Source organism: Centroberyx affinis, unplaced genomic scaffold, assembly GCF_046629955.1.
Source record: "Centroberyx affinis isolate AG114_WGS23_722 - 3 ecotype Tasmania unplaced genomic scaffold, CSIRO-AGI_Caff_v1 ptg001908l_1, whole genome shotgun sequence".
NCBI lineage: Eukaryota > Metazoa > Chordata > Actinopteri > Beryciformes > Berycidae > Centroberyx > Centroberyx affinis.
The window spans coordinates 367359-439447 of NW_027280271.1; the positions used below are offsets into that span (position 1 = coordinate 367359).

The following is a 72089-nucleotide window of genomic DNA, read 5'->3' on the forward strand; positions in this document are numbered from 1 at the left end:
GGGCGTGGTTTAGGTGTGGCGACAGCGAGAAGCGACTGTTCGTTCACAACAACGGCGGCTCCTAAAGAAGCTAGCGTAGATGCTGCTATAACATCAGTTATTTCTGACCTGGAGAGTATTTCTCCATTGAAAGAAGAGCAAAAAACGGCACTGAAGGCTTTTCTGGATGGAAAAGATGTTTTCGCTCTTCTCCCGACCGGCTTCGGCAAGAGTTTGTTTATATGGTTCGTTGATCTGATTGGTTGAAGTTGGTTGAAGCCCGTGATAGACGGTGATAGACAGATGGTTCATCCAATCACCTGCCAAGTACTTTTTGAAAGTGCCTGCCCTTTTCCAAACAGTTTCCAATGACGACTTCCCAGATGGTTCTATATAACAAACCATCTGGCAAGTCAGGTTAGGGCTCACACCCACTTAAACTTAAACTTCATTTGCCAGAGTTTTATTGTTACTGCAATAACTGTTACTGCCACGTAGGGTAAAATGAACAATAAATTGTATGTTGTGCAATAGGTACAGGTTCACGTTCAAATCAAAAGACAAAGTTAGGCATCAAATATTAGTTTCATTGTCATGTAAATAAAGACACATAAAGCCTTTTTCAAAAACAAGATCACAACAAGCAAATAGTGAACATGTTGTCCCCCACCAGTGATGCAGTTCCACTCTTGGGTCAGTCCCATTCATTGTCAATGCCGCCCCCTAGCAGAACAAAGTCAACGTTACAGTGTGACTAACAAACGAACTAACGGACGGAGACCGATCCATAGTCCCCCCTTTGGTGGGGGACAGTTATCAGGACTAGTATTGCTTCCGCTGGTGGTAATTCCAATAGTCAACCTTGTAAAAGGTAAGCATTCGGTTCTTGTCTTTTTCTTTCCACCTGTTGTCACCCACCTTCCGTCCAATCCCAAGCCCCTGGAACTCACCTGGGGAGACCTCGTGTGCACTTCCCCGACCAGCTGCCACTGGGGCGCCACACCCAGCATGCCTTGCTGCAAGCGCAGGAGACGTGCAGAGGAACGAGACACCAGGTTATGAGCGGCAACAAAGCTCCCCTCGTCCTCTTCTTCCTCTTGACTGCGGCCGCGGAGCAGCCACTTCAGACTGGGGTTAAAGGTGGTTCTGAGTAAAGCTTCAGCCCGCTGCAGGGACCGGGAGATGGATCTCTGAGACCAGGAACCTGGAGAGTCAGACACCCATATTTAGCAAAGACATGTGTGTGGAGTCACTGACAGACAAATTTAGGGCCATGAACCTGGAGGTAGACAGGCAAGGGAAGTACAAATAAATGAAAGACAAAGTCAATGAATAGTCTGGGTTGCGACCCTATTACAGAGCCCCCATCTGGCCAATCAGGGTAATTTTCATATCATGAGTAATGAACATAGACTGTAAAAAAAGATGGACGTAGTGAGTGAAGCCAAAAGTTGAGGTTCACGAGCGCCGCCATGTTGTCATGACGCAATTATTTTGAAAATCGCTACTGAGACCATAATCTCTTGTCTTTTTGGAGCCGACCCTAGCGGACATTAGAGGAACTGCAGCTTCCAGCCACTTCCTTATTGGCTTCAAAATTCACCCGTGGTTTTGGCCGCTTGGTACTGAAGGGAGACAAATCTATACACCTAGTTTAACTGCCCTGGGCCAGTGGTTCTCAACCCAGTCCTCGAGGACTGGGCAACTTTTGACTCTATTCTTGCACACCTGATTCAATTGAGGACTACATATTCTCATGACACCTCTCATGATAATTGAATCAGCTGTGCAAGAGTAACTAAAAGTTGCAGGAAAGGGGGTCCTTGGGCAGTGGGTTAAGAAACACTGCCCTAGGCATTACAATAAGCCTGCTCAAATTTGCTTGGCCGATGGCAGCCATGCAATCATTGCACTGTGACAAACTCGCTGTTCTGCTCCATACACTTACATGTCTTTTAATGAAACATAAAGCATTTTCGAGCAGATTTTATAAAGATTTGTTCAATCTAAAAACTGTATCAATCATAAACAGACCATATACCAAATTATACCAAATTGGGCAAATCCTGTCATAACATGACGATTACTGAGGTGAATGGCTATCATCTTTGGCTATTATCATTGTAATGTAAGTGTTGTAAGTTTTTTTTGTAAAAAGAAACGTATGCAGCATACCATTTGATACAAGATCTTCAGTCTCCGTGCAGGCACTGGGTCTCTTCTGGAACAGAAAAAGTGACAGTTCCAATAATATTACTGGCCATTAATTTACTTATTAAGGATGCTGCACATAGGACATTTTCTTTAATATATTGCTGTGAAAATAGTAATCTGCCTCATGCTTTTATTTGGTCTTATTTGAGGGTTTGTGCCTGCCAGATGATAGACTGGAAAGTTAATAAAAGACTCAAGGGAGGAAAATAATTAAACATGCCATAAAACACAGAATACTGGAGGGCAGAAATGGCACAAATATCAGAATTTTACAGTGAGGTAGTACATATTAGAAAACGTATAAAAAGATTATTACTTTCTGATATCTGATATTTAAGACAGGTTTGTAGGCACTCACCTTAGTTTAAGGGGACAATCCACACTAAACACTTTAACACTGTTAAAAACAGCTATTGGTGATGTACCTTGCATTCCTGGGCCCATTTTGTTGTTTGGTGGTGTAATTTTCTCATTGTTGCAAATAACCAAATGTAGATAACGTGACTTAAGATATTTCCAGTGCAGCTGAAGTGATAGCTATAAAATGTTCAGCGATCACAATGGTAAAATTCAGATTTTGGCTTCTCAGAATCAAAGAGCAAGGGCTTTTTTTTGTTAAAGATCATTTTGGGGCATTTGTTATTAGATCATGGTACCAGCAGGGGGTTGCTCTGTCCACAATTACACGTTGATTATGAAGGTGCATCTTGACAGAAATACATTTGATTAATAAAAAAAAATCTTTTCCGCAATGGCACAGCTACTGAATGACTATAGAAACACTGGTAACAGTCCTCAGTGCACAACAGCTTACCCTACCAAGTGAGACCATTTCAGCCAAAAATAAAATTGGGGCCCTACATGGCGAGAGTACTAGCAAGTTTTAATGAGCCTGGTCATATGGTTTATAAACTACATTTGTCATTTGGACTGAAGAAACAACTAACCTGCTCCTCATCTGAAGGCAGAGACTCAGAATTCTCCCAGTCTGAAAGAGAAAGACAAACAGAGTAAGTGGGTAATAAACAGTAGTAAACAGTCAGTCACTCAATATGAGACAGCACCTACAGCTAACTGAAAATATAAAAAAAACACCAATGTGAGACCATCACCACTGGATGAACATGATCACGCAGAATGGCTTTGTATTCACTGGCATTTACACACCGACCAACATCTGACGCCCTATGTCAGACGCCAAACAAAAGCGACCCAGGGAATTGGGAATTTAAAAATAATGTGATTGCCTTGAGAAGCCTAAAAAGATAAGTCTGCCATCTTTATTGTATATACAGATATGATATACAGCTGCCAAGTTTATAATTCCCCCCCCCCTCCTGCAATCCTACAAAATTGCTAAATAACATAAATGAACATGGAAAATTACATTTTTGTTGGTTTAGCCTTGAGGAACCTTGATTAACAGGAACGGGGGGTATGGGCAGTCATTGGGTCGCTAGATGTACACTAGATAACATTACATGAACATTACATTTCCTTATATGACAGTATTCAAAATCTGACACTCAGTTCATGTTCATTTAATTTGGTGTATTTTTGACTTGTACATTTTGTGTGTAATATTTTTCTTTATGTTTCAGTGTTCTGTTATTATTTACAATAGTGTTATAGGGTATTATACCCCATAAAGACCATTTAATTGTCAAAACCATGCTACTGGAAATACAATTTGCAATTACCTTAGTGTTTAGTTTTTTTTAGTTTAGTTTAGTTTTTATTCTGTCAAAATAAGTAAGATAAACCTAAGGTAGGCAATCTATTTTAGAACCAATTTGGTTATATTTGTTGAAATTCTCTTTACATCCCGACAGCTATCAATACATCAAATGCTCTGTAAGGCCTTTCCTGTTCCAGGAAATCATCTTGCCTAGGGCGCCGTAAGCCACCAGTGGCTTCATCCAAGTGCATCCTACCCCTCATATCAAGTAGGGCCTACCACAAGTTATGCCGTTCCCAACATACAATCACCATTATGATAGGGCTGCAACTAACGATTATTTTCAAAGTCCAAGACGACGTCCTCAAATGTTTTGTTTTGTCCACAACCCAAAGATATTCAGTTTACTGTCATAGAGGAGTAAAGAAACCAGAAAATATTCACATTTAAGAAGCTGGAATCAGAGAATCTTTACTTATTTTTCTTTAAAAATTACTCAAACTGATTAATCGATTATCAAAATACTTGGCGATTAATTCAATAGTTGACGGCTAAATCAGTTCGATGGTTTCAATGTCATGGTCTCTACTATCTTCATAAGTAAAAAGCACAGCAGTGTTATTGGTGTCTACTGGTGGTATAGTGGTTTCTGTAATTGTGCACTGTACAGGTTGAATGGATTCTAATGGGTTTAATAGTGAATGTTATGAATCACACTACATGCTGTGCAGTTTTCTTGGGCTGTCTTTTAAAGATGTCTTTCGAGAGTTGCACCATTGGTACAACCCTCTATAGAACTGTAATTTATTGGATTTTTCAAGGAGAACTGGGATGAATCTTTTGATTTTGCCTGAAGATGAACCCCCATCTAGCAGAGGACCTGAATAGGTTTCACTCTAGGTTTGAAAGGCCACAGCTTAACCCGAATCGCCTCACCACCACCCAGAATCCACACCTACCAGCAGTCCAGCCAAATTGTCTCCAGCCTGCACACTCCCCACCCTGCTCTGACCCCTCACTCACCAAACAACCAACCCAAGCATCCCCCAGTCACCACCCTCCCACTGCTCCCGCACTGATAATCAAGGAACAAGATGTCAGGAAGCTCCTTGAACAACAGAAAGTGAGGAAAGCCCCTGGCCCAGACGGGGTCCCCCCACTTGCCTGAACCACTGTGCGAATCAGCTAGCAAAGTCCAAGTCAAAGTACCAATACTCATAGAGGTTTTCAACCAGTCGCTGGACCTCTGCACTGTCCCTGCATATTTCAAGATGTCCACCATCATCCCTGTCCTGAAAAAACCCAACAGGCCTTAATGACTACAGGCCTGTCGCCTTGACCTCTGTAGTCAGTAGTCACTTAAAAGCCAAACTCCTGGTCTGGACCCCCTGCAGTTTGCCTACAGAGCAAACAGATCTGTAGATGAGGCCCTCAACATGGGCCTGCACTTCCTGCTGCACCATCTTGACTCTCCAGGGACATATGCCAGGGTCCTGTTTGTGGATTTCAACACAATCGTCCCGGTGAGTCAGCATACAGACAGGAGATTGAACAGTTGACATCATGGTGCAGTCAAAACAACCTGGAGCTAAATGCCCCAAAGACTGTAGAGATGATAGTGGACTTTAGGAAAAGCCCCCCTCCCCCTCCCCAAATATCATCCAGAGCTCACCAGTCTCCATAACGCAGTGATTCTCAACCTTTTTCATATCAAGGACCCCTAATTTAGTACACATTTGGGCCATGGACCCCCATTTGATGAGATTTGTAGAGAACCACGTTGAGAACCACTGCCATAACGGACTCCTTTAAGTTCCTGGGAACCACAATCTCTCAAGAACTGAAATGGGAGGAACACATCAACACCGTCACAAAAAAGGCACAGCAGAGGATGTTTTTCCTCAGGCAACTGAGGGAATTCAACCTGCCAATGACAATGATGGTCCAGTTTTACACCGCCATCACTGAGCCTACCCTCTCCTCCTCAATAACTGTGTGGTATGGGTTGGCCAATGCCCAAGATAAGACCAGACTGCAACGGGTCATCAGAGATGTCTCATGTAATCCATACTAGCATACATTAAATTCAGGGTGGAGATTTTTTTTTCCTATTTATAATTGATTCCTTCTTAAGCCCTGCCAAGTTTTATCCAAAAACAGAATACAAATAATTTGGTTGGTTCAGCAAATATAGATTCAAATACAAATAGTAACATCTCCACACACCTTTTTTCCACTGTGGTCCGAACTAAAGAAAACCAGCTGTTGGTGTGAATCGCACCCTTATACATAACACTAAGTATGGTGTTAACTGCTTAATTATCTTAGGGACAAGACTTGTTGAAGCACCTGCTTTCAATATAGTTTGTCTCCCTCAATTACTCAAATGTTTCCTTCATTTTGGTTACTTGTATAGTGTGTGTGTTTGTGTGTGAGTGTGTTTAATTTACCTTCAGCTGGACCAGGCCTTGAGTATCCTTCAGTTACCATGGCAGCAGGATCTTCCTGTGTCTCTGCATTGCTGTGGTAACTCTGGTCCATGCCAGAAAATGCACCTCAGCTGCAGACAGACAACATCTGCTCAAATCAGGGTTCCACACTTTTTAAGGAGATGTTCTAGGATGTTCTTCATACAAACAGCAAATGTGTAATGTAGGAGCATTGACCCAGTTCTGCTGCTGACTATATGTAAATATGGCAGAGGATGAAAATGGGCGCATCTAGTAGCACCAGTTCATTTTTGGGATGGACCGACGGACAGAAAGACCGACAGACAGTGTTTTCCCTACATTCATTCAACAAGATTTTTACCACCGCTCCTGTGGGATTTCACAATGTGATGAAATGTCAATTGCATAAGCGGAGTTGTTTTCAACCTATTCCGTGCATAAGCAAGGCTGTGCGCAGTCTGTGGTGGTGATACACACATCTGGGCATGGAACCAAAGTGCCTGAACACTGCGCCACTGGGCTGTACAGTTAAAAAATGTAGGCTGAAAGTAGGTTTTTCTGAATGGAGGGTAAGACTAGAGTGCAACACGGAGGGTGGATTGCACCAACAAGGATTCACTTTTAAACTGGATTAAATCATAGTTTAGCAGTAATTCTGTCTGTACCAAGCTTTAAACCTAGTTTAAAACTAAGCAGATTTAAATTTAAACCTTCCTTTAGGCTAAATCTCAGTTTAGTTTTTTACTTGAAACCTAGATTTAATTTAGTCCTGTTGCTCCAAAACATTAAACTCTAATTTAAACTTTGATCAGGGCTTAACTTTAAACTATTAAGCTAGTTTAACTGTCAAAATAGCAGCATTTTTTGAGGTGGCTGCAGTAATTGATTTTTATGATGATTACATTTTTTTAAGAAATACTGGTTGGGCAAGGAGTCCATTATGGAGCTGAACAGGAAGGTTGGATCAGCTATCAAGAACTAAAGTGACAGAAATGCCGCCGTTCCTTCAATGCTTCAACTCCTGGTGGCCCTGAAGTTTTATGCCACTGGAAGCTTCCAGATGGTGGATGGGGACCGGTTCTGGTTGCACAACTCAGCTGTGTTCCGTCAGCAGAGTGTCTAGGGCAATAGCAAGCCTGAAGAGCCAGTACATCCGCTTTGCACCAACAGGGAAAACAGAATGAGAGAGAATGGGAAACTCTTTGACAACTGGAGAGGCTACTGTTCAATCAATGTGCAAATAGACTGAGATGACAAATCTGAAATAACCAACATTGTTAACTGCTAAATTATGATTTCATCCAATTTAAAAATTAATCCTTGTTGGTGCAATCCACCCTTAGAGTAATAGTAATAGCTTCAGGAATATTCAAAGTTTTACTTTCACACTTCGTATGACTGTGTCACATTTTCAAATGGTAGATATCCCTTTTGAATTAAAGTGGTATTTTGTTGCCTGGCAACTTATCAGAAACCACTGGGAACTAGTGGTTTCAGTGGTTATTAACAAAAAAAAAGAAATGCGTGTCCAAATGTAACAATCTGACTAGTAAATATTAAGTCGAAGTCAGGTGGATGATAGATCTACTGGTATTGACAGAACCAGCTTTGCTGTTAGACATACAATAGTTACCAATTATACTTGTCAGCACTTATGTTTAATGTTTTTTATGTTTTTATTATGTTTACCTTTAGTTTTTTATGTAAAGCAATTATAAAAATTGGTGATATGTTGATAAATACAGTGTATTATCATTATTACTATTATCACTATTATTATTATCATTATTATTATTATCATTAGCATTATTATTGTTGCTGTTTGAGCAGATTAAGCTCAAATCATTATGTCATCCCAGGCAAATTTACAAGCTTGAGGCAGAAAATTTGTCCCAATTTCCTTGCGCTGTACAACCAGATACTAAAATAAATACAAGAAAAAGTGTCCACTGTTTTATTTTGGTTTGGTACAAACAGAAAACTGCTCTCATCCACTCGCCACTGTGATTATTGACTCAATTTACCATCCACTCTCACTGTCTTAGCAGTAACATCGATTTCAGGGTAAAACGGAACCTAAAACTGGAGATTAGTTGGGAAAGTGAACGGTGGAGTGGACAAACCTCCAGTGGCTAACTGTTAGTGACATTTCCTTCTCTGATTTATGGCGTCTCATCTGCTGCCAGCAAACCAAGACGACGTTCTGACTGCCCTAAGCGAACAAGGGGCGAAACTAGCTAACGATATTATTAAATAACAAACGCTTTTACTAACTAGCGTGCGATATTAACGTTACATTCTTACCTGAAATCACAATAGTGTCCAAAGCAGGCCCATCGCTGGTGCATCCTGGCGACCCAACTCAGATCAGACGGTTACCACTTGGCTCTGTTATTGAATGAGAAGCTGCTAGCTTTGCAGCTAACTAGCACTGCAAGTGTTTAACGTTATGTATCTCAGCAGAAGAGACAGAAAATCTTAGCATTAACAACTTTGCTTAATGTTGCCCTAGTTAAGGCTTAACTCATTTACCTGCTGAGTTAGCACGCTAAACACACAAAGCTGTTCCTTTTCATTTGTGTTCATAGTTCATATTACAAGCTTCTTCACTAAAAATTATCGTCACTAGTGCCATAATATTAGCTAATTCTTTTCTAAGCAGTGCATGTTAATCCCGTACTAGTCACGGAGGAAGTGTGGTTTAAAATAGCTTCAGCTAGCCAACGCTAACGACTCAGGATAACAACATAACCTCCCTGCTCAGGACGTAGCAGCACGGAGTTTGCAGCGAATCGGGATAAGCGTCCTTGGTTGTTATGGGAAAAGGGGAGGAGCTATGGCGGCTTCTTTGGCTGTCAATCACAGCAGTAACATGACTAGAACGTTGAATGGAGTTGAGTTGTAAAATTGTCACTATGGCCTAAGAATAATGAGAATACTTTCAGTTTATGAGTAGTTTAGCTCATTAGCTAACTCTGGTACATTTATATTGATGTGGAAACTGAAATGTTGATAAATGTGCACTGTCCCTGGTAAATAAATAAATAAATAAATAAATAAAAAGTATAAGAAACGTGTTGTGTTGTACTCTTTCACCAAGTTTAAGTAGTTTCTTCCATTCATGAACACAAAAATGAATTCAATCCCTCTGAACAGTGGTGTTCAGTTTGAGGGTTGAGAGGTATTTCACAATTCCTTATGCAAGATGATACAAGGAATGTTAAAGAAAGTATACATTTCTTAAATACCAATGTGTGATGTTTGTAATGTGATAACTCCCCCTTTCTTGTTAAATTATGAATATTAGTTGCCGCCATGCCTCCTCCAACCAAAACATTAAAACAGCCTGAAAATATTAGCATTTGGTATTATTTGGTATATATATTCATATTCTGTTACATCGCCACATGGCCATCTTGGTAGGAAAATAACAGGTGATTATAATCAAATCACAGCCACAGCCAATTATATGGTGAAGCGCCATATTGGTTGGGAATTCATGTGACATCATGGATTAATGAATGAATCATGAATTATGACACCTGTAACAGGGTTAGCCAACAAGCTTGAGAGCCACTAGCCCAAAACTAGTACATCAGTCCTGCTGTAGAGAGCACATGGCAGAAAAGCTTCACAGATATTTAAATCGACACATGGTAAAAATAAATAAAAGGTAGCATAAATAAAGTGGGACATCTTGAAATGGACTTTAGTTCTGGACATTCACTAATATTAATAAAATCACATATCATTACTACAATAAAAACTGCTCCATTTTGTCTCATGTGCCGTATTTTGCATCTCAAACAGTGCTGGGTTGAATGTATTTGCTGCAAAGCCTCAGCTGGTTAACTGTCACAGCTGAAGCCAGACTGACTGATGGACTGGAATCACCTAGTTTTACTCAGCAGCTGCCCTGGTTACTATTACCAGACCAACTACTTGTCAATTCATTTATTTATTGCCTGTCTCAAACACATAAGCAACAAAACATTATAGGTGTGCTCATGAAAAACAATGTGGCATTAAGGTATTTTTTTTTTATTTGAAAGATCCATCATAAAGCAAAAGCTTTATAAAAACAAGATAAATGCGGTACAATAACATTTGTATTTAAAAAAAACCAAACAAAAATCCTCATCCAAACCACATCCAAACCAAAACAAGCACGCAACCAATGCAAAAATTAATTACAGCCCAAAATCTTTTTTTCCTCTGAGAAAGACTGATAAGTGATGCAGTTCAAAGTAAAAAAAAAATGAAGATTAAAAAATCTTGTTAACATGAACCATTTACAGAAAAACTACCTTTACCTTTGGTTTGTCCATACAAAATATAGTGTTGCTATATGATTAGGACTTCTACCTAAATCAACCTCCAACATATCAAGGATAATCAGGTTGTGTTTTCCAGTGCATTTTTTAAGATAAAATAATAACTAACCCTTAAACTGAAATAAAACAATGTAAGCCACCGAAGTAGGAGTAAGGACCTTTTCACACAACAGCAATGAGAAAGACAAAGTGGGGGTGGGCATGAACATGTCACATCAACCCTGGACCATGGGTATGACTGTACGACATACATTGCGACGTGTTACCCATTTAATAAGAAAACCATGCCAAGATTGTTGATCATTCTCACGACATGTGTTGTCCTCCCTTTGTTGTGTTTTGAGGCCACATACTATCTAGTAACTAGTAGGCAGTATGAGATTTAAGACAAAGCCATGGACACTATTCGTTCTCCTCTAAGACCATACTACATACCTGAAGAACATGAGACACAGGAAATATTTTCAGCCAATGGAAATGAGCAACTTTGATTGACTTCTACTTTGCTACACCACAGACGAGAGTTCTTTAACTTTTTTGAACACCCAAACTCAAACTGATCAAATTCAGTATGACCCAAGCTCATAAAAACATACAACTAGTCTTATATGAGAAGCCTCCTTAAGCATGCCAGCCGCCTGTAATGGGTCCCAACCCATGGATTATGAAACACTACTATAAAAGGGAAATGGCTACTGAGTGTGTAACACCATAGAATTAATGCCCATGACACACAAGCAACATTTTGAAGCAGAGAGGATGGGCAGCATTGCCTTGAACAGGTAAAGGTATCAGCAACTTGAACAAAATCAATATGGATAATATGGTAAGCTATGAGGAATAAATGTACTATGGAAAAATAGCAACACTGTCCAAGTTGTCTGAAAATGTTATTATATTTTGCCCTCAAGAGGGCCAGTGACGGTGCTATGCCATGTCCGGCTCCACTGTGGTCTCGGTCTTCATTACTTTAACAGGGGTCCCCAGACAGTCTTCATCCTGGGACAGAAAAAACAGGCAATTTCAGGAACTGGATATAAACAAGCTGTAAAATAAAGAGCCTGTTTAGGCTGACATGGAGGGCCTTGGCTAGTTCCTACATTGAATTGCTTTAAATAAAGATCGTCTTCATCATCCTCAACATGCCATTATTCTGAAGGCATGTGAGCATATGGTCAGTTATTTTTAGTAGATGGTGCTCACTGTGCTGCTGGATAAATGCAATGCAGGGTTTCCCACACATTGACAACTTTGTGGCGGCCCGCCACAATATCAGCACTGACCGCCACAATGTTCTTTTTCTTCCTTTCACTATTTAATTGTAGAACTGCGTGTAGCGCATTGATTCGCTCAGCCCCTAATTGCTCCGCATGCTCTCTCTCTCGCTCCCTTTTCTGTCTTTCGCACTCTCTCGCTCTGTTTCTCTCTGTCTCTCGCTCTGTTTCTCTCTGTCTCTCGCTCACTCTCACCGGACCCGTCTGTGTGTCTCCCATTACACACACGGGCGTGAGGGCTATTTTTTTTTCCATGCCAAGAAGACGGCCCATTGAATTCCCGAAAATAACTAACAGTTAATGTTACTCGGAATATAGCTGGGTTGCCGAGATTAGCATGCGGTCTAGCTGCTAGTCGGTGTTACGTTAACATTACCTTTTTAACTCTTTTTTTACTCTGAATGTTTGCTCCCTATGATTTGTTATATTATAACAAGAGGTCAGCTTAATCAATCAAGAGAAACTCACCTCCAGTAAAGGGTTGTATTTGGTGGAGGAGGCTGTAGAATTCTGGGAGTCTGGGAGGGTTGGGAAGTCCAGCTCAATGTCCATCACATCATCAAGGTCCAGTACCTCACTAGAGAGACACAGTGGACAAATAAAACATTCAGACAGGATGTTGGTTGAGATCAGCTTGATCGCAAGGTCCGTGACAAGTGCCCTACAAGCCAATCGCACCTATGGCACGTGCTACAGGAAGTGTGGGGTGAAACTTCACCTGAACAGCTAGAATGCCTAAGGTCTGCAAAGCTGTCACTGCTGCACATGGAGGATTCTTTGATGAACAGAAAGTGTGAAGAATAGAACAGATATTTGAAATGGAAATAGTAGTTTATAACATTATCAATGTCTTGGCCAGACTTTCTTTATCAATTTAAAGGGTAACTTTGGTATTTTTCAACCTGGATGTATGTAACCTAAGGTCCAATAAACAGATTACACTATGTGCACCCAATTTGGCTTGATCCACAGAAACTATGGAAAAAATAATTTTATGTCTAAGTCAAATGGTTCAGATGTCACTGGCAAAAAAGTAAAGTGGCTTGTAAAACCGCCACCATCTGGCCGATTGATGTATTTTTTATTGCCCGAGTAGCAGCTGAGATTTCAAACCTATCTGCCAAGTTTGGTTGCTGTGGGTCTTACGGTTTCTGAGCTCCAGATACATTTAGCAGAGAAAAAGAAGAACAATATTCCTAACAAATACAATAGGGTTTCCTGCACTATGTGCTCAGAATCCTAACAATATGGCAACCATATTGTCTATTTTTGCAATCAAAAATTCCAGCACTAGTTGTACGTGTACCACATCTGCCTGAATGTAGTTCTCGCCAGTAACATATGTCAATGCCTTTATTTCACCACCATAACTTAATGTACACTTGGCCAAAAAAGTGATTCTGTAAAGAGTGTGTGTGCTTTTTTGTACTTGTCATTGGGAAGATCAAATATCTTTCTTACATGTCATTTAGGTCCTTTTCTTCGCCCTCCTGTGCAGGGGGGTCCCAGGCATGCAATTTGACCTTCCATAGTTTAATCTGCTGGTCCCAGGAGCGACGGCTGTACTTCTTGAACTTATTAGGAGTCTTAGGGTGAACACCTGGCTGCCGCAGATGCCTGTAAACAAACAGAGAAATAGAACCAGCAGATACAGTTTAATGGTCAGTGTTTTACATCCTAAAAGGAGTCTTTGGATGAACACCGGGTTCTGTCGGACTGAGTAGGCTACAATGCTTCTGGTCTATTGCATCGCCAAATGACGAGACTGATTTAGATCAATTTCTATACATTGACCAACTTTTGATTTTGTGGCAACTGTGCTGATATTGTGGTGGTGCGGCACAGATAACCCTATGTATGGGAAAGTTGTACATGCATGAATCAACAATGGGGAGTCAGTCAGTCAGGGACAAATACTATTACTGGCTGGCCCCGCTCGGCAGTCCGACAAATATATTCTTGGAGTCACAGCATAATACAAACAGTAACAATGAGTGCCTCATGGAATTTGGGTTATAGTTCACAAAGAGAATCTGGGAGCGAAAAACATAACACCAAGGTTGAGTCCTATCCAGCTGCAGCCTTGGAACCTGGTCAGTCACTGACAGAAACTTAACCCTCACTAAAATATGGTCACTCACTAAAACCTCACAGTTGTGCTTCCTGACACAAGGTGGCAGCATAGCCTCAAGGTGGCAGTACAGCCTCTTGCCCTCATGCCATGAATTTCCTGAACTTCTGTGTTATTATGTCTCTATATGACCATGGTTTTTGTGTTTCTGTGTTACTGCTAATAAAGTTGTTTTTAAGGCTACCACACCCCTCTCCATTCCTAAGTCCTCTGTTCCCATCCGGTCGCTTCTTCAGCTCAAACTCTGCAAAACAGATTTTGTGAGGCTTTCCCTGCTGTAATTAACCAGACTGCTTCTGTCCTTCTGACAAGTTAGTTGATAGTTCATGTGAATGGGAATGAATGGGAGGCAGTGGCTAAAATGTTTTTCAGAAGTATTGCTCAAAATCTCAGTGATTCCTCAACCAATAGTTGTCATTGAACATTTAGCTTCAAGGTCTATGTAGGATGCTTATCATTAATATTATTGTGGAATTTTGTCAATAGCCCCAGTCAGTCAAGAATAGATCCCTGTTTGAATCAATGTCTCACAGTCATGTACATAAGTGTCTGTCAGTGTCTTACATGTCTTATCTGCAAGCACCCTAGACTGCACAATTCCTTGTTTTTGCTCTGTAAATACTGGCTATCAAGACCTAACATTAGTCAGATGGTCAGTGAACATCAAACTTAGCTAGCTTAGCATTGCTAATGTGAACATGTTGGCTAACATTAATGTCAAAGCTCACACTAGCGGACAGCTAACTTAATAACTGGCTTGGGTTAGCTCCAGATACTTACCAACAGCTAGCCCAGTAATAAGAATAAATAATGTCAATATCAATAGTGGGCTTGCCTACATCTAGCTGACTAAGAAGAATATAGAATGACAATATCACTAGTGGGATATGCCTACAGCTACCCCACTAATAATAATAATAAATAGTGGCAATATCAATAGTGGGTTTGACTACAGCTAGCCCACTACAAATGTGCAAACATGTAGCAAATCAAACAAGACACAATAATTGTTCACAGCATAGCATGTATAGGTTGCAGGCTTGTATGTGTGTGTGTGTGTGTAAACCTACTTGGGAACCTGCTTGGTGTATCGATCATAGGCCAGTGTGTTCTTGCCGTAGTTTATCTGTTTCTGTCGCCGTAGCAACACGGCTTCATCAGTCTCCATGTGTTCTCCCTCTCTAGAGTCACAGCTACAGACAGATAGACAGACAGACAGTTAGGCCTCTAAATAGACATGCACTTAGCCAATGATTGATGAATATCAAGGTCACAGGAAGAGGACTTAATGTGCCGTATTTATAACAAGATGCAGTTCATTTCCATGTTAACGGAATCTAATTCATACCAACTATGCTGTTTTCATTAAAGTTGTTCATAAATGAATTATGAAGGCTCCATTTGTCTTTTTTTCACCCATTTGTCATTTTCTATGGTCATGCAATTCAAGAGAGCTGCCAGGGCGTTACCTTTGCCTGAAGCTTGTGGGCGTGAGCTAAATTTACTGACATGCCTATGACATGTCAGTTAAAGCTGAGGTAGGCAACTTTGGAGAAATAAGCAAGAATTTGAAAGTACACAATAAACTCAGGCGTGTGCATGAGAAGGGCATACTTAAATTCAAATCTTTTACACAAAACACAGCTCTGCAAGCTCAATCTAGTTGCCACTAAAACATTCGCCTGCAAAAATATTTTTTGTCAGTATAGATTTGTCATTGCGGTTAGAAAACACACATTGTGATACAGACATCGGTCAAGCGAGGTTCACTCTACATTGGAGAGTGGCGTGTTGAGGTTGTGTTCTGGCAGGATTTCCCCCACCCTTACGTGTGTAAGTAGTTTTAATCCCTCCCCAGCAAAACTGCTTGCTTGGCTGCTCAAGAAATCAACTGATAGGCTTTTCTCAGTGTAGAAATGACTTCACAACACCCAACAATGACTCAAAGAGTTGACAAATCCTCAATCGGAAAGAGAACCTGAGACATGGTGGTGGCTGAGTGCTGATTTACCTTCCAGAAGAGCCAGAAGATGTCTTTCTCTCTCTCTGAGTGAATTCTGCTGCCAGTATCCTCCTCCTGTAACTAAACATACACAGAGTTAACAAATACTGTCAGCTATAGCACGCAATCAGTATAATAAACACTGTAGTTTGCCAATGAATAAAATGAGACGGCGATAAAAGCAAAGAAATGGAGGCGGATTGAGTGTTATTACCGCTGCATGTCTCTCTGTACATCTCTCCTCAACTCATCATTCTCCACCTGGCTGCCCCAGTCAGTCTGTCTGCCACAACGAGACACCGGGCCTTCACTCTCTGGAGTGGTGAAACTACGGCACAAACACAAAGGTTAAATATAGTACAGTCACATAGTGTTGGGCAATAGCATTTTTTCCCAGATCATAATATTGTCTACATATTTTATCAGGTCATATAATCTTAGCACAGTGTTGTGAAAATATGTCCCGAGTGTACAAGTCGGTTATAATACCATGTTTTGATCACTGTAGATTAGGGCTGGACAATTAATCGAAATGTTATCAAAATCACAATATGGCCTACTGCAATTTTCAAATCGCAGGAGGCGCAATATTTGTTAAAGGCGAAATGTGTGTCAAAATACCATTTTAAATTAAATATTGTGGTGCTGCAGAGATGTACTGGCCTACACATCATATTCTACAGACTTAAGAAAAGATCTTTGTTTGGTACAGATCCCCGCAAAAATCACACCATAATCATTTTAATACATTTTTCAATGAAAATGAGAATAATGATGTAAAAATTATCATTCTCTCTAATGTCGCAAATCATATCGCAATTGCAATATCAGTCAAAACAATCGCAATTAGATATTTTTTCAAAATCGTTCAGTCCTAGATGTCAAATTCCGACACCGTCATTTCCTTTCTAAAAACCTTTTCACTCTACCATTACAGGGTTTTTGTATAGACTGTTGACAAAAAAAAATCTCAATTTAAACCATTTTGAGTTTGGGCTGTAACACTGCAATATGCAGACAAAGTCAGCGGTACTGAATACTTTCTGAAGACACTGCATGTGGGGTGTATCAAACAAAATAAAGCGCTTATTACTATACTAACTGCAATTTGTTAGCATAGTCAGAGACAAGAGGAGTCACTAATCACAGCCACTCTGCAGTGCATTAACAAAAACATAAGCTCTGCTTTTTGTTCCACCTGACATCAATACTTTTTGACAGTGTTCTAATTCACACTGACAAATCTAAAGATCGACCACAAGAGTCTTGAATGATTATTCCAATTAGATACTCTAATATATGTGTTCTTTATATCTTGCTGTCTGTTGGTGGATTGTAGACTCTAAATTACCCGTAGGCATGAGTGTTTGTGTATTTTATATGAGGTATATGCAGTATGTATAGGATGTAGTGTGGTATATGACATGTACTGTATTGTATGTTAAGCCGTTTGAGTCCTGTCCTGTGAATATGTAAACATATTCACATTGTTAGGCGTATTATCTTACCTGGCATGTCTGTCGTCAGAGTGTCTGTAGCTGCTGTCAGTGTGTCTGTGGTGTTTCCCATCAGCACCGTCTGTCTCTCTATTGGCCCTCAGGCTTCCATCTACTCCTCTCTTCCGACAGTGGGACCACCGAGACGGGCCATGGCTCCTACACAGGAAAGACATGAATAACACATAGAATCAGGACTAAACATACACAAAGATAAAATAAATGGTCCATAAACGTTGTAACAGAATTAATTGAAGTAGCCTCAATTTGTGCCATTCCCTCTTTAAATAGGAAAGAAAAGAGAGAGGAGTTATTCCTCAAAATGGGATCATGTATCCTCATGTAAAGGATTGCAACATCAAATCCTGTGTATTATACAGAGGGAAACTAAGATGACAGTCTACCAGAAGCAGAATGAGTCAAGGAATAACTGATGGTTGATAGTAAAAATAGTTTTAAAAAAAAATCTGAAACGTTATAGAATTAAATCCAGCATGGTCTATTGGATCGCTATTAATTTGCTAAATACGTAAATACTGGAAAGCTCTAGGCAAACTGTCAAGTAACCACAGCTCAACTTTCCAAGAAGACCCCATGACACCTCAACTGACTCCTATGACAAACGACTGTCTTTTAAAAGGACAACTTTAATCGTAGCTAACTTGATTGCTAAACAATGCGTTGGTAACCCAGGGCGGCAAATGCAGAACTAGCTAGCCGGCTACAAAGCTAATGTAGCAGCCTGTTCATTTGAAATGGAAGTGGCAACTAGCTAGCTAACAGCAGCTAATGGGCTAGTAACGCTAGTGACTATGACCAGACATATTTTCTCATAGTTCAATTAAGCGTGAACCAGTGCGACAAAAAATATCATCTGACTACAGTCAGCAAAATTGATAATGTCATTACGTACACTAACTCTAATAACGCTACAACTTAGGCCACTAGCCTACGTCTAACCCTACAAGTAAGCTAGCTAACTTACCAATCAACTTTCTTTGTCTTTTTCCTCGAGTTAATTCTTCAGTTAACTACTTTTCTTTATATATTCCTTTCAAGCCAGTGAATACCTTGAACAACAAACGCTGCATTGCTATATCTCTCAATATTATTAACAAAGCACAAAAGCAACTTTGACTTTCCCTGGTTTATGTGGTTTAAAAAGCTAACGCTAGTTATATACAAGCTAGTGCAGGGTACAGAATGGCGCCAGATAAAGCCATGTTTGAATCGGTGCTGTTCAGTGGAACAATAATATATTAGAAATGACCACTCCAAGCAAACATGTACAATCTATAAGAACATTATTTTCCAAAACAACACTTTACCCTCATTTGAAGATACCTTGTATCTAATATACATATATATATGATAAACAGAGACAAGTTAAACTCGCCTCTTCTGGAGTTTAAAGTCAGTAAAAACTATAAACTTCACAACTCACGTATTTTCATGTCCATTGCTGTCAGCAGCGCGACGTCTAGTTCTGGTCCAGTCAGACATTTTCCTGATACCAAATTTGCGTTATGTAGAGTGGCCAAGTGCTTTTTCTGTATCAGAGAGAGTGAGTGACTGCCGGCCGGGTCGTCTGTCTCATACCCGCCAACAGAGCCCGCGCGGCCGCAAACAGCAGCGCAAAACCCTCCCCCAGGAAATTCACTTCCGACCCTTCACTTCCGACTCACCCTTCAAAATAAAAGTCCCGGTGTTTTAACAAAATGGTATTTCTCTTGTTGATAATAAATCAAATGTATAGCCTAGTCACATAACTGTAAAGATATCCCATAACACCCCCTCCAAAAAGCTGTGAAGGTAGTGACAAACATTACGCCAGTGCAGAAACTGCATTCATTCACACAGAAAGAGGGGGAGGGGGGGGGGGGGGGGACACTACTTCCACATTGAGTTAGTGTGGCTGGGAAAACTACAAATTGTGAGATTGAATCTGCAGGAAGAGAGGAATAAGAAAATGTATAGATTATAGATAGATTATCATTGTAAGTGTGGGGGGCATTGTTCTTACTTCTTGTATCAAGAGCTCTATCAGTGAATTTAAGAATAAAATTACTTCAATCAATTTTTTGTTGGTGGTGGGATTATTCATTTTTTAGGATTATCCTTAATCCAATTGTAAACTATGAGTTCTAAAACTAAAGAAAATGGTTTTGTTGTTCTACATTGTTATTTGTTTATTCTATTTTTTACATTTTAATTCCAAGTTCTATGCAAAGTACTCTGTTATATCAAAGTGACAAGGAAATTATATTAATTACAATAAAACTTGTATGCCCTGTACCTTTCTATTTGTTATGCCAGCTCAGCATTAACTTGATTCATGACATAAAGGGGGATTTCTGCACTCAGAAATAGCCTACGTCGTCCTCTTTCAACAGTTTGCTAAATTATTAATGAGATTTCACAATTCACAACCGTGTTAGTGGCAGCCTCGTATGGGCTATTATTTTCAAAAGAAACTCCAAACAACAAACTTAATGTGGCCGGAAAAGGCGAGAAGGGTCCGGCTAGCTCCGGCGTAATATAGAACCTCCTTGGTCTGGCAGCGGATTTGAGGACACCTCCTCTAACTCCTCCCACATCCAACTCCGCCCCTTTAGTGAAACTTGAAACTCTGAAGACAATATTAGCCCTCAAAGTGTGAGATCAGCCTTCTCCTTCACTGTCATGCATAATATGCATATTGTCTAAGACAACCACTTCCTGTGTTTTGAAAAATAATAAAAAAGTGCGTATCAAAAATATCACTTTCTTAGCACTTGCCATTCAACTGTCGCCTCCACCCAGGCAGCACATCTTGGCCTTGGGCTCCTCGGGCTATGCCACCCTCCCATGGTCAGGCTCCGTCACCACTCGAGTCAAAGCGGTTCCATCTGATGGCATGCTGGCTCTGAGGGAGGAAGTGTAGTTGCTTTGGACCTAGACCCAATACCCTATACCCCAGAGCATGGATCCTGGTCAAGAGCAGAAACCAGTGGGACCAACGTTCCCCTCGGAAGCCTCCACCCGAGACTCTTCAGCTGGGTAACAAATTCCAAGCCCTGGTGATGCTGGACAGACCACCATCTCCAATATATATCAGGAGCTATTTGCTGCTGCCCGCCCTATCCACCTGCCTCCTTCCTCTCCTGGCCAACCCTGGCCCCCTGGCCTGGGCGCTCTCACTGCCGCCTCCTGGCTCACTCTCCGCAAGCAGCTGTCGAGCGTCTCCTGGGGACTCGCCTCAGTGATATCAGCCAGCGTCTGTCCTCTTGCTCACGATGGACTCTGCCTCATTCCCCAGCCAATACTTGGTCTCCCAGGTGGTCTGGCAGGTAGGCTTGTGAGGCTCAGCGGCCCAACCCATGTCAAAAACCACACTCATCTGGAGTAATCTGGACCACATTGTCATCTGGACTCTCTCTTTTTCTTTGGAGTCAGACATTATCTCTAAAAGCTGTCACAACCGATAGTCCTGGTCGTTACCATTAATTCTGTAATTAATCCATCACCCAGTTCTATGCTGGATCCCTCACCAATCCTTAACCAAATTATTGTAGGCATGAAGCCCACTTCCAGCTGCCTTGATATCGTCCCAGCTAGGCTCCTGAAGGAGGTCTTCCGAACAATTGGCCCCAGTGTGCTGGCTATCGTTAATAGGTTCCGTCCTGTCCTGTTTCAAACATGTCATAGTTCAGCTGCTTCTTAACTGGTCTTGACCCCACTATTCCAAATAACTTTAGACCCATTTTTATCTAAGGTACTAGAGAAAGTCATTCTCCATCAGTTATTGTCCTTCTTAAACCAATATAATATATGAGAAATTTCAATCTGGTTTTCAGTACAGAATCAGCCCTGTTGGAGGTAACAAATAACCTCCTCCTTGCAGGTGATGCAGATGATTGCTCTATCCTGATCCTCTTAGACCTCAGTGCAGCCTTTGATAGTCAGCTGTTCACCTTATAGACTGCTTGAGGCAGTGGGTAGGCATTTCTGGTTCAGCTCTCAATTGGCTCCACTCCTATATTTCTAATAGGAGTTTCACTGTCTCTGTAGGTAACTCATCTTCCACCCCTGCCTTTGTTTCTTGTGGGGTCCCCCAGGTTTCAATTTAAGGCTCCCCTTAGTTCTCTTTATACATGCTTCCACTAGGTAAAATTATTCAATAGTACAACATATCCTTTCATTGTTATGCTGACAATTCACAGCTTTACCTCCCAGTCAAACCTGACAACCAGGGTGGGCTTCTTGTACTCATTGAAACTCATGGCAAGAGTAATTCATGCATTAATATTGTAGTGAGGCAGCAGGGCATGCTGTCTTCCTGCAATGGGCGGACTAATTAGAGACTGATTTCCCACACTTGTGACTGACAAGCAGGGCGAGAGATGCTGAGAACTGACAAAAGAAAGACATTTTTGGGCTGCAGTGTTGGCCGGGGGAGCGTTCTGTGTGTCTATGCGGCTTGGTACTCTCTTGGGAGGGGAGGTGGTCGTTCGCAGCTGTTTAGAGCTGCCAGCGACCCAGACAGCTAGGTAGGGGAAAAGCTGGTTCCGGTGCTAGAAGGGGAGATCTGTTGCCTCCTTTAGCTAGTGAGGGCTGGGGCTTAGGAGTGTACCAGCCACCACTCTCCAGCTTTGTTTCCAGCAGCGGCACATCGCTGTATGCTGTGGTCCAGTAATGCACCTAACGAAGCCGCGATTCCCCTGGGAGTCAGCCGGTGCCACAAGCTCAGACCTCACGGGAGGGTCTCGCCAATCGGGCGAGTTGAGTATTCTTCGTACATGTTCTATGTTCATTGTCTGTATGGTCCTGTGTTTAGTTTTAGCATTTTTAATTTGCGTGGGGAGTCTGTAGGGGAAAGGCTGTAGGGGGAGTCAGCTATTGCTCCTGGGGTAGAGGGGGTGTGGTTTCTTCCTATTGATAATAATAATAATTGATTACATTTATATAGCGCTTTTCTAGGTACTCAAAGCACTTCACATATGATGGGGGGGGGGGGGGGTCTCTCAACTCATCCACCACCGATGTGTAGCACCCACCTGGGTGATGCACGGCAGCCAGTTTGCGCCAGAACGCTCACCACACATCAGCTATCTCAGTGGAGAGTAGAGGACTGAAAGAGCCAATTAGGTAACGAGGGATGATTAGGTGGCCATGATGGAAGGAAGGCCTGTTTTTGGGAATTTTGCCAGGGCACCGGGGTTACACCCCTACTCTTGCGATGAGTGCTGATGGGATCTTTATTGACCACAGAGTCAGGACCTCGGTTTAACGTCTCATCCGAAGGACGGTGCTCACTCACAGGACAGAGTCCCTGTCTCTGCCCTGGGGCATTGGGGATATTATTCATGAGACCAGAGGGAAGAGCACCTCCTACTGGTCCTCCAACACCACTTCCAGCACCAGGTGGTCTCCCATCCAAGGACTAACCACAGCCAGACCTGCTTAGCTTCCCAGGCAAGCTAGCGATGTGGTGGAGGAGCTATGGTGCTGGCTCCTGCACCAAGTCAGGGGCTTTGAGTAAGCTTGCAGTTAAGTGTGTAGTGCAGTGTGCTGTGCTGACTGCCTGACCTGAATTTGCTGCATGATGCCCTCGGCTGGGCCATGGGAAAAAGAGACCACATCACACCAATCTCCCTGTGCATTTTAGGATTCAGTTCAAGATTCTCTTTTTTCAAAGCTCTGAATGGTCTCGCCCCTGGCTATATTTCAGAACTTCTGACTCCCCACACCACTGGCCCCTTAGGTCCACCGACAAAGGTCTCCTAGCCATCCCACAGTCTCGGCTAAAGAAGACTGGAGATAGGGCCTTTTCCATAGCAGCACCTAAACTGTGGAATAGTCTGCCTGAAAATATTAGATCTGCTAATTCGGTTCGGTCATTTAAGAATCATCTTAAAACCCACTTTTACTCTGGAGCTTTTTATTTTGATTGACCAAGTGTTTGTGATGTATGTATACTCATGACTGTGTGTGTATGTGTGTATGTGCGTATGTCCGTGTGTATGTCTACTTATTTTATTTTTCTGCTCTTATGTGCTTTTATTCTTCTTGCATTTTTAATTTAGTCTTGTTTTATTCTTTGCATTTTTATTCTTGTCTTTTATAACCAATACTGTAAAGCACTTTGGTACAAACTTGTTTTGTTTTTAAAGCACTATATACATAAACTTAGAAAAATTTACATTTTGTGAGGGAAAAATAAATCTTATCCCAGTGTGGATGCATGAGATTCATTATGCCAGATGTAAATGTAATCCATCTAAAAGCTATCTGGACACAATGAGACCATGTTAATGCCAGGTGTAAAGGGGGCCTCAAAGAATCCATGTAGCACATGACAGCTCATTGTCCCCCACAAAAGGGGGGACTATGGATCGGTCTCCGTCAGTTCGTTTGTTCGTTAGTTAGTCACACTGTAACGTTGACTTTGTGCCGCTAGGGGGCAGCATTGAAAATGAGTGGGGACTCAGTGGTAAAGCAGGTCATACAGTTAAAGTTATCATACAATGTGGGGGACAATGAATGGGGACTCAGTGGTAAAGCAATACAGTTAAAGTTATCATAGGTAATATAATAGTCTACACACGCTACACACTTGGAGACATCAGACTGGGTTGATGTGTTGAAGTGAGAGTCAATGGAGAATTTTTGGGCAAACCTCTAACCACAAGACACTGTAGTTATTGTCCAGTTGTTGGACTGTTATTGCATCATCACTGCACTACCACTGTGCCTCAGTGTTGACTACTTATATCATATTACCACTTACCTACTGTGCAATACCATATATCACTTATCATTTAGCATTAATATTATTCATAACACTCACGCTCCTGGTGTTGTATGTTATATTGTATATTGTATTATAAATTGTATTGCAGTGTACATTGTGTAATGTACGGATTGTATTTATTGCGTATTGTAGTTCTTATATTTTGTACTGTATTGAGTAAAAACAGGACAATTACAGTTACTACATTTCAAGATATAACTTGTAAGCCTAATTCTGAGGAGAGTAGGCAACAGAAATATATGGTCAATCTGTCCTTTCATTGTCCCATACGAAAATGCTTATACAATTTCACTCATATTTCAAGTACACTCAGCAATCACTGACTGACCCAAGGGTGGAGCTACATCACTGGTGGAGGAAAACATGTTTACTATTTGCTTGTTGATGTTGATTCCAAGGTTGATTAATATTCAACATCAATGAGCCAGTCAACACTGTACACATATATTTAACTTTAATGTTTTTTTTATGTTCATTTTGAAATTGATTTATTTTAATAAATTAGCTACGGTTACAAGCTATCATTTGCAATTGTTATCCAATACAATGCATCAAATGCCAATTTTCAACGCTGTATTTATTTGCTGGAATTGCCACTTACCACAGGGCGTCGCCACACAGCCAGGCTTTCGTTGTCCCATCGTTATCCAGCTGTGATCGAGACGTGACCAGACCCGACCAGAGACCAGACCTTCTTTTCAGTCTGTCCAGTTATCTCCGTATGAGAGAAAGCAGCTCAGTAACTACATGGACACTCCGCGGCGTCTTTAAGCATTTAGGACTTGGTTGGACTCTAACTTGTTTCCCATGTGTTGCTGTGGATATTTCCCGTAATGGACTGTAAGCTGGTACTGTGTAGGCCTATAGGCTATCAAGGAATATTGAGGCGGTAAAGTTGGATTCTTACCTGGGGTCATAACAACATAATCTGATTTACACTGTTACTTGGAAGCATTTCAGCCTGGACTATATTAATTTTCCTGGACGGAAAATCCTGCTGGCAAATCCACAACATGTGAGTAACTTCACTCACTTTGCGTGTGCGCATTTCTGACGCTGTCATATTTAACAGACCCACTTTACCTTCACACTTTACACAGCCTACAATCTACAGTTACTCAGTTGAATTAAATCCTAATTAATTGACATTGACTCCTTGCGAACCCTCGAATCCAATCTACACTTCTCATATCGGAGGCAGAATTTATTTGTAATTCATCATTTTTTATACCTTTTTGCAGTTGCATGTCAAATAGTGATATGGTTAACAGTGAGGTTAGCAATAGGGAAATGATGAGTGTGGATCAGATGGAACAAAAAGCACCATCAAAATACTATGGGTGATGTTTGATGGTAAAATTGTACAGACTTCCATATTGTAGCGTCCCGTCAAGGACCGAATAATCACGAGAATCAGGAGAAATGATTATCTTGCAATTCAGTGCATTTATTTTGACTAAACTTTGGTCACTGTCGGCCGTAACCACGCCGTACCAAAAACTCTCTCAGACAACCCAAACTCTTTAGGACAGCCCGAGAGACGGAACAACAACAACAAGAAGAACCAATCACCTGCTTCCTTGACCCGCCTCCCCCTGCCTCTAACCAACAACAGGAACACTCAGCACCCTAACACTGCCATACCTGCCAACATTAGGCTGTGAAAAAGAGGGAGATTTTCTTACGAATGGATAGGCTATACATTGTCTATTGTCGGGGGGGGGGGAGAATCAAAATCTGCCTTTAACAACTATTTTCTGGTGCGTTTTGTACATTTATTGTACATTATTGTACAATATAGTTGCATTTGTGACCTCCCACAGAGATTAATAGCCTATGTAATCAAATCTAGAAATAACAGAATGAAATGCAGTATGAAATGTAAAAAAAACAAAAAACACTTAAAATATCAAATATGACCCTACCAAAGTAGTTTGTTTGTTTACCATGATAGTTTCCATTTCCATTTTCCAGTAACTAAGAAAAAATCGGTTTCTATACCAGATAAGCAAGCATTCAGTAAGTGTTGATATTTCTAGATTATGCCACTTGGTTTATACAAAATAGCTCGTAAATAGCTAGTACATCTACAAGTTTGCTGATGTGGCTCGCGGTTAGAAAGGGGAAGGTCTCGCACCAAGTGGACTGACGTGTGGAAGGGTATTTCTTCTTCTTGGGACCTGGTTTCAGTGGCAAACTGAGCGGAGCGGAGCGGAGCGGAGGGCCTGAGCGAGCGCAGTGACGAGTGACACACGTCAGGCAGGGTCGTCCGCGCACGCTCACCTCTGCCTCTGGGCTGGGTTGCCAGGTACCACGACACATATCCCCCACAGAAACGGAGAAACACCCATTTGATTTGTATCACTATGGAATCGGGAGATTAACGGGAGAAATTACCAATCGGGAGCACAGCGGGAGAAAGGGTTAAAAATAGGGAGACTCCCGCGAAAATCGGGAGTGTTGGCAGGTATGCACTGGTGATTGACAGACAGCAGATGAGAGGTACAAACTCGCTAACAAACATCTCCCATAACTGGCCATAACTGACAGTAAGCATAATCACAACACATATGCTACAATATTCTCAATATTTGTGGCTGTGTCTGGTGGATTTAGGGGATATTTTCCATTGAATGTTGCTCCTGTGAATTGTGCTGTATATTTTTCTTTCCTGGCTTTTAGGCTGCTCTGGCTGAAGATGTGGACAGTTAGTGCGCATGTCACTTTGTGCTCGATCGTGCTGCTGCTCACTTCAGCTGAAACCAAAGGTGAGAAACCTGAAAATAAAAGTGTGTGTGCATGTATGTGTGTGTGTGTGTGTGTGTGTCTGTGGGAGGGGGTTCTTAAATAGTGGGTTTTAAGACATGATTTTCCTAGTTCTTTAATAGTGTGCCAATCAACAGATAATAGTAAACCTCCAGCATTGATAAATCAAATCCACTGCCAAATTCCATATTTGCACTTTGCGTTCCAGCAAAATATATCAGCTGGTGTTACTGGATTTCAAGTTTCACGTTTCAAGTTTATTTGTCATATACAGTAGCTATGTAGGCTACAGTACACAGAGTGGGTTGCAATAATGAAATGCTTTTTTGTGTAAAAAGACTCCTTAGGTAAACTACAATAAATGAATAAATAAATAAATAAATAAATAAATGAATGAATAGGAGCGATGAATGAATAGGTGCTGTGTTCACCTGCCCCATTTCCCTTAACTGAACAAAATGCCCCTTCCAAATGTATTATGTTATTTTCCGAATAAGTTCATAAATGAAGCGATAATAAATATATAATATAATGAAGCAACTGCAAAACACAAATGAGATGTGTGTGCACAGTGCATTGCCCCTTTCTCTGGCCTTCTCACAAACACATGTAGGCCTACCCAAGAATCACAGAGCAGGAGGACAACAAGCCAGGGAGACCTACTGTGATAGGTATTGGTTAGTTTAATAAATATAGTTGCAGCCATTAGTTAAACCTGGCGATATATCACATATCCTGCAATTATTTCTTAGCATGGATGTCAATGAATCAATGTCGAAACTTGGACCGAATTGTCTATTGCTAGCTAGCTTGATGCTGCTACTAATAATGACTTGCTCAGCCCAGTAGCCCAGATTCTCTCATTTGCTAACATTATTTTTTTTATTTTACATATTATATCGTGAGTGGCTTTGTTATAGCAGTCGGTGCAGACATACAGACGTGCAGAAGCTATAGCTAATCCAGAGAATGCGAAAACGCAAATTTTCACAAAAAACAGCTGGAAGATCTTCAGGCATGGTTGCACGTCATTGGCGTAAACGACCGAGAAGCCGAATGTACAGCCTTAATGCTGTAACCAGTTGTGGCATTAAAGGAATAGTTCACCCAAAAATGAAAATTGTGTCATCATCTACTCACCCTCATGCCAGTTGAAACACAGGTGAAATGTGTTAGTCCATATAACACACAGGGAGGTTGCCAGCACAACTTGGTAGCAGCCTTCTCCAAAACAACTGAAGTCAATGGGGACCTGTTCTTTAGAGTTCCAAAACAAAAAAAAGCCAAACAATCACACTGTGAATAGAAAGACCTATACACCATTATTTGTTGCAAATCAATCAGCTGTAGTTCAGATTTGCACTAAATGATGGTGTAAATATACTGTAGGTCTTTTTGGAACTCTGAAGAACTGGTCCCCACTGACTTCAGTTGTTTTGGAGAAGGCTGCTATGGAGTTGTGCTGGCAACCTCCCTGTGTGTTATATGGACAAACTCCCCCCTCCCCTTCTTCTGGGGGCTTCTCCTCTCTGCTCCTCCATCTCTTTCCTCTCTTTCCTTTTTCTCTGGACTTCTGTCTTTATTTACACTGGACTTCTCTCTTCTCGTTCTCCCCCACCTCCCTCTCTTTTCTTTAGCGCTGTGACAACCGAACCAATAATACCCTACATCTCGAGTAATAACTGTGGGTGGAGGTTCTTACCTCTAACCACCATCCTTGGGAACTTGCTCTGAATTTTCATGAAACGCACAGTATATCTTTCTATGGCAGCTGAGAAGGCCATTCTTTGCGTTCTTTTCGAAGAATTTTCGGAGCCTGATGAAATCGGTTTAAACACGTGTTTAATACTAGAAAATACCCTCGATGGTACAGTCACTGCCCTTGCCGTCCAGAATAGCAGAGAACATCCCAATGGAGTGAAGGGGTTTGAGGAAACTGTGGTTCCTAATTATAGTGATCCAACATTTGCCTCATTTGCATTTCAGGATGACAAGGCAAACATTTCAGGTGAAGGATAATCCACTTCTTACCTTCAAGACTGTGTTACCATCTATATGAGCTAATTATTTTATTATGAGTATTACGCCTATCATTATTGCTCGTCATCAGTGGCAATTTTACCGGGGGTGCAAGGGGTGCAATTGCACCCCCTAGTGGTCAATGAAAACATTGAAATTTCTACATCTAAACTATTTTAAAAAATCTAATTAAATTTTTTATTCCGTACTTATCTATATTTCATTGTATTCAACATTATTTAATGCAAATTTCTCGATCGTGTATCTGGATAAAGTAAACCTGCACAATAACCTCTCAACTCTTCAACACGTGACCCACGCTACGTACAACAACGGTCACCTTCCGTTTGGTTTATCTTGCGTTAGCTAGGCTAGTTCAAGAATGTCGAAAAGGGGAAACAAAACAATTGATCAGTTTTTCTCCAAGAAAAACAAGACGGACACAAATGAAAATGACTGCATCAACACCGAGGTTATGTGCTGAGGTTGGTGCTTTCTTGAAATGTAATATCAGTGTGATATGCTGCTCATCACGTGCAATACGTTGCTGGCATTTGCGATGCGAAGGTTGATATTGGCTTGGCCTGTCAGCTGTGGGATATTATTATGTGCTTAGGCCTATATGACTGTTGTGATGATATGCTGTGTTGGCGCTTATTTTGTGGTTTTGTTTGGTGATGCAGAGTTGTTGTGAGAATGTGTTGTCATATCCTGCTATAACATTTCCAAAGCTCAATATACAGGCATTGATGTCATGTAGCCTAGTTATGACCAGGTTATGAATAATTGGTCTCTCCTAACCTTGCACCCCCTGGTGGCAAAGCCTAGAATCGCCTATGCTCGTCACTGTTGTGATATGATATTGTAATATTTACCATTATATATTTAGGGGAGTAGATTGGAGTAGAAAAGTTTATGAAAGTGTCACTCCACAATGGTACATACAATAGCAAAAGATACAAACATGTCTTCTAATTAGTTCAATTGTTGCAGACACCAGCTGCAGCAGACGCATTTGTAAAGGACTTTTGTTGGATCCATTGTGCGCACTGCCTTTTTAATAGGGCGGGGCTTATATACACGCCGCTGCTGATTGGGTAACACCTCTGACACACCCACCAAACGAGTTAGGGGGTAAAGGGGATATGACGCCATTGACAGGCGGCCAAATGCAAACGCACCGTTACCTTGAATAAAATTACGTATTTCTCTGGGTTTGAACATTGTTGGAAACATTTGGGATAATGTAAGTACACAACTCAAAAAAATATATAACATAGATTTTTAGATATTTTAATGCAGAAATGTTACATATTATACCTTTAAGTGCATAGAAAGCCAAACACAGCATTGTTGCAGGAGATAATGAAGCCAGTCCACAGTCCTCCTCACTGGCACTCTTGGGTAAGGCAAGTGTGGCCATTTGCTTTATTCACATTCCTTCCTACTTCCTTTTATTAGAGATACATTTAACATACTAACTGCTAACATTAGTTAATGTTATTGATCAAAATCACAGTTGCTGTAGTCTTTGATTTGGACCTTCTCCAGCTCCAGTCATCTCAAAATAGCCAAGGATAATTTTGGTGCACATTTCAAATGTTTGAGCTGAAGTTTCTCTGTCTTCTAGTTATGATTTCCTATAGAGTATAGTCCTCTCAAGTGTGACTTAATCTTTTCAGCCCGAATATGGGATTGCGAGTCCCACCCCCTTGAAGTCTGACATGAAAATGAATAGGGGTGTAAAATGATTGCCTTTAACTACATCCAATGCTGATATTGACTATTTTGTTTTTGGGGTTTCCTCTATTATGCATTTCTTTATTTGCTGAGGTGGATTCTGATTCTGGGTTTTGAAGAAAATAAAAAAATTGCTAGCCATACATAGCATTCCAACATTTCATGGATTTGTGAAGGGAGGATAACATAGACCGTAAGGAGGATAACGCAGCATCCGCCCCATGGTTGTTTTTAAAAATTCAGTAACATGCTAGAATATGTAATAACTTTGTTACTTCTGCATACATTGTTTTATCCATTTTCAGAACAGAACGATTGGCAAACACAATTCAAAAAAACCCTTCATTTTCGCTATAGGCAAACAAAAAATGGATCAGAATCTGAAGGCCCCCGAAATGATGACACTTCAGAGGACTATAATGACAATTAAAAATGGCTGCTGTTTTACTAAAGTGAATTGGCTCAGACATAGAGTGAAGACTGACCTGACACTGTCCTTGGTGTATGGGGTTTATAGCCTACTCCCACATACATCATAACCCTTCCCAGCCAGAGAACAACAGTATAAAAACACATACATTCATAAACTTTATACCAGTGATTCTCAAACTTTTTCATATCATGGACCCCTAATTTAGTCCACATTAGAGCCACGGACCCCCATGTGAGGGAGATTTTGTCTCTCGAACCCAAATCTGAGCATATTTTTATTGTCAGATTTATTTAGTCTAGAATTCCATGTCTATCTGTATTGTAGGTAGAGAGATAACAGAGAAACTATGATCAAAACAGTCATTCTTCTACGTTCTCTAGTGTGTTAACTTCTTGTAAATGAAATAATGGTGAAGTTTAACAATTTATCAGTTTGCTGGGGACCCCCTGGAACCCCCTCAAGGACCCCTGGTGGTCCCCGGACCCCACGTTGAGAACCACTGCTTTATACCATCATATACACATCATATACATCTTATACTACATCATATACATAGTTCATATACATTGTTTACTACATCATATACATACTATACAACATATACTACATCTTATACATAATATACCATACTACACACAAACACACTCACACCTATGGGCAATTTAGAGCAGTGATTCTCAACCTTTTTCATATCAAGGACCCCATAATTTAGTCCACATTAGAGCCACCGACCCCCATTTGATGAGATTTTGTCTCTTGGACCCAAATCTGAGAATATTTTTATTGTTAATTATTGTTTTATTGTTGAAACTATGATCAAAATAGTCATTCTTCTACATCCCCTAACTTCTTGTAAATGAAATATTGTCTTCACTTCACCTGACCTGCATGTCTTTGGACTGTCTCTTATTCTGTTGGTGTCAAGAGTTACTCCTCAGTGAACTAACTGAGATAATTCAAATTTTGAAGGGACAAAACTGAAAATGAAATGACATGAGAATGAAACAGTTGAAAGCTGTTCAGTCTACTTTACTCTCATATTCCAGAGTGAAAATGTCTGCGTCTGTTTCCCCTCTCTCTGCCCGACTGGAATGTTCTGTAACTCTACTCCTCCATCATAACACTGATGCTTTTCTACCTCTCTCTCCCCTCCTTTTTCCTGCTGCTGGCACTTTCCTGGCGGGAGACCAGCAGCTTCAGGTGAAAAGAGAGAGAGAGAGAGAGAGAGAGAGAGAGAGAGAGAGTGGAGTCGGGGTGGGGGTGGCGGGAGGATGAGAGAAGCATAGAGTTGTTTGGAATATCGTCTGCTCTTTGGTTTTATAATCATTTCTGACATTTTACTGCAGTACAGAATGAGACTGACACATAGTTTAATGTTTTAGCTGTGTGCTAACCCTAAACCCTAACCCTAACCCTAACCCTAACCCTAACTAATCCTAACCCTAACCACTGACACATAGTTTAATGTTTTAGCTGTGTGCTAAAACATTAACATTCCTCATTTCTCTTTAGCTCCTGGCTAGCAGTACTTATTGATGTTACTGAAAAATACTAACAATTCACATTTTAGTTGCCAATGCAGAAACCTTTTCCATAATGTGGCAAGTGCTTGTGAAGAAAAAAACAAGTGAAGTGGTGATCAGAAGGCGTTAAGGCATCATAAGTGCATTAGAAGCATAAAAGCATGTATTGTATAGTTAACAACATGATATTAAATACAATTTTCTGATGCTTTTCTGATGATTATATTGTAAGAAAAGTCTACCTAATAGCTAATAGTTTGGTAATCTGCTTGTAATGCATCGCAGTGCACTTCAGGTAAAGTGCTACCAAAGCCTCACTTTACAGTTGATTGTGATTCTAAATGTTAATATTTTAGTTTCACTTTTTTTTCTCAGATTTGTTGGCTTATCCGAAGCTTGTTGAACTATGTAGGGAAAGTTGTCATCGGAATGGTAGAATCCATAAACCGCTTCTACTACTTCTGTCACACAGCAGGCATGAATGAGGGGTGGAGGGGTGGAGGGGTGGAGGGGTGAGCACACGCACTCACTGCTCACACATGTTGAACTACTGTGTTTTATTCAGAGGTGGGATGTAACAAAGCACAAATACTTAAGTAAGATTTTCAAGTATCTGTACTTTACTCAAGTTTCTCTTTCACTGAAGACTTTTTTACTGTACTTTCTACTCACTGCATTTTCAAAACAGGCTCGTTACTCTCGGGAAATCATCAACTGATTCTCAGCGTCAGACGGCTTCCATCCCGGAAGCAGCTGGTCAAGAGCCAGATGTGATCGGCTGCTTGCTCAGCAAAGCGACACCAAAAATTAGGGAAAGGGAGAGAGAGAGAGAAGCAAAACGAAGAAGAGAGAAGCAACAAGAGAGAGAATTTACATTAGTGAATTCAGCTGCTAGAATTAACGTTAGTGATCTGAGCTGCAGACTCTTTCTCATCTGGGATTCAGAGGAACGCTCTACAGAAAACCAGTTTAGAACGTTAGAAATGAGTAAATTTAAGTCCACATACTTTTACACTTTGACTTGAGTAAAGGATTTGAAATGGTACTTCAACTTCTACCAGAGTATATTTTTAAATGAGTATTTACACTTTTACTTTGTGTACTTCTACCACCCCTGGTTTTATTTAGCCTGGGAGAGACTGGATTTACTCTATTGAAAACCTGAAGAGCCCTCTTCTAAGAGGAGGGAAAAACAGGGAATTAAATGCACAGCAAAAACAGCACACTGCCCACACACACACACACACACACACACACACACACACACACACACACGAACATGCAATTTAGCAGCCAAATAAACCTCAAATTTGGTTTATTTGGTAGCTACTGTAGGAATGTAGCCTAGGGTCAAACCTAATGTATACCCTCCAAACATATGCTTCCCCTCACAGAAGGCCAGCAAGGGTGTGTGTGTGTGTGTGTGTGTCTGTGTGCTGCTCCTGTGTTGCTAGGCAGCGCTGAATGAATGGTTTCATTTGATTGGCTGGGTCTAGGCGTTGTGACCATACCCACCGCGAAAATGTAATTTGTTCAAATAAGGTGAATCTACAGTGTGTGAATTAGTGGGCACTGGACGCTCTTCTCTGTCGCAGGAAAACTTAGTGATTTAGGCAACTGGATTTTTACAGAAAAAACTCGCATAGTGCCAGTTAAAGTACCACCAACATGAGCAAAAGTCAATTATATTTTCAATGAAGCATTCATTTCTGCTTCTTTCCCTTCATATCTTAGTTGAATATTATTTACTACTGTAATATGAGCTATACAAAATAAAGATTTCCTATATCGGAATAAAAAAAATAGTAAACTGATTTTAGCCGAAGAACTAGACCCCCCCCCCCTCTATCTCTCCTGTCCTATCAGGTCTCAGAGCATCAGACAGTCAGATTGGGTGATTCCATCTGTCTGTCCTGTCCGGTGGGGGGAGGGAAAAAAACAGTGCATTTTAGTAGGCTATAAAGTAGGCTATTATTAGGCTATTATTATTGTTTTACAATGGTTAATTTACAATGGTTTTAGTTGCATACATTTACTCACCAGCAGGTGGCAACAAAGGCTAATTTTATGTAAATAACAGCCTACTTTAACAGTGAGACCGCTTCAGAATTAGACATTTCTTCCCCTTTTCGTCACTAAAGACATTACTTCAATACGCAACTCACACAGTGATTTCAGCCTATCATTTCTAAAAGTAAATGTAGAGATCAAGCTAGCTTTACAAATATTACTGAGCATCAACTTACTGATGCCACAAGAACATCATACTGGGGCCTGATGGTTGACAGTGAGACGCACAGGGTATTCCTCACATCGAGTCTGCTTCTAAGTCTGTTCTTAGTGGCAGTCATTTCCTACCATGCTAGCTGCTTTTCCCCCCAAAAAGTTCATGGCAGATGTCTTTTTGCAGCAGGCAGAATTAACTCCTCTCCAATTGTAAAGGGCTTTTTAACATTTTCAGGTTGTGCATCACCATCTCTTTTACCCGAACAGTCCGCAAAGAAACGGTCCATGGAGGTTTGCTGAGGCCCGCTCACCTCTGCCTGCACACTCAAAGAAACGAATTTTTTATGTTTTGGATGAAATAACATGACTAGTGTAGGTGCGAAAATTAACCACTTTTTTTCTTTTATTTTTTTTTTATTATAAATAAAATTATAATTCCGCAGCCATTCTACGTAGCACCTCCAACAAGTGCCTAGTGTGTGTGTATGAGTTTGTATGTTTTGGAAAATACAGGATATGAACCCTGGTTCGGATAAGGGGTCAGGGTTGGGGGCAGGGCTGGGCAGAATACAAATCCCAATATGGAAATATACTTACATATGCAATATATGTAGTATGAAATAATTGAGAACTTTAAACATATTGAGATCAATAAAACACAAAATGAAAGGGAATGGGAATATGGGAATATGAGGAAAATGCATAGAATGGGTATCATATTGAGTTGACATACACATACACAGTTATTTTGTGAGTACTGGTTCGAGGTCTGTTTCTGTCTGTGCATTTGTATAAGATAAGAGACTTCTAATTACCACACACACACACACACACACACACACACACACACACATACTTTAATTTACCTTCTTGGCCTGGCTCCCATCAGAGAATAAACAGACATACACACAGACACAGACACAGAAAGAAACACAGCCAGACAGGCATGAACGCACATGTATATGCAGACACACTGCACACCACACACACAGACACACACATACACACACACACACACACACACACACACACACACTGAAGGACATAGAGATGAGATGTGTTTTTCTGGAATTAGCAATACTGGTGTTGTGATTTGACTGAGAAAACACCCGTCATCCACATATAGACATTTTTTATTAGGTCTATGGCTAACTGCTGTACAAAATATATGGGAAAATCAGTCACTATTTTTTCCGTTCCTGAAAATTTGGCAATTTAGAGAGAAGTTTTTACAGGATAGTGATAGTATATACAGTAAATGCTAGGTCAGTTGATGAAAATAACTTTGATAGTTCTCAGGTCAAGTGGCTTTAATGAGAAATTGTGGTAAATTCTGACTGTGTCTACTCTAAATGGTAAAATTGTGAATGTACAAGTTTCTGTGTTTTTTGTTCTCGAAAAAAAATCCTAGTATACTCCAGTCTGTGGCTTCTTATACTGTGGGTCAGGAGCCAAAACGAGTAGTGTGCCTGTTTCTGGTGGCCCAGTATGTTTTAATGAGCCTGGGATTCCAGGTTCACAGGCTAATGTTTTTTAGATGTGGCTGAAAAAGGTTAAGAACCCCTTATCTAGAGTTCTCTTAAAGTTTAAAGTAAGAGAAACCTCTCCTCTGCCATCAACCAGCGTTTTTCCTTGAACTAAGCACTCCCTGTCTGAAAATCACCCTACCACCTTCTGGCTCCTTCTGGGTGTGTTTAGGTTGAGACGAGTGCATTCTCTCAGGGGGCTGGATGGCTCTGTGGACTCCAGATATGAATAGTGAAAGAAGCTGTTTGACTGGAGCGTCTTTGATGTTTCCTTTAGAAGGAAAGACAAATATGGACTCTACAACAGAGCTGTTAACATGGGGTGTTCTGAGGTGATGATGTTGTTAGGGAAGCTCTGCTGCTGGTCCCTCTTGTATTTCTCAATGTTATTATTATTATTATTATTATTCCTCGGAGGAAAAACTGCCTTCCCATGCATGAAAATGCACAAAACCTTGCACATAGGTCCAGTCCCTTGCCAAACGTCCTCAACTGGTATAGGGGGCCAGTAGTCTTGATGGTGGCGGTAAAATTCAAATTAAAAATTCATAAAAAAGGTCTCTACGCGTAGGTCACCAGCCAAGATAATGTTTTAATCCAACTTAATAAAGACTCTGATAATTACTTAATCCACTTGAGTGCCTTGGACCTCCTTTTCCATTTTTGAAGACTTCAGACTCCCTGTCACCAAAGAGCACCAGTGGGAGATAGGGCTGGGCGATATGGACCAAAAATCATATCTCGGTATTTTTAGGCTGAATGGTGATACACGATATATATCTCGGTATTTTCTACGAAGTGGGCTAAATGTTCAGTTGTAAGTAGGGCTGGGCGATATGGACAAAATCAAATATCACAATATTTTTGACCAAATACCTCAATATCGATATTGCGACAATATTGTAGGGATGACTATTGGTGCTTTCACAAAATATTTACACAATGAGATTTTTGATATAGTACATAGTAATGTGGATATAATGACTAAGTGGGTAAAGTCAAATAATAGAACAGCTAGAACAGTCTGGTAAGTTCAGAAAATGACATCACTTTACTGTAATGCAGCCTTTAAAACCAGGAAAACACACTTATGCCATATCACGATATTACGATATCCAAAATCTAAGACGATATCTAGTCTCATATCACGATAACGATATAATATCGATATATTGCCCAGCCCTAATGGGAGATACCAGAGACACCCCAGTAGCGCTCCTCTTCTCCTTCTGTTCACTTTTAAACCATAAGTGGTGTTTGGCTCAGTAGGTAAAGGATCAGCCTCTTATTTGGAAGATATGGAGTATCGTGTTAGTTCAGGCAGAACACTGACGTTGTGTACGCTATCAGCTGATTGGCTATCAGCTGTCCAATCCAACAACTGACTATCATGACCAATCACATTCAAACAAGTCAATGAGGCAGTCTTTATAATCTGCCAGCTCACACTGCTGATCATTCATGCCACTGCAAACTCCCTCCACCACCCCAACCTCCTCCTGCGATTATCTGTACACAGGATGCTTGTGCAAGCTATCTCCAAATTATGTCTGATTTTATGTTGGTGTTCATATTATTAATGATATGTCTACTATGCCTTGGGGGGTTTATTATGCTCCCCATATAATCTCTCACATGCTGCTCGGATGAATGTGAGTTCAATCCAGGCTTGTCTTTTCTGAAGTTATAAACTGCCAAGAAAACGGGGCATATTTTGCTACAAAAAGTTTGGCGATTGTGAATAACTTCAAAATATGCGACAATATGGTTGCAATTAAATGATAAACTTGAGAAAAGTCACAGGCTAACACAAAATTAGCCATAACTAATTGACTTCACAGAAATCGTCTGTGGGTCTGTCTGTCTACCTTCCATAATGTTTTGTCTATCTGTCTTTTTAAGACCCTGGAATCACCACTTATGGCTATATTTAGGGGACCAAACACGTAGTGCTGGAACCCTATTGTTTTTGCTGGAATTCTTTCTTTCTTTCTTTCTTTCTTTCTTACTTTCTTTCTTTCTTTCTTTCTTTCTTTCTTTCTTTCTTTCTTTCTTTTTCTCCCCTAAAAGTGTCTGCAGCTCAGAAACTGTAAGTCCATACACCATATTTGGCAGGTGGGCTCCTACGGCCCCCCGTTACTCAGGCCAGGCAGCCTATGCATATTGGCCAGATGGTGGCACTATAACAAGCAACTTTATGTTTTGGCCAATAACTTCTGAACCGTGTATTGTAGACTGAAAATTCTTGCGTCTATAGATTCTTTGGAAGGTGCCGAGTCCAACCGATATATTTTAAATGTCCACTACATTCTCTTGCCCGCCATTTAAGAAACACTAAATTTGTTGTGTACAATCTTGGGACTGGGTTTTTTCAAAGTTGTATAAAGGTTATTGATAGGTCAAATGGCTTGTCTTTTATCGACCGATAAACTTTTAACGAAACACACCATAACACTAAATTGCCCATAACTCATTAACCATTCATCTAATCAAGCCAAAATTTGAAACACATGTTGAGAAGTGTTGCTTGAACACTACACAAAAGTATTTTGAGCTCTACCGCTAATGGGTGCTACAAATGCAAAAAGTTAATATCTCATCTCATAATAATAATTGGCTGCATAGATTTTTATGAAATTTTGTACACATGTTCTAGGATGATATCCAAGTCGATCCATGAAATTTGGTCATTTTTGGGCAAGTGGGCATGGCTTATAGCATAATAACCAAATCGTCGGCTGAAGTGAGATAAATCTTTCGTACACTGGTACCTACCCCCGATTCTGAAGTCGCCCCCCTCTGTTTATTGCAAAAACTGACTGTGATCCCACAGCATTGTCCTCCTAAACTGTATGTTACAGGAAAAAAACAACATGATTTTTGTAATCGGCATACCTCATTTAGTAAACAGCCAAAGAATTGTAATGACAACTTGAAAACTGAGCGTACGGTAGATGGAAATGTGCAGCTGCAAATAGTTTAATAAATTGACAATGTGATATGGTCAAGATAATTTGATCAATCTTCATCAAACTAAAGACAAATGATGTCTGGACTCACAAGATGATGTCTGTAAGGCCATGTGTAAATTGATTAATGTGGGGCACTAATACAGTTGTAATATTCTGTCTGAGGCTTTCAATATGGGACTATCACCTATGACCAATCACTTGTCTCTTTGTTTTGTTTCCCCACTCTGAACACTTAAGTGGAAGTTGGCAGAGTGGTTAAGCCACAGAACTTGAATGGATAGAATGGTCTTTCCCATTCAAATCAACGCTCCTGAATGGTCGGAGTGGCCATTCACACGGTATGTGTACCGTTCCATAATAAAACCTCCTTGGTACCATTGGCCTAGCTTCCGTATAAACCGACTTACGGCAAGTCGCAGCGACCTACTTGGAGGAAAAACTGGCGTTGCGCTATCTCTGTCACTTTGCTGTCAGCGGGAGGCTACTCAAGGATTTTTGGACCGATTGGGTTTAATTGTGCTATATGTGGTGTCACCATAGAAACTAACCATGGATGCCATTTTTTGGTGTACTAGCCAAAATACCATAGAAGACAGTTGTGAGATCAAGTCCCTGAAGAACTCTGACCATTTTGAAGTTTCATGAAAAGTAAATTAACACTAAGTCACACAGTGCAGAAAACTCAAAGCAGGTATTTGACATCATTTGTCAATGGCAAAATACCTGATTGTCATCACTGATTGAGGTGTGGCCAGACCTTTCAACCCATAGAGAGCAGTGCAGCAGCAGTTTTCTGGCCCATGTGACTTACTATTGTTTTATTCGTTAATGGAGAGTACTACAATGTTCTATGAAGTGATTAGCACATGAACTTGACAGAATGGGCCAACACAAAAGCCGTTGTCAAGCCATAACTAATAGACTGCATGTCCGATCTTCACAACATGTCAGTTTTTGTGTGTGTCTTTCTACCTTCTGTTCTGTCTGTCTGTCTTTTCAAATTGTGCTTGGACCCCACAATTGCTGCTTGCGGCTATATTTATTATCATATAGTTGATATTACTGTTGTTTTCAGATGACCAGGAGGTACCAACCCAGACCACTTCTCCTCCTGTTCTGTCAGAACCAAGCTCAGAACTGACTCAGCCTGATATTACCACAGAACCATGGGGTAAGAGACCCATAGAACCTTAGAGAGTCTCACAAAATGCTATAAAACATTTTAGAATCTTAGGCCACATCCAGACTAATAAGTTTTGTCCCTCTCCCGCCTGCACCCTAATAAGTTTTGTCCCGCTCCCGCCTACAGAAACGGATTATCCATTCAGGCTTTTTTGGTCATAAGATATTTATTGTATAATAATAAGTTGGTTGCCATCGCTGTCGGGGACAAAAAAGGACTGCCAAATGTCAGACTTCCCTTTAGTTGATTTTTTTTTTAGAGTTGGTTTATTGTCTGCGTTCTGATTGGTTGCTAGTATAACAACAAGAGGAAACTACGGGCTCATAAGATATTTATTAACAAGAGTCTACCATGGAAAAAATATCAATTTTGAGTTGGAGATAGCTTTTTATTCTATTTAATTAAAATATTTATTTTTATTTTTTGTGGGATTTCTCCACAGTCTTTTTTGTCCCGCTAGCTGTACTAGCTAGCTGTCTGCCCACTCCCACCCGCAACACTGGAAATTAGTCCTGCGCTGCAAACTATTTTGACGGGTTCCTGTGGGTCCCTCGGGCAGTGCCGTCACTAGTGGGATGAAAGGTGGTGACCATTCCAGGGGCCCACAGCTGGAGAGGGCCCACAACAATTCCACATGGATGCATGAAGTAATGTATTTTATAGATATTTTATAGATCTAGGCATTTGATACTTCAAAATAAAAAATAATAAACCCACAAATGATGCAATATATGATGAAAGTAGTTTAATTATTTTTTTGGTATATCACATCTGCTGCTTATGGCCACACCAACCTGTATGCGCGTTTAATACTTGAATGGGAGACCGCCTTAGAATACCAGGTGCTGTAAGCTTTTTCACCTTTCTAGGCAGCAGGGGGCACTGCTTTTTCATCAGTGAGACAGGGCTTTGAATTGCAGAGCTGACAAGCGACAGTACTTGTTAACTTCAAGTTGTGGCAAGTAGTCAAGATGTTGCCTGTTCTTGTTGTTTGGGAGCCTGGCCTTTGTGGTCTATTTTCTGCTTTTTGCCTGGCCCATGGGACCAGCCCAGAAGAGTGAAAGTAGCTAACTGACTGACTGACTACCCATTGTTGAAATTTGCGCGAGAAGGGGCGAGCAATGCTTGGCTAGCATGACATGTTTATCGGTTAAATTACCTATTCCACGTTTATCGGTTAAATGACCTATTCCACCAACGTCACATACCACAGGTAATAACGTTACCTACCATTAAGGTTTGCAGGACAGCAGAAGATGTGGATGTCTGGAAATTGATGCCGAAGAGTGTGGCTCAATTTGTGAGATCCAATATGGCATTATCAGTGTATGGGACTCAATGTGGCATTTAGCTCATAGGTGAGAGGCCATCTCTTAGTCAAAGACGCCCTCTAGAGGCCATCTCACAAAGCGACATCTCACTAAGCGTTACCTGACTGCCTGCTGCCTGACCTGAATTTGCCTTGTGATGTCCTCGGCTGCATCGTGAGAAAAATACAACTCAACTTTTTTCATTTGCTGTTTCACAAACTGTTGTGGTTTGCAGATAAATCTATGAACAAATGAGAGGTGATTCCAATAACAGTGACCACTGCAGCCAAATGCTACTTTTTTGCACTTTTGACTACTGGATTCCATAAGATGTTGTACTGATTGACCCTTTACCCCACTGATGTCATGATTGCCTCACAGCTGAGGACACAGAGAGGGGCAGGGCTTTATCTATTTAAGACACCTGAATGACAAGATCCACTTACTAGTCTGAGGAATGTCCTGTTGGACCAAAACGTTACTTTGTATTAAACAGGTGTTGCATTGCATGTAGCAGAGTGCTGGAATTTCTTCCATTGTTTATTCTGGTGCTTCTGTTCATGCCTTAAGTGGAAGCTACATTTGTTATTTTTGGAATTTGATATATGTGTGGCAAAGGAATTCAAGAAGTCTCTATCTGATCAATAATCCATGGTTCCATGGTTCCAATAATCCATGGTTCCATAATCCACAAGATAATAACTTGTTCCCACAAGATAATTAACTTTTGCGCACAAGATAAAAAGATATCACCTTTCGGGACTTTAGGGGCTCCGTATGAAATATCGCTCTACAGTGTGGATTTCTTTAACCTCCTGAACTCTTATTTTGGTGAGGGGAGGTTGTTGAACCAGATGTAGCGATGACCAATCACAGGATTGAATGCTCATTGAGCCAATGAGAGGTAGTGTGTATTTAATCCGCCCCACACCTGAAAATCAAATAGTTGTTTTCTCGTTTTTTGCCACTTTTGATTTCACGCAAGAATCAAACAGTACAAATCAAAAGTACATGGACCCAGGTCCGGTACCATGTAAATATATAGGAACTAGAAGGGCACTCGGAGAGCGCAGACCTCCGCCAAGGTTCGTGCTATTATTGCTTGTTTGTGAGTTGGACCCGGATCCGCTCCAAAATTTAATGGGTTCTTCCTTGGCCCATGCTACACCCTTCCATGATGTTTCATGAAAATCGGGCCAGTAGTTTTTCCATAATCCTGCTAACAGACAAACAAACAGACAAACGGCACTGAAAACATAACCTCCTTGGCGGAGGTAATTACTACTGAATTGTAGAAAATAGACACGCTTCACTTTACAGGTCCGGTACTATGTAATTATATATGAATGCAAATATGTTGTTGTATAATTATTAGCCACGTTACTGTGTAATAGTTTTTTTGTTAACGTCTACTTAGAAATAGTTAGGGACCTGTAAAATGCTTTGAAATACCAGTGCACATGAGTATGATAGGATAGGATAGGATAGGATAGGATAGGATATACTTTATTGTCCCCGTGGAGGAAATTTGTTTTGGACTCTGTGTTGCTTTATGCATATCAGTAGAAAGTGGCGTGTGTAAAAGAAAAGCGAAGACAGATTGAGCAGCGAAGAAAATGGATTTGACCTCTATATCCAAGTTGAGTATTAATTCACTGCATAAAATATGCCCTTTATATAAAAAACACTTACATTTATTTTATTAAAAAAAAGAGGGGCCCAGAGCAATATTCTTTCAGGTGGCCCAGAATTCCTAGCTACGTCCCTGCCAGCTGGAGTCATGCAGGATTGCAGGCCTGTAGTTGAATGTTCCTCAGGGTTGCCAGTTCCTCTGTCAGTCTGCAGAGGGCACTCCTCAGAGCCTGGTTGTCCTCTTCTAGTTGTCCCCCACCAAAGGGGGGACTATGGATCGGTCTCCGTCCGTTAGTTCGTTCATTCGTTCATTTGTTTGTTAGTTAGTTAGTCACACTGTAACGTTGACTTTGTGCCGCAAGGGGGTGGCATTGACAATGAATGGGGACTCAGTGGTAAAGCAGGTCATACAGGTAAGGGAAAATGCCCGACGAGGTGTCCATTATCAGGAATTAATGGACGACGGGGAGGCCTGAACTGTTGCTTTTGCAGAGTCCATTAATTCCTGATTCCATTATTCCGCTTTTCACGAACAAATGAGATAGGCCATGTGTACTGTCGGCCGCAGCCTGAAGTAGCGAGTTGAATAGTGAATGGGATGTGAGATGATCGCTTACTGTATGTGATGCAAAGTATCAGTAAGTTCAGAGGGGCAAGTGTACTTCTTGCAGCTTGTGTGTTACAGTCGCCATCCTGTGGCGTTCAGAGGATGAGGCACTATGCTATGGTTACTCATTTTAGATACAGGCTGATACTACGTAGCCAGCGCATTCATTTAGAACGGCGAACAGACAGTTTCAATGGAACTACTTAGTAGGTGTACATTATCAGGAATTAATGGACACCCTGCAGTCAATCAGAATCAAGTATTCACCCAGACCATGGTATAATTAAAGTTATCATACAATGTGGGGGACAATGAATGGGGACTCAGTGGTAAAGCAATACAGTTAAAGTTATCATAGGTAACATAATAGTCTACACACGCTACACACTTGGAGACATCAGACTGGGTTGATGTGTTGAAGTGAGAGTCAATGGAGAATTTTTGGGCAAACCTCTAACCACAAGACCCTGTAGTTATTGTACAGTTGTTGGACTGTTGTACTGTTATTGCATCATCACTGCACTACCACTGTGCCTCAGTGTTGACTACTTATATCATATTACCACTTACCTACTGTGCAATACTATATATCACTTATCATTTCGCATTTATATTATTCATAACACTCACGCTCCTGGTGTTGTATGTTATATTGTATATTGTATTGTATTATAAATTGTATTGTAGTGTACATTGTGTAATGTACGGATTGTATTTATTGCGTATTGTAGTTCTTATATTTTGTACTGTATTGAGTAAAAACAGGACAATTACAGTTACTACATTTCAAGATATAACTTGTAAGCCTAATTCTGAGGAGAGTAGGCAACAGAAATATATGGTCAATCTGTCCTTTCATTGTCCCATACGAAAATGCTTATACAATTTCACTCATATTTCAAGTACACTCAGCAATCACTGACTGACCCAAGGGTGGAACTACATCACTGGTGGGGGACAACATGTTTACTATTTGCTTGTTCTCTCATGGCCTGGTGGAGTTCTGTTCTCTCAGCTGCAGTTACTGTGTGTGTGTCTCCCCCATGACTGGGCTGTTGTCTCTGGTCCTCTGGTGGAGGCTGTTGGTTAGACTTTATATATATTCAGTGAATTCCTGTTCCAGGACAGACAGGCTCTCTCTCAGTGTCTGCACTCTGCAGGCTGTTGGACTATCTAGGGGTGTGGCTGGTGAGGGGAGTCACAGGGAGGCTTCTGGACAGGAATGTCCACAGATGAACATTGTTGCCAAAACATCTTAATACAAGAGAACAAGAGAGAAAAAAGCGTATTATTATTGTTATGATTATTATTATTATTAATAAGAGTTTATTACTTATTACTGGCATGATTTTATAATGTTTTGGATAATTTTATAATACAATCCCTCTTGTCAAATACAATCAAAAGTCTTTAAAATCAATAAAGCATGCAAAAAATGTCCTCTTGTTTTTTTTAATCTACATTTCAGTGTAGGTAAATGTAATGTTGCTAGTAGTGTGGTGGTTTCATAGAAAGTCAATTTGCCCTTTGTGTTCAGTAAGGAAGGCCAGCATTCGGGCATTGATAATGCTGCAGAAAACCTTCTCCAGGTTACCGCTCTCACAGGTGCATGGTAGATGATGGTATTTGTCATGGTCTGATTCATCTCCACTCTTGTGTATTGGGGAAATAAGGCCCAGGCACCAGATGTCAGGAAAGCAACCAGATTGAAGGACAAGATTGAGCAACTTAAGCAGGGCCTGTCAAAGATCAGGGCTGCGGTGTTTCAACAACTCTGTCCTAATGTTGTCAGGTCCACATGCTTTGCCCAATTTTAGTTTGTCTTCAAAGAATGTGTCATCTAATTCTTTCATTTTAATTTAATAATCAAGGGGGTTCTTATAGTTCTTGATGGTTGATTCTACAGTTTTCAACTTCTTGGGATCTGTTCAAAGAGTTTTTCAAAGTTATTTTTCCAAATGTTACAATTTTGTTGGGTGGCCTCTTAGTGTTTTTGTCCCACCTCTTCCCCTCTGTCTCTCTCTGGCTCTCTCTGTCTCTCCCTCTCTCCCCCCCCCCCCCCCCCCCCCCCCCGCCCCCTCCCCCCCCTCTCTCTCCGTCTTAGTTTATCCCAGGTTTACTCAGCCCACCAGGATGCGTCAGAGGACTCTGTTCCGACCAGAAGGCAGTTCTGTCAGGCTACAATGTCAGGTGTGTTGTGCTGGAACATATCCATATCTGTATATACACTGGGTGTGAGGGAAATTGTGAGGAAGAAGCCGCTGTTCGTCGGTAAAAGTTTGTTCATGGATTTATCTGCAAACCACGTGTGTGAAAGCAGCAAAGTGAAAAAAGTCAAGTCAATTTAGTGTGTGAAAGCAACAAAGAGTCAATATTTTTTGTGTCAGGTTTGTATTTTTGAATGTATTTTTTTCGTAGGAGACAGCGAAGGCATGTCATAATGCTTCAATTCATTCGATTGACCCATATGACTGAAATCTGGAGGACTATGGATCGGTCTCTCTTCGTAGGTTTGTTTGTTGGTTTATCTGTTGGTTCATTTCTTGGTTTGTTTGTTTGTTGGTTCATTCATTGGTTCCTTTATTGGTTTGTTTGTTGGTTCATTTCTTGGCTTGTTTGTTGGTTTCTTTGTTGGTTCTTTAGTTCATTTGTTGGTTCATCCGTTGGTTTGCTCGTTGGTTCACTAAATGGTTTGTTCATTGTTCCTTTGGTTCATTGTTTGACAGGCCCGGACTGGCCATCGGGAGAACCTGGAGAACTCCCATTGGCCTGCCTGCTCGGTTTGGTCTGCCATCATGGTCACTGGCCAGTGATAAAAATGCAAAATGGAATATAATTTACTTAGGCTACAACATCGCGGAGTAGCCAGTCAGCTGATCTTTGTACAGTCCTCCCCCTGCTGCCTCCCACCTACCTCCCACCTCTGCTTGTCATGAAACGCAATTGCCCACAGCATCAGTAAACAATGCATAGCCATTTGCCAGATACAATTTGTTTTAATTTGCTTCCTTCATCAGTCTGTGCCTTGCCATGCACCGGTTGACAACGTGCACCGTATTAAGTTTGTGTGAAAGCTAGAACGTGCACCATTAAAGGAATAGTTCACCCAAAAATGAAAATTCTGTCATCATCTACTCACCCTCATGCCAAATGAAACACAGGTGAAATTTGTTAGTCCATATATAACACACAGGGCGGTTGCCAGCACAACTTGGTAGCCAATGGGGACCTGTTCTTTAGAGTTCCAAAATAAAAACAGCCAAACAATCACACTGAATGGAAAGACCTATACACCATTATTTGTTGCAAATCAATCAGCTGTAGTAAGATTTGCACTAAATGATGGTGTAAATATACTGTAGGTCTTTTTGGAACTCTGAAGAACTGGTCCCCACTGACTTCAGTTGTTTTGGAGAAGGCTGCTATGGAGTTGTGCTGGCAGCCTCCCTGTGTGTTATATGGACAAACTTCACCTGTGTTTCAACTGGCATGAGGGTGAGGAGATGGTGACAGAATTTTCATTTTTGGCTGAACTATTCCTTTAAGGCGAAGTCCTAATCGCAGCAGCATGGGTTCAAATCCAGCCTATACCTTCTGCTGTATGTCATCCTCTGTCTTTCCTGTCTTGTCTGTGACTGTACAATAAAGCAGAACTGCCCAAAAAACTTAAAAAAAAACAAACAGATGGACAGTCACAACCATAAAAACATAAAAGGTAGAGAGGAAGAAAAATAAAGAGTATAAAGAAGAGAAAGGCCCTTGAAGGGGATGCTGTAAAATTACAGATGTGTTTGCGAGGCACAAGGTCGGTCAGGTACAGATGCATCATGCCAGTGCCCACTTGAATCTATTTCATGTAAAAAAAAGAATGTACACACAGAATCGAATTGCCAGTGAAGAGCTAAGTTTTTGTTCTATAAGGTGGAGATGGGAGGAGCAGTCCAGTATCAGCTCTTGTGGGTTGTTTGCAATAGACAATAGGAAGTGAAGGAAAGTTTACACTTAATACACTGTAATATAAGCCACAGCATTCAGTGTTCTCCATATGCACAGTGGCGTGAGTTAGAGTAAGGTGGTTGGTTGGTAGTTTGTTGGTTTGATTGTTGGTGTGTTTGTTGTTTTGTTGGTTAGTTTGTTGCTTTGTTCATTGGTTTATCAGATCAGTTTGCTAGTTGACTGGCCCAAGAGGAGCGGAGGGTGACATGTTTTTCTTTCTTTCTTTCTTTCTTTCTTTCTTTCTTTCTTTCCAGGCCAGTGGTAGTCCAGTACCAACCATAGCGTGGTATAAGGACAAGGTGGAGCTGCCTGCCCAGTCTGGCCAGCAGCCCCAGTGGACACTGACACTGAGGAAGCTCTCAGCGCAGGACAGTGCCACCTACACCTGCCATGTGGCTAATGCAGTTGGCAGCATCAATGCCAGCTATAAACTAGATGTTGTAGGTAAGTAAGATAGATAGATAGATAGCTCAGTCTTTCACTTCTTTCACTTTTCAACCCCATGTAACCTAAATTTAGCCTAGACGGCTATGAGCCATTTAGACGTGTTTTAAACAGCTAATCATGAACATTTTTTTTTTTTTTTTACATATAAACTGTTGACACTGTTAAAAGGCTTTTAACAGGTTAGGTTATATTTGTTTTAACTTTGAAATATGCCAAACAACTTCACTTCAGTATACGGTGCTCAAAGGTCGAAATTACTTAATGTTTATGAATATATTTATTAATTGAAATGAGATTTATGAATATCTATGGTATAGGTTGATGCCCCCATTGTGGCTTGTTAACAGCTATTTTAATAATCTTGATGTATATACTTAAATTTTTTCTTATGGGATCGACTGTGATTTCTGAATAACTTGTAAATGATTTCTAACACTATTGGATCATTGGTATTTTCACTTAACTCCACCCTCCTTCAATGTATAGATGATAAGGGGTGGAGCATTGTCTACTTATGGGATGGTTTCCCACAGAACCCCTGATTGCTCTGAGGAAGGCTGTTTAGCCGATGCACAAAGCATAATAAATCACTATATTTCTTTAGCAGAGAAAAAGAAGAATTTCAGCAAATGCCATAGGGTTCCAGCACTACGTGCTTGGAACTCCAATACCCACAATGCCTTGTGGGGCAATCAAGGAACTCAGTGAACTGCATTCTTTCTCACTCTAACCCTATACCTGCCACATTATCAATGTATCAAGCAGCATCAACTGTAACTGTGTGTGTGTGTTTGTGTGTGTTTGTATGTGTGTGTGTTTGTGTGTGTGTGTGTGTGTTCAGAGCGGTCCCATTGTAAGCCACTGTTAACAGGAGTCCATCCAGTGAACACCACTGTGGAGTTTGGCGGCACTGCTTCCTTCCAGTGTAGAGTCGGCAGTGATGTCAAACCCGTCGTCCAATGGCTGAAGAGGGTCGATCCAGGCATGGGAGAGCACTACAACTCCTCGCTGGAGGTAAAGGGACAGTACTCTGATTTACTGGCCTCCCCAGCAAGCCTCGTTTCTGCTTTGTCAGAAGTGCTTCTTAGAACTGCCCGACAAGAACTTCCTAAAGCCAAAATGGTCTCACTTGGTAGGCTAAGCTGCTGTGCACTGAGGACTGTTAAAACCAGTGTTTCTAGGTACCACTGCTGAAATTATTATTTTTTAAATCAAATGTAGCCGATTTCTGCCGAGACGCACCTTCATGATCAAAGTGACAAATAGTAATCTGTGGTTGCGGACAGAGAGAGAGAAGCACACAGACACACTGCCTACAGTGTTTCTAGAGGAAAGACTGCATAAAATGTTACATTTCTATTTTGTGTCCTCCACGCTGCATCCCCTAGCCTCTGCTGTCTCCCTCCAGGAACTGAATACACAGTAGCTTACTGGAAGTTGTAAGGTACAGGCTAATCTCGCTCACAGACGCTTGATAATATATTATCAAGGGTCTGGTAGCAACGTAGGGAGGGGGCGTTGACCTGAAATCCGTTGACATTGAAAACCACAAATCATGGTTGAGGGGGTCGGGACTTTAAGCCACAGCGTCATCTCAGCATGTAAATAGAAATGTAGGAAGCATGCCTAAGTCTGCATTAATTGGCATGGCTCATTTGCATCCCAAAAAAAAAAGGTTTACACTGACACAAAATAAAAAGTTGGTCAGGCTATAGAAATTGATCTAAATTGATCTCTAACGTGCCATCACTTCATATCTGTCATTCGAAGATGCACAGTAGCAGAGTCTCCAACTGTAAAACAAAAGTGAAACTTAAAATTCCCCAATTTGCTTCAAACATGCCTGTGTTAATAACGGGATTTGTAAACAGTAACCTGATAATGTTTCTGCCTCCCTACAAACTTTAACAGTAGGTAACATTATTACATTGTGATATTTAAGTAAGCGGAATTAGGTGATTTAACTGGTAACTGTAGCAATACATGTAGCCTAATCTATTCTTTTATTCTATTCTAATCTACTCCACTCCATTGCATTCTGCTATCTTCCTTCCCAGATTGGAGGGCAGCATTTTGTTGTCATGCCGACAGGGGAAGTGTGGTCTCGTCCTGACGGCTCATACCTCAACAAGCTGGCTATTACCAAGGCAACGGATGATGATGCTGGGATGTATATATGTCTAGGCGCCAATACGATGGGCTACAGTTTCAGAGCGGCATACCTTACTGTACTACCAGGTAAACAAGACATTTTCAACCATTTATCAGTTAACATGTAGCAACTGATAATGTAACAACTGCTGCATAAATTATAATAATAAACATTAAATGTATATAGCACAAATCTAAAAGCAGAGTTTACAAAATGCTTTACAGTAAGGCATAAAAACAAGTATATTAACATACATAAAGGGGCATAATAATGTAATAACTTGTCAAATGTGGTAAAATGCCCCTCAAATGAGTCAAAACATGCAACAAAACCTACATTTTTTAATATTGTTACATTAGCTGGCGATTAGCACATTATATGGGGTGTAACTTTTTAATTATTACAATATCAGTCTGAAGATGCTATTACATTATCTGGCAAATTATAGCATGAACAGGTTTTATAGCCTTTTCGGCTCCACAGTCAGCTGTTGGTAGAAATGGCGAGCTCCCATTGCTAGCCTCCTGTTGCAAACAATGAGTCCAAACAGGTTATGTCAAAATATCTCCAAAAAAGATATCTGTAGGCTCCACAGGGGAGTTGAGAGTAAATGGAAAAGTTGCAAAGTACATAAATTAAAACAAGGACGCTGTCGGGGGCAGACAGCAAGGGTAGATCCCCAAAATTTCCCAATCCTCGAAGACCGCCACCGCGTCCGCCGCGGCAGATCCTTCTCTTTGGGCTCAATTTCCTGTGAGATGGTAAATGCTAGAGCCATGAAACTTTGCGGCATGGTCTAGTATGGCTTCAATTAGACCCACAAGAAATATGACCCCCATCGGCTTGATGGTGGTGCTATAATTAAAGGTCAAAAATAAAACGTTTAAAGGGATGTGTCTCCCATAACGTTTGTCCGATTTACATGAAACTTGGTACACATGTCCACCTAACTGTACTATACAAATTTGCATCAAGGTCCGCCTGGAAAATTTTTGAGATATTTTGAATTATTTGAAAAACACATTTTTAACATCTCCTCCTACACCGTTTGACCGATTACCACCAAAATCGGTCAGTAGCATCTATGGTCCTACGCTCTTTAAATTTTGTTCATAGATTGTTGATATCTACTGTAGTTTTGAAGATATTAACTCTAAAATTTGTGAAGGAGGCGTGGCCTATAAGCTAAATTGTTATAACTTCGTGATAGATGGTCCAATCATCATGAAACTTGGACGACATGTTTAGATATAATGAATGAACATGTGTGCAAAGCCATTGAAATATTGACCAATAGGGGGCGCCACGTTTCAGCTCTGGCTGCTGTACTGGCATGAACCCAGCCATCGCCGCTAGTGGCTATTTTAAATTAGTTAAATTCATTATTGAGTGTTACAAAAATTAGTTAAGGTAGCCTACATACCATTTATTATTGGGGAGACAATCCCTAGAGGATTATATCCATTCATTTTAGAGTGTTTAGCCCAGAAGGAAAAAAAATATTATTTGGCAAAATAAAAATAGTTGGGACATACAACCAATATAATTGGGAAGATTAACCCTGGAGTCTTATTGTATGATTATTGAATGACTTTTTATTACATTTGACTTTGAGGATTTGGGAATTTCGGGGATATACCCTTGCTGTTGGCCCCCGACAGCATCCTAGTTCACTCTGATTTCATAACAGAATTCTGCCATTACGCGCACTTTCACTAATCAGGAAATCACATAACTATTTTTCTCTGCCGCAGCACAGACTGCTGTGAGGTGAAAGTGTGTTACTGAGTGATCTAGTTTTGCGGACGGTCAGGTCAGATTGTAAACAATTGCACATGGAGCTGGGTAGAGTTTGGTAGAAGACTACCCACTGAGGGGAAATGGTGTGGTGCTGCTGCTTTCTGGGCTGTGGATATAAATACGTTGGTTGGTCGTCATATCATACTACATATCAGTACTACAGGTAGGTAAGACAAATCATATATAGGTCCAAAATCGCCAAACTTGTCCTTTAGGGGAACATTTTATTACATTTTGACAAGTTATTACATCATCCAACCATTATTACATGAACAGTTGCTACATAGCATAACCACATGCAAAGAATGTTTCCAGTGATGTCGAAGTGTCTCCACAGTGTGTTTAGAAGGCAGCCAACATACTGACTTTTGTTACATAGTGTTGTCCTCTTCTTCTTCTCTCTTTTTCTAGACCCCCAGGTGGAGAACACGGCCCCTCCCCCCCACCTGAGCTCTGGTCTGCCCTGGCCTCTCATCATCGGCATTCCCTCTGCTGCCCTGCTCATCGTTGGTACCATCGTTCTCTGGCTGTGCCATACCCGCTGGCGCCAGGGCTACGGTGCCAGCCTGGCCAGACCAGAGCACAGCAAGGTAAACACAGAAAGACGTGAACGATCACACAGTTGCTTCAGTAGTAGTCATACCAAAAAGTTATTGTGCTTTATTTTTGGGCACACGGCACAAAGCGCACGCAGCATGGTGACTGATTTTTGGTAATTCTGTGGCCAGATGTGTGCAGTGCCCCTGCAGCACTGTTGGAAACAGGGTTGGATAAGTTGTGATCCAATACCATGAACATTTTTTCTATCTATCTGTTTGTGTTATAACCCCAGAATTGTCCAGGGGAAAAGGGACGCAACATAAGGATGGTTGAGACAAAACATAAGTCTGCAATTAGAATGAAGAAAACAGCAGGTTTATTACAGGAAAAAGGAAGCTTAAATTAACCAAACTTCGGGATGGACCATGACCAAACAACAAACAAAAACCCAGTACTGCCTAGGACTGAAAAACTGCCCAAAAATAAAGGTGAAATGCAGTAGCTCATTATGAGCTCCCCAAAAACAGGATAAAAAATGGGAAACAGCTCAAATGGCAGTTCACCTCTACAGTGCTTCCAAGGACGTCAAAACAAGAATGGCCATCTTACAATATCAACACCAAAAAATCCCAAAGTTGGTATCTGAAATTCAATCCGCCTGCAAAACGACAGAGGGATCACACACTCAACCAGCTAGTAAACAACCCAACCCAACACAACCCAACCCAACCCAACCCAACACAACACAACACAACACAACACAACACAACACAACACAACACAACACAACAGAACCCAACCCAACCCAACCCAACCCAACCCAACACAACACAACACAACACAATAAGCAGATCAGGGAAGTGGCCATCAGGCACTGAAGGTGTTACAGTAAATACCCTAGGCTGCACTTTACTTCCATCAGCCAATGAGAGGAGGCAGGAGAAATGTCAACCAATGGAAGCGAGACCTGTCGTAGAACCTGAAGAGCACATCAAAACAAGAAGGATCACACCTTACATACTGTGTACATATGGACATAACAGTCTTTCTATCTAAATAAATGAATAAATACATTTTATCTAGCTAGCTCTAGCTTATGTTTGCTTCCTGGCTAACTGCTGCACCATAATTTGTGTGTGTATGTGTATGCATGTGTCCCCTCAACTAACCTACATTAAAACCATTAAAACGCGTTCTTCACTGTCAGCAGCAAAAGTTAGTCGCTTGATGCATTTTTACCAGAAGAAATACATGCTAGCGATCTGTTTTCACAGCACTCATTCTAAGTGATATTTTGTCCACACATTGGTTAGCCACTAGCCTGGCTAACCAATTTTGGAGTAATACCAAACTTCTCAATGTTGGTCAATTTTGTGCTGCAAAAGGTTGAGGACACAGTCTTTGATTCTTGAGGCACTATCACTTCTATTGCACAAAAGGAAAATACTCTCCAGCTCTTATTCATTCATTCCGTCACTAATTTTTCCCGGGAGAAACCGGGGAATGTAACTGTTTGCCATGTCTTTATTCATAATAACGATATATCTACCAAGCAACAGAAGTCCACCTCCCGGTGAAAAAACGGAGGAAGTTAATCACAAATAAAGAGTTAGCGTTTCTCAAAAAAAGGAAGGAAAAAGGAAATTCAATTGGTTATCCCCAATGCTAACTTCAGCCTGCTCTCCAATCAAGGTGTATCAGCACAGAGTTTGGACAACTGCTACAGTCCTTTAGCTGTGTCTACTGTACTTCAAACAACATGTACTCACCACTGCTACAGTCCTATAGCTGTGTCTACTGTACTTCAAATATGCACTCACCACTGCTACAGTCCTATAGCTGTGTCTACTGTACTTCAAACATGTACTCACCACTGCTACAGTCCCATAGCTATGTCTACTGTACTTCAAACAACATGTACTCACCACTGCTACAGTCCTATAGCTATGTCTACTGTACTTCAAACAACATGTACTCACCACTGCTACAGTCCCATAGCTATGTCTACTGTGCTTCAAACAACATGTATCACCACTGCTACAGTCCTGCTACAGTCCCATAGCTTTGTCTGCTGTACTTCAAACAACATGCACTCACCACTGCTACAGTCCTATAGCTATGTCTACTGTACTTCAAACAACATGTACTCACCACTGGGCAGAAACCTTCCTCACCAAGAGTCTCATTCATACAATGAATGTGTCTGTCAGTAAAAATAAAGTGGCCTTTCAGTATGATGAAATATGTCAGACTACATACAAATTCATCATCTTTGAATCACTCACCTGCAAAAAAATCTAGTGGAATCTTATATTTCCTGGCATTAAGTCCTACAGTGCTGAGAAGTGCTGCTTATTTCCAGTGTAATGCATTAAGAAAATGTGATATAAATCAGTTCAGGTGGTGTAGCTACACTGGTCCAATGAAATAATGGCCACACATCATACAGATGTCTTCTGAAGTTTTATTTTATCTCTCTCTCTCTTTCGTCAGCAGACACCGTGAAAACTACAAGAAAATAAAAGATATAAAAGGTTCAAAATATACATCTCTCTCATTTTAAAGTCTCTCAAGGAGTTCGCAAAAACAGGTTTATCAAAAAATTCAAAATGGTGAACAGAATTTTTTTTATTAACTTCCAATAGTTCAAGAAATATAGGCCAAAATGCAAAATTCTTTACTTTAGTGCCCCCTGTTGGCCAATCATCACAAGATTCTGGTACTGAGATAGCAGTAGCACATAGGAGCCAAGTTCCTAGAAAATCAGGCTAGTGTTGGGTTGAGTTTCGTTTTGCTTTTTTAGCTAATAACCAACGTAAACCTTCCCGCCCATGTCCTTAAGATACCTATGGCGAAAAAAACAAACAGGGATTTTGAAAAAAAAAACTTCGAAAATTTCAAAGGCGAGAAAAGAAAAGGTTAAAGAGGGGGTTAAGGTTTAAGTAATGCAGTAACGGAGCGTTACTGGGATTAGTAACTGTAATATAATTATTGAATTTGAAATTGTAATCCCTTACACTACTTGTTACTGAAAAAGTCACATTACTGTGTTCCTCAGAACATGTTACTGCCCAACACTGGTGTTGAGAGGCTGCTGAAATTTGATTGGATGATGACGGCAATGTTTTTTTCATTAATCAACCTGACCTCATACATCCTATTACAACCTTTGTCCAAGACACAGCATTTAAACATTATTGGGCAAACGGTTGAAGAGTTATTGGCATTTTTCTGCTGTGGCGCTGCTATGGTCCAAATTTCCTAAAATTTTGAAAGCCATAGCATAGTCACCTGAAGAGGTGGGTCAAGTTTCATGAGTATCAGACTTTGTGTTCATAAGTAATTGTTCATTTTGCCAAAAGGGCCCATGCGCCAAAATTGATTGGCCTATGGCAACCAAATGATTTGGAAGATCACAACATCCCTGATGAACATCCCATAGCTAGCTGTGTTGCTACTGTTCAGTTAAAGGTCCCATATCGTGTAAAACAGGATTTCCCTTGCCTCTTTGATTCTAAATGAGTTGGATGTGCTATCTAAACATTGCGAAAGTATCAAAACGCACGGTAGCCAACTAAATCCACACAATCCATATTAGAAAACCTTGCCTCTAAACTTCCATAACTTTGTGGCATCACAAAGGTTCGCTCATTATCATTTTTGTAAGAAATAAGTGTTTTTTTCAAAGTGGTTGAGCGGTTGTCATTGTTGTCATTACTGGAGAGTTTTTCCTTCCTTTTGCTGTCTGTAGCTGCCGTGTCTGTGGTGTCTCACATTTCAATCTTGAAATGGTTAGCCAATCACAACAGAGGGGTCGTTAATATTACTGAGCCTTAAAGGCACAGCAACAGGAACAGCCCAGTCTTGGTAAGGCTCAGAGAGATGCTGGAAAATGAACGTGTAAAAATGGATTGAGAGTGTTTTTGTTTGTTTGTTTGTTTGTTTATTTATTTAAGAAGGGACAATACACATTAATTAACATGAGTACTTAAGTACATCATGTAAAAGTGCCAGATTTAGCCGTACAGGCTAGTTTTCATCTTGGCAGAGGTGGTAGAAGTACACAAATTCCCTACTCAAGTAAAAGTGCAAATACTCATTTAAAAATATACTCTATATATAAATTTACTTAAAGTATATAAGTAAAAGTTGTTATCTAAAAAAGTCATTTCTAATGTTCTAAAGGATTTTACGACGGTAAGCAATGCATTAGAAAACACCAGCCTTATCCTTTAAGTCAATAAACCTTTCTTGACTCCTTGTTGTACTGCTCCTGTCTGACTCCTCCTTGTTCTGTTCCTGTTAGTCTGACTCCTCCTTGTTGTTCTGCTCCTATCAGTCTGACTTCTCCTTGTTCTGCTCCTAGGGTTCCCTGGGGCATAGTGACCACCATCACCACCCACACCCTGGGCTGAATAAAGACCCTGGAATTGGTACCTTTTTGGGGGCCAGCCTTGGCCCTGACTACCTTTCCCACCGAGGCCTGGGTCTGGGTCTGGGTCTGGGAGGGGCTGGAGCTTCCAGGATGTACCCGGGTACATCCAAGGTGTACACAGACCTACACACACATACACACACACACTCCCATGCACACTTTGTAGAGAGCAAATTGCACCAGCATCAACATTTCCACTACCAGTATTAACACCACACATACAGACACACACACACACACTCTCTCTCGTGCTCTCTTTTGCTGCCACTCCCACCTGCACACATTCAGGAAAACTGGCTATACAATGAGCCAGCTTCATCAGAACTGCATCTCCCAGAATGCAACAGCGCATCAGCACAGCCTGTACAAATCGACATCTCAAAAGATGAGGTCAGAGAATGGAGGAATGTTTTCACCTGTGGCTTGCCCCTTTCATTTCTCACTATTTATTCGTCGTGCAAGTGATGTGTCTAAAGGGACCTTTAAGGTCAAACACCTTTAAGGTATTGCCATGTTCTGGTATGTTTTCAGAGAGCTCTGATTTCAGTGTGATCAGGGGGTGCAAAGGCCAGAAAACTGTATCTCCTAATTGGTGAAACTGTGTGTGGCCTATGACATTATGGCTTATAACTCAAACAGAATTTCACCAGTCGCTATGAAATGTGGTAATTTATATATAATATAACTTATATATATGCACACCAATTTCCATACAGATCTGACCAGATTTTGCCCAACAGCAGCACTTTGAGCGTACAGCTAAATACAGTAAAGCCAGTACAAAGTTGGATATTGACACATTTTAACTTGCTATTACATTCTTCAGTATCTGAATTTGATAGCTGGGGTGCTGGTGGCTTTACAGCCTAATCTTTCATGCACTGGTACCTATACTAAATTTTGAAGTCCACCACCAAGTTTTACTTTTTTTTTTTTTTTTAACAAAAACTGTAAAACTAATTAAATCTAACTAGTCCCACATACTTTGCACAAATTACATGAAAATCACTACAGAGCATCATTAGACCTGCTATCTCAAAAACTTGAATTTGAATTCTGCCCTTATGGAAACCATTAGTCAATAGAAAATATAGCATCTTTAAATATCAGTTTTTCACTTATGGAGCATTCAATACTTGTAAAAATAAATAACATACATCTCTATGCTGTCTAGATAAAGTGCGCGAATTTTCAGAATTTTATCTTGAAAACGGACTATTTGACACTAGTTTGAAGTCTGCCTTAATATGGATGGACAGAGCTTATGCACTCTGGTGGTTGCCTCAGTCATAGTGTAAAGCCGCCTGTGGCCAAGTCACTTCTCAGATAGTTCAGCAAGTTTGTGACTTGCCCTTGGTGTCAAAGTTTGTGAGTTTGAGTCCTGGGTGATGCTGAGTAAATGTGCTTTCTTTGTTGTAACTTTCTTTTTCCTCTTACGCTACATCTGCCGGCCCCGTCCATGACTGCTTGCAGTCCTAGTTATTATTATTATTGCTAGTGTAGAATTATGCTGGAAAGCATTTTTTCAGGGAAAAAAAAACATTTACTTTATTTTTTGTCATAGTTGACCAATTCTAGTAATGTGTAGTATTCTGTTGCTGTCATGTGAAAATCTCAGTGGTGTTTCATTTTCTTACTTAAACTGAAGGTTTACACAATTCTTTATATCATTTGTTTCTTGACATTGGAACCAATCAAAGCCCATTTTGTAATTTCAGAAATACCTTAGCATCTCTTGGAAAGTAAGAATTCTAGTCATACTTTCTAAAACTTGTTGGAGATTTTTCTCCAACATCAACAATTATGTTTATTGTAATGTTTACTAAAGGTGACAATATTTCAATCCTCAAAGAAAGGTTTCTGGTGCTTTGTTATCCTGGAACAACTGCTTACTCACTTGTTAACGATAGTGTATCCAGTAACAGTTATTCATCCTCAGACACTTATGTAGAAGTACATAAAAGTACAAAACGATTTATTTACAATTCCATGGGTGAATCCACAAGACAGTGCTTGTTATCTAACACAGAAGTCAAAATCTGAATAACTGTTCTCGGTAACCCAGAGTGTGCATCCATCCAGGGTGCATTCCATTTTGCCAAAATGCATCTTATCCTCCATCCTCCCAGCCTCAACCTGACTCAGCAATGATCAAGGATGTTCCAAAAGGTTAAAAGAGGCATGAAGGAGCCTTCATATCTCATCGCATCTGTCCTCCAATGAGGCATGGCCGGAGGATACCGAGGTGTATCCACAATGCAGAAATAATGAGTGAGGATAATTCACATGCTAAGCCCAGCTCCGTACCATCAGAAATGTGTAGAAAAAATGACATAATATCCACAGTTGTAAATAGCATTGATGTGTCTCTCATTCTGTATTAATCTTTCTTGTGAATTGTGTTTGTGTGGGTTGTCATGGAATTTTCCTTTGAGGAGAATAAATTCTTACTAAACCTCATTAACGGCTTTTCATTGTCTATTTTGCACATTATGTTCTTACAGCTTCATCTGCGGTCATTTAAGGGTATAGCTTACTGTACGATAAACAAACTTTTTTATCACAGTATACCTCAATACTGGTATACTGTTACATCGCTAGTGCTAGGCAAGGTCAATGCTAGAACCACATACCTGGCCAGACTGCAACTTCCCTCGGATATTGGCTACCAGTCTACTCCAGTGTCACCTCAACTACACTATCAACCCATTGTCTGGGCGCTTGACCAGAGCAATGAAGTTGAAACACCCAAGTATCCCAAAATAGATTAATAAAAGTGCTGTTAGTTATTAAATATTTTACATATTAGCCCTGTCAGCATGACAGGGTTCAAGCGAGGGCTCAAGCTAGTTCTACTCATACAGAAAGGCAAGCACATAGGGCTATACAATGTCAAATCCACAGAAATATTCAATAAGTCTTTAGTTAACAGCATTCCTTTCTTTTATGAAAACACAATGTGCTAGGCTTGAACCAAGATAACACCAAAACAGCAATCGGTAACACTTTATAATAACCATCATTAATAAATGGTAAATTGATAGTTAATTAAACTTTAGTTAATAGTTATTTTACTGTGAACAAACAATGAAATGATCATTAATAATGGTTACTAATTATTAGTAATGCTATAATTTATGTTATTTTATCATTCGTTTGTGTAATATAAAATCATTTGTTTATAAATTATATATTGGATCATAGCTTTTTACCCTTTTTACCGTCTTTTTTATCAGCTATGATACCATTTATTAATGATGGTTATTATAAAGTGTTACCCAGCAATCTGTTCAATGTATGGCCCCAGCAATCTGTTCAAGGTATGGCGCTTCAAAGAACTCATGTCTCAATGCACACATCGAGCACAATATTAAAAAAACATTCAACTTTAAGGGTAAAGATAAATAAGGGCAAGATTTATTTAAGGTAAAGACACAAAGAAAATTAAAGAAAAAAAAAAGAAAATTATTTCAAAGTTATACGAACAATACAGACATAACAATATTCCCTCAAGCTGTCTCCCTCCCGCAGCAGAGTGTAGACACTACTGAACACAGAGCACACTCAGGCTTGCTTCAGGAAGGTGAAAGAAAGGCACAGATGAAATTGTGGAGTACATGCGCCATCTAGTGGAGAAATGCTTTATTACACAATGGACACTGGTGTACAGGGGGGGCAGCACTGCGCCGAACACCCGCAAAACAGTCCCGTTTATGCTAATTGTAATTACCATAGAAGGGTGACGTCAATGATTTTTCCCAGTCGCTGCTGTTCAGCTGTTACATCGTCATGGTAACAGCTAAACCGGTGCATTACAACTTCCTGTGACAAGTTTCTTTTTGCGACTTATTGACTAACCAATCCAACAAAGCAACAACACTGTAATGGTTACTAGCACTAGATAGGCTACATAATGTAACAAATATTTTTTTTGGCAGGTTGTGGAGCGATTTAATGAAGGCTATAGCTGGCAACAGGAAGTTCTAATGCACCGGAGAATGTGAAAAGGGCCTAATGGTGGCAAAGAGACAACAACATTGTTCTATGAATACATGTTTTATGACTATGTTTTATGACAACATGTTATATTTGACTGCATTCGATATTGTGAAAGACAAGATCTATAAGAACAACTGAGCCGGAAAGGAATAAAGAAAATTGACTTAATTTCGATTTAACTCCATCGGGAAGTGTGATTTACAACAGTTTAATCTCATAAAAAAAAAGACTAATTGGAAGAAGAGGAAAATTGTTTGAATTTTTTTTTTTCCCCTCTCCCCGTCTAACAGCCCTGATCCATGCAAAACCATTTACACTCATTCTTTATTCAATTACATTTAGATTACGATAAAGATTGATGCGGAAAACGGGGGGGGGGGGGGAGAAAGGGAAGTTGACACACCGGGAGGGGAGTTAAGGATGTAGGTGTGTGTGTGTTTGGTGTGGATGTATGTGTGTATATGTGTGTATGGGTGTGTATATGTATAAATATATAGATATATATGAATGTTTTTCATTCTATATTATCTCTACTATTATTATAGGCTATGTTTTTTTTTTATATGCGTATGTGTATGTATGTATATGTGCGTGTACATGTTTGTATGGTTGTGCATATATGTATGTTATTATTATTATTATTATTATTAATAATAATAATAATGTTATAATTGTAATTATGGTTATTATAATTTATCTTTATTGTTTTTTATTATTATTATTTCGTTATTTTATTGTATTATTATTATATATATATATATATATGTTTTTTCCCCCCTCTGATTCATGTCAATGTCAAGATACCTGCATCCCTCACATTCGGAAAAAAAAAAAAAAAAACTTGGTCACAAAAAAAAAAAAGACTAATTGAAAGAATCTAGATCAATCCCATTTGTCTTCAGTTGGTGGCGGTAATGCTACGCATTTGGCTGCAATCCCCAATAAAATAGTGGAAGAAGAAGAAGAAGAAGAAGAATTCAGGAAGTCTGAGAAATAAGGGTCCGTCACCAAACCCCGAGTTCCCAAGTTGTAGCTGGAGTGAACTGTATTTCTAGTAGGGAAGTCGTATCTACCGTTTTCCCGTGAAACATGCACGCTGCATTCGTTGCGACTATTGGTAAGTTCGGAAGTTTCTGTTTTTCGAGCATCAGTGGAACGCAGCCCGGCTCTGTGTTGAGCATGTCTGTTTGACACCGGACTGCTGCTAAACAGCAGCATTCACATTTCTTTGTTTAACGGAGCCGTTTTGGTAGAAAGAGACCGGTAGGTTAGCACATTTATACAAGAAACAACATGTCTGATGTCTCGTCACTAAAATGTTTTAACTTTGTCTGCATGCTGTAATTGGTATGGTTCGGGTTGAAGAGGAGGCTAACGACATTTAGCGTAGTGTCTGTATGTAACGTAAGCTAGCTAGCTATGTGAAAGACAATAGTGAACTTTTTGACAAGGTTGTAACATTTACTGAATGTGGCAGGACAGGAATGAACCAGGCATCTTAACCTCTCACCCACTAAATTGTAACTTGCTTGAAAACCATATGATTGCTAGCTCGAGAGAAATGCTAGTCAGTTAGCTAGCTAACGAATCACCGTTAAATATCGTTAGCTACGCTGCTTAGCTGGAGATCGCAATTTGCTTGGATATTTATGTTCATGTGTGTTTGCTCTTTGCTATGCCTTTGCTTACTAACTTGGTTTGTTATAATCTTGGCCATTTATGTTCTTCTGTGGATTCATCTCGCAAGCGTTAACCTTCTGTCTTGCATCGCTGTAAAGTAATGCTACTTGCAGTAAAGCCAGTAAACTTTAAGTAGTAATGGGCAGATCAGGGTGTTTGGAAGCTCTTCGTGCTTGACATGCTGCGTAGACAAAGAGCAAGCTTGCTAACGTGTGCTACATGGTAAGATGTCTGTGTCAATAGACGCACGGAGAGGTCAGACGACAAGCTTGTTGTATAACGTTAGGCCTGAACAGCCTCAGAATGTGTCTGTAATTACTGACATAGCTTGAGTTCCGACAGCATGTCACGGGAGATGTCAGACCACGCGTACCGTGCTCTCTGATACACTCCTTCCTCCTTGGGTATACAGAAAACGGACACAGGGTTTGGGCCAAGATGATTTTGCAGGTGTCAGTTGCACCTTTCAAGGGTCAGTGCCATTTCTGAATATGTTGCCTAGTGAATTATACTGTATACTGTACATATTATGGATTTCTTAATAATTGAATGGTAGTACAGCTCGCCATCTTCAAAGTAATGAAATAATATGCCTGTATTGAAATATTCAGCAGTTTGAGAAATATTTGACAGTTCAGTTCTTATATTTAAAGCAGGGCCACATGCATAGTTGCTAACCCTAGATACTAAGGGCCCATGGGTGGTCTGAGTGTTATAAACTTGTCTTAAGGCTTGGATATGCTTCGTCAGAACAGCTTCTGAGAACCGCCTGAAACAAACTTGTGAAAGCTCTGAACCTTCTTGCTTTTTCAGAACATTAGGATATGTAGGAGGTGCTGCAGGCTGTCCGTCAAACAAGGGGGCGGGGTAGTAAAGAGGAACTAGTCATTATTTGTGGCGCACCACTAGGGCTGGGCGATATGGCAAAAATCTTTATCACGATATAACATTTTTTTATCAGTCAATATTGATATATATCATGATATAAACAAAGTCATTTATGTCAGGCTTAAAAATAAAATTTTGAATGAAAGCTGAAGATACCAATGTTATTTCAGGGGGGGTTCCCCGGCTATTTAGCCATCTACTCACCTCTGTCTGGCCGGCTACTTTTATAACTGAATGTCACTAAACGTACACACTATTAGAATTTGGTAATGACAACAGAATTTATGAATGAGAGTGACTGTGCATGTCTGGTACACACTGGAGCAGACTGAAGTAAAATGACTAGACTGTGTCTGTACGGGTAACAGCAGTCACTCCACTCCTCCGATCTCGCGATGGCTGGAAATAATCTCTGTAACCATAGTAACGTTTACTTCAGACCAATATGGCGGCTACCACTGCCTGTATTTTCAGTTTATTTGACACCAGTAACACCAGTAACCAGAGGCGTCAGTTTATCCATAAGATCTTAATAAACCGCCACTGACAGCGGCGTCACATTCTCTATTTCCATCACAGGAACTTGATACTCTTAACTGCAACATTTGGGCCGGGACCGCAGAGCTGGAACAACTGCAATGTTGAGGAAACAGACTGGATATAAAATTTGAGAATGTCCCACACTTACCTCCGTCTCTTTCAAATTATGCATGATAATGTTACATAACATAACGAGTGTCGTGTCCACGTAACAACCAGTTGTCCAGTCCCGTTCTGGTTCACACTACTCGGACTAACCCGAAACCGCTGTCAAATTGGGTAGTCAGTACCTGAATTTTTCAGGTAGTGAGTTTGGTTATAGAATGCGGTTGTCACTCTCCTTAATAACCAAACTGTGTGTGAAAATGCAAGGGGAGTTGTGAGTTTTATAGAGGTTTCAAAATAATAGCTATCTCTGCTGAACCTCGGATCGTGCAGCAAACGGTTGCCATGGTAACGACGGACTCAACTGAAGCGTTACAGCTGAAACTGCTGTATAACGCTAACTACAAGGCCTTAGCTGAGGAGATCATTTTAGGGGCTTCATGTAACGCTCCTAAAGAAATTCCTGGCCTTTGATGTTACCACCCAAGTTTAACCAATCCTGACAAGTCCCACTTGCACACTGACTCATTTTGCCAATGTTCAAAATATAAATGGGAGAAGTATAGGGAGGAACAGGGACTTCTGTTTTAGGAGGGTGTGTTAAAGCCAGTATGCGTCTTATGACCATGTAAAATTGGGGGCATTTCCTCATTATTTAAACCGATTTATGTTTCTAACATTATTGGATCTCAGTTCTGTGAGTACAGTAGTAGGAGAGAGATCCAGTCTTGCTCTGAGAAGACTAAAATATGCACTTTGGTATTATATTTATTACTATTTGTAGTAATATTTTTGTTTTAGACTACTTATTTACTACGATTTAAAAATTGCACTGGACTCAAGAAAGTACATTAAACATTCACAATTAAAAAAAATTATCAGTTTATTTTTCAGTTGAGCATTGGTCCTTTAATAAAAAATTGTATTCATGTTATTTTAATTGTCATGCTTTCATAAACATATTTAAGGTTTGTTTATTAATTTGGTAAAAATGGCATCATCGGAAAAATGTCTCTTGCCACCGCAAACATCCCTTAGCTGGCTACTTGTCCCATCTGGCTGGCTACTCAAAAATTTGGGGAACCCCCTGTATTTGGAGGCTTTTTTTATTTTCAATCAGAAGAGAACATGAAAATGAGGTCTACTGTTTAGTGCCTGCCAAAAAACAAATGCAAGGTTGTCATTTCCGGTCAGCATATATCCTTTGTGCAAAATACAGCATTTACATAATCATTAGGATATTGAATGCCTGAAATCTAAAATCTGCCAACTCGCATGATTTCCTTCTGAGCCGACGCTTGAACGGTAAAGTTTAAACTCATGTCTTGATTTGCCTTCCCTCCACCGCTCTAGCCTTGCTAACTTTAGCTACAAAACTGTAGGATGCCGGCTCTTGGTCCCGCCCCTGCTTCATCCTCATTGGTTGGTAGAACTCTGAAGTGACATTGATGAGCGGTGTGCTTCAGACAAAGTTGAGAGAACAGGTCCAGCACTCAGGGCGCTAAAATGAGGTGAGGTACCTGTTTTGGGTCATAAGTAAGGCTGGGCAATATATTGATATTATATCGATATCGTGATATGAGACTAGATATCGTCTTAAATTTTGGATATCGTAATATCGTGATACGGCATAAGTGTCTTCTCCTGGTTTTAAAGGCTGCATTACAGTAAAGTGATGTCATTTTCTGAACTTACCAGACTGTTCTAGCTGTTCTATTATTTGCCTTTACCCACTTAGTCATTATATCCACATTACTATGTACTATATCAAAAATCTCATTGTGTAAATATTTTGTGAAAGCACCAATAGTCATCCCTACAATATTGTCGCAATATCGATATCAAGGTATTTGGTTAAAAATATTGTGATATTTGATTTTGTCCATATCGCCCAGCCCTACTTACAACTGAACATTTAGCCCACTTCGTAGAAAATACCGAGATATATATCGTGTATTCAGCCTAAAGATACCGAGATATGATTTTTGGTCCATATCGCCCAGCCCTAGTCATAAGCAGTGAAAGTGCAACGTTTCCGTAGGGAATAATGAAGCTTCTTTCACAGGTCTTTGGTGTCACCTAACTTTGTTCCAAGGCTTTCTCTCATGGTGTGGAGTTGCTTAATAGGGCTGAACAAGTAATCGAAATTTTATCGAAATCGCAATATGCCCTACTGCAATTTTCAAATCGCAGGAGGTGCAATATTTGTTAAAGGTGAAGTGTGTCAAAATAGCATTTTAAATGAAATATTGTGGTGCTGCAGAGATGTCCTGGCCTACACATCATATTCTACAGACTTAAGAAAACATCTTTGTTTGGTACAGATCCCCGCAAAAATCACACCATAATCATTTTAATATGTTTTTCAATGAAAATGAGAATAATCATGTAAAAATGATCATTCCCTCTAATATCGCAAATCATATCGCAATTGCAATATCAGTCAAAATAATCGCAATTTGATATTTTTTCAAAATCGTTCAGCCCTACTTCACACCTACTTGGACACTGTAGGCAAATACCGGAAATACGTAACAGAAGTACGCACTTGGCTAAAACCGCAAGTGTGGGTAATGGGACAGGCCCAGACTGTATGGTGTCACCCTGCTGTCTTTTTTTTCATCCGTCTCTGTTTTGTCTTACCTTGACTCTTTCTCTGCGTTCCCCTCTCCCAACCCTCTGTCTCCCTCTTCAGTGTTGTGCTCAGAATTAAGGTTCATGTCTGAGTAATCGAGGCCCCGCGCCGCAGGAGGAGGGAGGAAGTGTGTGTGTGTGTAACCTTGACCCTTGACGTGGAAGCGATGGGTCCGAGGAGGAAGGCCACTAAACTCCAGCCTGTAGGGGGCAGCAGTGGGGGGGAGCTGGTCCTGAGACACAATGAACCCAAAGACTACATCAACGAACTTTCGCATGAAGTCCTCTGTCACATATTCAGGTAGTCTGCCCTCCGGCTCCTCACACATCTTCAGCTATTCAGAACCACCATGCTTTATTCTATTCTATATTTGATACTATATTCTATAATCTATTTTTTAGGAATGTGACCTAAATGCCACTTGTATTTGAATGCTCAAATCAGAATTTGTCAGCGTAGGGCTGAACAATTAATCAAAATTTTATCGAAATCGCAATATGGCCTACTGTAATTTTCAAATCGCAGGAGGCGCAATATTTGTTAAAGGTGAAATGTGTCAAAATACCATTTTAAATGAAGTATTGTGGTGCTGCAGAGATGTCCTGGCCTACACATCATATTCTACAGACTTAAGAAAACATCTTTGTTTGGTACAGATCCCTGCAAAAATCACACCATAATCACTTTAATATGTTTTTCAATGAAAATGAGAATAATCATGTAAACATTATCATTCCCTCTAATATCGCAAATCATATCGCAATTGCAATATCAATCAAAATAATCACAATTTGATATTTTTTCACAATTGTTCAGCCCTAGTTGCCAAATAACCTTACATCATTCACCTGAGACAATTGTCATAATTTTGGCCAACAACAAGACAGGAAGGAAAGAAAGCCGCCAAATAGGCTGTGTTAAAAACTGATGTTGAAAACTAAATGACTTTTATAGTGTGTGTGTGTGTGTGTAGATACCTGCCCATGAAGGACATCATGTGTATGGAGTGTCTATCCAGAAAACTTCGAGAGGCTGTCACTCTGTACTTGCGAGTGGTCAAAGTGGTGGATCTATGTGCCAGTCGCTGGTGGGAGTATATGCCTGCAGGTAAGGGCTATCACTACAAAAACATAGAGCATCTTTAAACATGAGGTTTTCACTTATAGAGCATTCAATCTGTGTAAAAATATATATTACAGACATCTCCATGTTGTCTAGATAAAGTATGCAAATAATCAGAATTTCATCTTGAAAACGGGATTTTTGACAATAGTTTTAAATCTTTGTATGGATGGACAGTTGTTATCATGCACCCTGGCGGTTGCCTTAGTCATGATGTGAAGCCACCTTCACCACTTCTCAGATAGCTCAACAAGTTCATCACTTGCCATTGGTGAGTGAGTTTGAGTTCTGGGTGATGCTGAGTAAACATGCTGATGCCTAATAAGACATTTTGCTGTGTGACAAAGATTCATATATTTTCAAAGATATTTCACAGATTTAATGATAATCTTCATCTTATTACTGCTTTCTCCAAAGGCTTCTTTTTCTTTTGTTTTTCTTTTTCCTCTTAAGCTATATCTAGCTGGCCCCGTCATGACTGCTTGCAGTTAGTGGTTTTAGTTCATATTTTATTTTGCACCCCTGTATTTCTGAATGATACTTAATGAGGAAACGTATTCACACTTTATGTGAGGCAGACGACAACAATCTCTCTCATAATGTTATTGCACATATTAGGGCTGAACAATTAATCGAAATATTATCTAAATTGCAATATGGCCAAGTGCAATATAGGTACAGTTGAGGCCATATATTTAAATACACCTAGGCTAAAGACATTCAAACTCAATTTTTCACAACTCCACATATTTCATGTTACCATACATTTCTTGTGTAAAGTCAATAGGGTGTCTACTTTATTTCCATAAGAGATCATTTCAAAATAATAGCCAAGAAAGATATTTATTTCAGCTTTTATATACTAGAACAGATTTTCAGTGGGTCAAAAGTTTAAATACACCAAGTTGACTGTCTCTTTAAACTGTATGGAAGATTCCAGAAATTGATGGAATTACTTTTGGAAGCTTCTGATATGCCAATTGTCATAATTAGGAGCTAATTGGGAATGCACCTGTGTTTTAATGGGGAGTGCACCTTTATTTAAGGGCCTACCCTCAGAGTCAGTGCCTCTTTGCACTTGATACCATGGGAAAATCCAAGCAACTTAGCCAAGACCTCAGAAAAAGAATTGTGGCCCTCCACAAGTCTGGTTCCTCCTTAGGAGCAATTTCCAAGCGACTGAAGGTCCCACGAGTGTCTGTGCAAAAACATTGTACGCAGGTATAAAAATCTGGGAACCACACAGACACTGAATCGTTCAGGAAGAAGGAGAAAATTATCCCCTAGGGCTGAACGAACCTTGGCCCGAAAGGTTCAACTGAACCCCAAGACAACAACAAAGGAGCTGGTGAAGGAGTTGGAGGCACAGGGTACCAATGTGTCTAAATCCACTATTAAGAGAGCCCTACATCGCCAAGGCCTGAAAGGCTGTCGTGCACGGAGGAAGCCCCTACTCCAAGACCGGCATAAAAAAGCGAGAATGAAGTTTGCAGATGATCACCAGGACAAAGACATAGCCTTTTGGAAGAGGGTTCTCTGGTCAGATGAGACAAAAATTTAACTGTTTGGCCACAATGATCAGCGCTATGTGTGGAGGAAAAAGGGTGAGGCTTTCCATCCAAATAATACCATCCCAACTGTGAAGCACGGGGGTGGCAGCATTATGTTGTGGGGTTGTTTTCCTAGAAATGAGACTGGTGCACTCCAGAAAATAGATGGCATCATGAGGAAGGAGGATTATCTGCAAATACTGAAGCAACATCTCAAGACATCAGCTAAAAATTTGAAGCTTGGTCGTAATTGGGTCTTCCAGCAAGACAACGATCCTAAGCATACTGCCAAAGTTGTGACAAAATGGATCACAGACAGCAAAGTAAAAGTATTGGAGTGGCCATCACAAAGCCCTGACCTGAATCCAATCGAGAATTTGTGGACTGAACTGAAAAGGCGTGTCCGAGTAAGGAGGCCCACAAACCTGACCGAGTTACACCAATTCTGTCAGGAGGAATGGGCCAAAATCCCAGCAAAGTATTGTGAGAAGCTTGTGGAAGGCTACCCTAAGCGTCTGATTCAAGTGAAACAATTAAAAGGCAACATCACCAAATACTAACAGAGTGTATTTAAACTTTTGACCCACTGAAAATCTGTTCTAGTATATAAAAGCTGAAATAAATATATTTCTTGGCTATTATTTTGAAATGATCTCTTATGGAAATCAAGTAGACACCCTATTGACTTTACACAAGAAATGTATGGTAACATGAAATATGTGGAGTTGTGAAAAATTGAGTTTGAATGTCTTTAGCCTAGGTGTATTTAAATATATGGCCTCAACTGTAAAATGTGTGACAAAACACCATTATAAATGAAGTACTGTAGTGCTGCAGAGATGCCCTGGCCTACAAATCTTGTTCTCCAGATGTAAAAAAAAAAACATGTTTCTTTGGTACAGACCCCAACAAATGTCACATCATCATGATTTTAATAGTTTTTTCAGTGAAAATGAAAATTGTGATGCAAAAATGATCATTCACACTAATCGTGAATCATATCACAATCGTAATATCTGTCAAAATAATTGCAATATGATTTTTTTTTTTTACCATATCGTGCAGCCCTAGCACATATCAAGCTGAAGGTTAACCACGTGTAACTGTGTTGTCTGGTCTAGGTTTCACAGACAGCAGCTTCCTGCTGCTCCTGAAGAAGATGCCAGATCTGGAGCAGCTGTACGGTCTCCACCCTCGATACCTGGAGAGGAGACGAGTCAGAGGCTACGAGGCTTTCAGTATACCGGGGGTACTGGAGGCGCTACAAGCCTGTCCCAATCTGCTGGTCAGTGTATAATGTTTGTGTGTGATAGGATATAGTGAATGAGGCCCTACAGCAAGGATTTCACTGAATACTGTCCCTCCTTTCTGGTTGAGGATGTGTTAATCAGTGAAATCCCCTGCTGTAGTTTATGATTGGAACGAGAACCTGCATAGTCTCTGCATTCCATGGTGCATGTTTGCCCATCCCTGCCCTACAGGCTAGCTATAACCTACTGGTCAGTGACAGTAGCTGCGTTTACATGGAGCCTTTTAATTAGAATAGCAGCCCAATCAGAATAAAAATGCCTCATCTAAACGCCTCAATCAGAATAAACTGGCAGATCCGAATGAAATTTCATTCCGTTTGAGAGGGCTGGTTTAACCCTTTCATAATCCGGTCGATGGATAAAATTTTGTCATGTAAACACTCATTCCGATCACTTTCTTCATCTCGCCTCTTTCTGCACATGCTCGCACATTTAACGTAAGTAACGTCAATTACGTTACCCTTTTTTTCCGGGAGGATTAGAATGGATGAGCTTGTTATGAACCCCGGGGCGCTCGAGCTTGATGTAGGCGGTGCAGCCCGTTTTTATATCAAAATATTCTATATATATATTCTATATATATATTCTGATTACATACTGTG

At 40.4% G+C, this 72089-nt stretch overlaps 3 protein-coding genes across 4 annotated transcripts in view; 2 read left to right on the plus strand and 1 right to left on the minus strand.

Annotated features, from left to right (window-relative positions):
• Positions 1–10357: 10357 nt before the first annotated feature.
• On the minus strand, positions 10358–19157 carry slbp (stem-loop histone mRNA binding protein). Of its 2 annotated transcripts, none has more exons than XM_071530281.1 (8): positions 19003–19157; positions 17571–17717; positions 16277–16390; positions 16072–16137; positions 15131–15253; positions 13391–13546; positions 12398–12506; positions 10358–11654 (listed from the first exon to the last, which is right to left on the minus strand). In XM_071530281.1, exons 1-8 carry the CDS (start codon positions 19059–19061, stop codon positions 11583–11585), a joined length of 846 nt encoding a protein of 281 aa, XP_071386382.1. In that variant the 5' UTR covers positions 19062–19157; the 3' UTR covers positions 10358–11582. The 2 variants fall into 2 exon arrangements, with proteins under 2 accessions (XP_071386382.1, XP_071386381.1); XM_071530280.1 differs by having other exon boundaries at positions 16072–16143.
• Positions 19158–27068: 7911 nt separating this feature from the next.
• LOC139653280 (fibroblast growth factor receptor-like 1) lies at positions 27069–57966 on the plus strand. Its single transcript, XM_071530269.1, has 7 exons — positions 27069–27119; positions 48539–48728; positions 49573–49745; positions 50789–50969; positions 53095–53273; positions 57590–57758; positions 57947–57966. The coding sequence occupies exons 1-7, from the start codon at positions 27069–27071 to the stop codon at positions 57964–57966; spliced, it is 963 nt and encodes a 320-aa protein (XP_071386370.1).
• A 4872-nt stretch (positions 57967–62838) lies between these two features.
• LOC139653281 (F-box only protein 38-like) overlaps positions 62839–72089 on the plus strand; it is a gene marked incomplete at its 3' end in the record, with an annotated part of 18740 nt that continues 9489 nt past the window's right edge. Inside the window, exons 1-4 of the mRNA XM_071530270.1 lie at positions 62839–62920; positions 67566–67805; positions 68479–68612; positions 71299–71462. Of these exons, the coding sequence (XP_071386371.1) occupies positions 67672–67805; positions 68479–68612; positions 71299–71462 (432 nt within the window). The remainder of the gene's footprint in view (positions 62921–67565; positions 67806–68478; positions 68613–71298; positions 71463–72089) is intronic.

What these genes read in the sequence shown, in the direction of transcription:
- LOC139653280 (XM_071530269.1), top strand. Translation starts at nt 27,069, where the DNA reads ATGTCACTTTGTGCTCGATCGTGCTGCTGCTCACTTCAGCTGAAACCA. An exon ending in ACTACAACTCCTCGCTGGAG is followed by an intron (nt 49,746 to 50,788) that starts GTAAAGGGACAG and finishes CTTCCTTCCCAG; the next exon opens with ATTGGAGGGCAGCATTTTGT. An exon ending in AGCTTCCAGGATGTACCCGG is followed by an intron (nt 57,759 to 57,946) that starts GTACATCCAAGG and finishes GCACACATTCAG; the next exon opens with GAAAACTGGCTATACAATGA.
- slbp (XM_071530280.1), bottom strand. Translation starts at nt 19,061, where the DNA reads ATGTCTGACTGGACCAGAACTAGACGTCGCGCTGCTGACAGCAATGGA. An exon ending in TCTGACGACAGACATGCCAG is followed by an intron (nt 16,391 to 17,570) that starts GTAAGATAATAC and finishes TTTGTGCCGTAG; the next exon opens with TTTCACCACTCCAGAGAGTG. An exon ending in TCTTCTGGCTCTTCTGGAAG is followed by an intron (nt 15,254 to 16,071) that starts GTAAATCAGCAC and finishes ATCTGTCTGTAG; the next exon opens with CTGTGACTCTAGAGAGGGAG.